The sequence below is a fragment of the Mus caroli genome, unplaced genomic scaffold (genome assembly GCF_978045245.1).
Source record: "Mus caroli unplaced genomic scaffold, Mus_caroli_1 scaffold_6, whole genome shotgun sequence".
Taxonomy (NCBI): domain Eukaryota; kingdom Metazoa; phylum Chordata; class Mammalia; order Rodentia; family Muridae; genus Mus; species Mus caroli.
The window spans coordinates 18799659-18870377 of NW_028227261.1; the positions used below are offsets into that span (position 1 = coordinate 18799659).

Sequence of the window (70719 nt, forward strand, 5' to 3'; positions counted from 1 at the left end):
TCCACAGTGCCCAGTCAAATGTTATTCACATTTCAAAACTTGCTTCAGATCAAATAAATGTCACACTATGTTTAGTCTCCCTCTTCCTCCTCCCGGGCCTGAGTGAGGAGGCCCATCTCATGGTTCCCCCAACATTCTTCACTTGGATGTTCTCATTCTCATGCCTTATGATAGCTTCTTTATCTTTCTGTCCTTTCTTTTTCTTTATTCTTCTCTTAGCAGTACACCCTGACTACAGCCTCCTCTCCCCCTTCTCTTCTAAGTCCCCCCTTTCCTTCCAGAGCCACCGCTCCTCTGGTTTCCTTCAGAAAAGAGCAGACCTCCCAGTGACGTCAACCCAACACAACATAACAAGATGCAGTAAGATTAGGCACAAGGCCTCTTATTATGGCTGAACAAGGCAACCCATTAGGAAGAAAAAAAGTCCCATGAGCAGGCAAAAGAGTTACAGACACCCCCACTCCCACTGTTAGGAGTCCAACAAAAACCCCTAGCTAAACAACTACAGCATGTGTGCAGAGCGCCTGGTGCAGATACATTCAGGCTCTGTGAGCCCCTATGAGCCCTGCTAGTCAGTTCTGTGGGCCCTGTTCTCCCAGTGTCCTTGACACTTCTGGCTCCTGAAATCCTTCCTCTGTCTCTTCTGTGGGCTTCTCTGAGCATCACCTAATGTTTAGTTGCCAATCTCTGCATCTGTTCCCATCAGCTGTAGGAGGAAGCCTCTCTGACTATTGAGCTAGGCACTGATCTATGAACACAGCAGAATATCATTAGGGTTCGTTTTATTGAGGTGTTTTTGTTTTTGGTTGTTTGGTTGTTTGATTGTTTTTTTGGTTTTTGTTTTTTGATCAGCTGTGTGTTTAGTTCCACCGTAGACCTCTGAGCCATCCAGCTTCCAGATCCCTACCATTCAGGCAGTGCCGCCTCTCATGGTTAGACCAGTCATTGGCTGGTCACTCCTTCACGCTCAGAGCTACCATTACCCCCGGCACACCTTACAGGAAGGACAGGCTGTGGGTTGTAGGTTTTGTGACTGGATTGGCGTCCCAGTCTCATCATTGGGAGCTCAGTCTGATTACAGAAGAAGGCAGTCAGGCTCCATAGCCTCTATTACTAGGAGATCTTGATAGGGTCACCCTCATAGGAAGTTTCCACTCCACTAGGGTTCTACATTGTGACTTAAACGCCCACCTACTCCAGCCTTTCCCACCCAATCCCTCCCGTTCCCATCCCCACCCAGCCCCAGTCCACACACAAAATCTATTTTTCTTTATCTTTCTTTTTCTCCACCAGAAGAGTTGCAGAAGGGAAACCCAGAAGAGGCTGAGAAAAGCTTGCTGAAGGATGAAGGCTACAGGTATTGCCGGAACATCACTTTTCTCATCCCAAATAGAGATGATCACTATCTCCTGTGCTCTCTGTAGTTACATGAGATACAATGTATGGATCGGATCATCTATCATATCACAGAGCCATGATGTACCACGGCACAGCCAGTCTTACTCTCCAGGGAGTGTGTCCCAAACTGTGAGTGCAGATGGTACCAGACGTGCACGTGTGCATGCATGTGTGTGTGATGTTTCCTATACTTACAATAAAGTTTAATGTATAAATTATTAAATACATTATATGATTATTATTAATCATAACAACTGAGAAATAGAACAGTGATAACATGTTATAATAAAAGCTATATGGATGTGCTCTCTGCCCCTCCTCCCCATATATCTCAGGGCGGGGGCTGGAGCAATGTCTCAGCAGTTAAACGACTACTTCCTGCTTTTTTTGAGACCAGTAGAATTCTGTTTCCTGCACCCATGTTCCAACACTGCTCAATACTGTCTGTAACTCCAGCCAATGACTGGGCAGCTATGAGGAGTCTTGGAATGAATGGGTTTGCTTGGAGATCCTCAGTGACGCATCTGCATGAATCAAAGTCGGGTGTGATGCACTAGCGGCTGAACAATAAGGGGCTTGACCTTCTCCCCAAAGGGTCTGAGCACTCTGGCACCAAGTGAAGCTTGGGAGAAGGCTGAGAGCGGAGGCCCAGGCGCTGCTCACCTGCTCCAGTGCAACCAGCTGACCAAGGGTGGGAAATCCAGGGGCTGCTCACCGGTCTCTGTCTGTCTCTGCCCTGTTCCTTTGCAAGGTTCTCCTCTTTCTCCTCTTCCTCCTCTTCCTTCTCCTCCTCCCCTTCCTCCCCATTCAACAACTTGCTGCACAGGGCATTCCATTTTAATCTAATCTAGCTGCTATCTTCAAGGAGACTGCCCACGGGAACCGCTATGGCTTGAATGGTTCCTCTTCAGCAGATAGAACACAGTTTATTTGAAAATTCCCCAATGGAAGACACTTGGCTTATTTTCAACCTTTCCCGTGATCCTCAGCACTCCAGTGATGGCTTTGGTTCCAGCTATTGAGTTGAATGGCATATAATGGCATATATAGGCACCTTTCAAGGACGATGTATTTTCCACAAGAAAAGTGGGCAACCCCAGCAGATCTGTCAAAAGGCTAATTTTATGAGTTTAATTAAATATATTCACTGGTTTTGTGATTTCCCTTTCTTCCTTCCTTCCTTCCTTCCTTCCTTCCTTCCTTCCTTCCTTTCTTTCTTTCTTTCTTTCTTTCTTTCTTTTGTTTTTTTTAAAGATTTATTTATTTATTTATTTATTGTATGTAAGTACACTGCTGCTGTTTTCAGACACACCAGAAGAGGGAGTCAGATCTCATTACAGATGGTTGTGAGCCACCATGTAGTTGCTGGAACTTGAACTCAGGACCTTCGGAAGAGCAGTCAGTTCTCTTACCTGCTGAGCCATCTCACCAGCCCCGGTTTTGTTTTTTGAGACAGGGTTTATCTGTGTGGCCTTGGCTGTCCTGGAACTCTCTCTCTAGACCAGGCTGGCCTCAAACTCATAGAGATCCACCTGCCTCTGCCTCATGAGTGCTGGAATTAGTGGAATTCACCACTGCCCTGTGAATTTGTGATTTTTAAAAATTATTTATTATTTTATGCACATGGTTATGTCATCTGTATGTATGTCAGTGCACACAGGTGTATGCCTGACTATAAGAGGGTGTCAGAACCCCTGGAACTAGAGTTATGGATGGCTGTGGGCCACTGTGTAGGTGCTGGGAATCAAACCCAGGTCCTCTGGAAGAACACTCAGTGCCCCCAACCACTGTGCTGTCTCTCCAGCCGGAGTTTATGATTTTTAAAAGAGTCCTTTTCTTATTTAACTTTGTAGGTGCAAATGTGTGCATGTGTGAGCACATGCATGTGTGTGCATGTGTCTGGGAGGCAGAAGAGGATGTTGGCTGCCCTGGAGCTGGAGTTACAGGTGAGTGTGAACTTCTCAATGTGGGTGCTGGGAACGGACCTCTGGTCCTCTGGGAGAGCAGCAAGGGTCCTATCTGCTCCAAAGGAATCACTTTGGGCATGATCATTTTCTTCTAAGCAAACTCCACAAATTTTATATATATACATAAACACACACACACACACATATACACAAACTGTGTGGCTTAGCTTCATCTTGGGTATCTATGTCTGTATGTAATCTATATCTACATAGTGAGGGGTTAGATAACTGTGTTACTAAGTGATAGAAATCTTAGGTTTCCCGTCCTTTGGAGATGCTTGTTTCAGAGTTTAGAGTTTTGTACCTGGGAACTTCAAAGAGAATGCCCACTTGCTTGAGCATAGTCCCAGACTGGAAACATTAAGGGAACATTTCCAGAAACGGACGATGTGTAAATTTCCGGCCCCGCACCTACCTGAGCAGGGTCATAAAAGCCGGTGCCATCCTGCTCCATCCCGCCTGCGCTTGAATCATGCCTCTGCCTGGCATGCCTGGGTTACACAACGGTCTCCACCCATCTGCCACTCAGCTGCCCTCGTGATTATCAGAGCAACTGTAAAGATACCTCAGGACTGCATTCAGCTAACCCTTAATTAATTAATGTAATAACGGTCCCAAGGGCAAGAATACGGAGGACATCAGGAAGATGTATCGTGGAGTGCTGTCTGCAGTCTCGGGCCTCCTCTGGAATCACGTGTCTCCTGTAGATGGGGCGACCACCGTGCTCACATTTAGGAATGGAAACTGGGTCTTCTGAAGGCTTCTTTCAGTGCTTCTCCTCCTCCTCCTGCATGGTCTGGACAGGGCACCTTAGAAGTGACATCAGCAGGAGCCTTTCCCCCTTGTGACAGTCAGGCTACTTACCTGGGCATCTAGAAAGTCAGGGCTTTTTTTGTTTCTTCTCCTTTTCCTTTTCCTCTTCCTCCTCCTCCTCTTCCTCCTTCTCCTCCTACCCCCTCCTCTCCTCTCCCCCTCCCCTCCCCTTTCCCCTCCCCTTTCCCCTTTCCCTTCCCCTCCTCCTCCTTCTCCTCCTCTTCTTTCTCCTCCTCCTCCTCTTCTTCTTCTGATACAAGGTCTCATGTAGCTCAGATTGGCTTTGAATCCACTATGAAACTGAGGCCAGCCTTGTCTTTCTGGTCCTCGCCCTTCCGCTGCCTCCCGACTGCTGGGATTGCAGGCATGCACCTGTGCACCTGTTGCAGTTTTTCTAACACACCAGATTTCAGCTTTTTCTTCCTCAGACTTGATCATTCTGCTCTAAACCTGCCTGTGGGGCCTCTTAGTGCTGGTGTAGCCACGGATATATAGTAAAACCCTGTTTTACATGGGGGATGAACACAAGTCACATGTGTTAACATGGATAAAAGAAGCTATCTGCACACTGTTTAGACAGCAGCAAAGGTCAGAGTAGATAATATCCAATTTGGTCTCCTATACTGTCTGGGGATACACACCCTGCCACAGTGAATGCTGGGTTTGTGTGAGGGCATTTCTGGCAATAAGAAGGACATAAAGGATTTCCTGACAGTCTCTTGGATGTCTCAAGTGTTTCTGCATGTATTCAAAACGTCAGGCTTTAATGACACAACATGCCCATGTAGAGAGAGTACTATCTTCATTTTGCATTTTCTTTTGTCTTTTGTTTAGTTTTTGTTTTGAGACAGGGTTTCTCTGTGTAGCCCTGGCTGTCCTGGAACTCACTCTGCAGACCAGGCTGGCCTCAAACTCAGAAATCCACCTGCCTCTGCTTCCCAAGTGCTGGGATTAAAGGCGTGTTTAATACTGCCCGGCTATTTTGTATTTTCAAGTGTTTGATGTTAAGCATGAAGAGAAGGTAGGCAGTTAAAGCACATAAACTATCATCTGGGTAAGGTACAGATGGGCATCAAGGTGGGTCACGTCCGTAATCACAGCACTCGGGAGGCTGAGGCAGGAGGATTGACCATGGATTAGAGATCATCCCAGGTTACATAGTGAGTTTCTGGTCAGCCTGAGCTACAAGGAAAAGCCCTGATAGAAGCGTGTGTGTGTGTGTGTGTGTGTGTGTGTGTGTGTGTGCGCGCGCGCACATGCGCGATCAACAATATCTAAGGGCTAAGTATAACACAGCAAACAGCAGCAATGATTGCCTCCGAGAGTGTGACTATAGGCCACTTTTTTGTCCCTTTTACTCCTTAATGTCATTTTGGACATTATGTATCATAATTTGAGGTTTGAAAACCTCAGCGGTCATGATTGCAGGCCCCAGGGACTACTCAGGTGAGGGAGATGGGAGGTCACTGGCTGCTTTCTGCGCTGCCGCTTTACCTCCAAAGTGGCTCACATGCCTAACTCAGAGCCCAGCTCTTCTGGTGGGAGAACCAGCAGCAGTGTGCTGCTTAGATTGTTAGATTAAGCTGGCTGAAATGCTTCAATCACAGCGCGTCTCTCTGCTGCTCCCGTGTGGGCTCTGCGGGACCGACAGGCATCGCTTTCTGCTTACCTGGCTGGCTCTGAACGTGCCAGGGTGGGTGTGGTCCTGGTGCTAGGCACAGGGGAGGATGAAGCAGTCACAAGTTTATGCAGCGTGAGGATTACAGCAAACTCCGTAGGCAATTAGATCCTGGCACAGGGATGGGATGCCAAACAAAGAAATTGCTGCGGAGTCGTAAAAGATAAGCCTGAGGCTCAGGGGCCATCAAGTTCTCGAAGAAGCAAGAGCAAGCCCCGCCCCCTCCGCCCCTTTCCCCATTCAGACCGGGAGGTGGTCTGATGAAATCAAGGGAGGGTCACCCACCAAGAGAAACTAACGTGTCTTAATTCCCCCTGGGAACAGTTTGCTGGAGAAAGTAATAATGGATATCAAATTCTTTGTTTGCATTTATAAATAATTTAGTATACGGGCTATCAGGTTTATAGGAAAGCGGAGAGGTAGTCTGTGGAGCTGTGAGAGAATGTGTAAGCTCTGCTGTGCTGAAAAATCCTGAGGGGCAGAAATGGGATGGGACCGGCCTCCATCCTTCCATTCCTCTGTATGTTAAGTGGGTGAGACAAGGGGTTGTAGGCATCCTGAAGATGAGGGCAAGGTCACAGAGGTCAAGTGGGACTGACAGGCTCAGAGGGAAGCCAGCACCACCACCTGCAGAGGAGAAAGAGGAGGGGCTCCATCGGTACAGGGGTATCAGTGGTGCGAGCATCTGGATGGAGTTCTAGCCTCAGCACCCATGTAAAGCTAAGTGTTGTTACTAAATGTGTAAGCCAAGCGTGGGGGAGGTAGGGACAGGGAGACGCAGCTTAGCTGAATCTGTGTGCTCCTGGTTCAGCAAGAGTCCCTGGTACTAATAGTAAGGTAGAGAGTGAGCAGCTGAGGAAGCCTCCTCATGCTGACTCCTGGCTTCTACATACAGGAGCAAGTGTGCACCCATACACATGCGGGTACAAAAGACAAAGACAGAAAGGGGAATTGAAAATTGCATGTTGTGTGGACATGTACAAGCCTGCAACCATCTCTACAAAATAGAAGCAGAAACACACATTTACACATGCGTGCGCGTACACACACACACACACACACACATGACATTGAGTGTCATGCTTCGCTGTGGCCCACTAGAAGATTGTCACCAATAATTGTCTGTTAAATATTTGCAGCTTCAGGTTCAAAATCCTGAAAGCAAAATCCCCACTGTAGTAGTACTCTGAACTCTACAGCCTGGGCAGCCTTTTTAGAGAGGCTGCCAGACAGAGTTCCGTCCTGTGCCAGGGTCACTGATGGAGCATGTCTGGGTGGTAGGCATGAGGGTGCCCCATGGCCCGGCTGATTAGTGATACATAATTTGTTCCCTGTGCCCACCAGATAGAGTGAGATGCCATTTACTTACGCTCTCCAGAGAGGCACAGCCTGTGGCAGTCGGACGTGGCTAAGTTGATGTTTAACTCTGCTTAGGGTGTCTGCCTTCATGACAAGAACAAACAGAGGAGACCATCAAGATTGATACAAGGGTGGTATGGAAAGAACACTGTGCCCAAACCCCTATGGTCTTGCCCGTTTCTAGAAAAAAGCGATAAACATACCATGAGTTCATGTCCGTTGATCACAGCGCACACATACATACACACACACACACACACACACACACACACAGAGCTCTGTAAGGCTTCAGTTTGAAAGGATATATTTTGATACTAGAAAAAAAGACAATAAATTATAATGACACACTCAACACTTGAACCCCCTGGATTCTTTTGTTTGAACCCCCTGGATTTGTTTGTTTGTTTGTTTGTTTGTTTGTTTGTTTGAGACAGGGTTTCTCTGTGTAGCCCTGGCTGTCCTGGAACTCACTCTGTAGTCCAGGCTGGCCTCGAACTCAGAAATCCTCTGCCTCCCGAGTGCTGAGATTAAAGGCGTGCACCACCACCACCCAGCTCCCACTGGATTCTTGTGGGGGAAAAAAAATTAAAAATAAAAGCAAGGCTTTTTTCATTCTAACCTCCCTTGCCAGTGTGATTTTTCCAAACCACGTCTCCCATCTTTCAGTCTGCAGGTGTGTGTGTTTGCATCTAAGTATGTAACATGCTTGAACATACCCCTATAGCCCACCTCCCCATCCCTTCCCAGCCCCCCCCACACCCCCGTTTCCTATCAGCCCCTTGTGAAGAGACAGCTCACAGAACTGCAGGGAATTTTGGTTAGCTGTATATCAGACAGATGATTAATACCTAAGACATACGAAGAATTAAAAAAAAAACAAACCTAAACACCCGGAAAAAAAATCAAATAGCACAGTCAATATGAATGGGCATGGAGATCTGCAATGATGAAGTATAAATGATGAATAAACACAAGAAAATGCTCAACATCTCTGGACATCTGGGCTATACAAAACAAACGAACAAACGAACGAACGAACGAACAAACGAACGAACAAAATGGAACAAAACAAGGGGCTGGAGAGATGGCTCAGGTTAAGGGCACTGACTGCTCTTCCAGAGGTCCTGAGTTCAAGTCCCAGCAACTACATGGTGGCTCACAACCATTACAGATAATGGAATCCGTCACCCTTTTCTGGTGTGTCTGAAGATAGCAACAGGGTACTCACATACCTAAAGTTAAAACCAAAACCAAAACCACACGTTGGTAACCCAGCTCACTCTAGTCAGAATGGCCTTCGTGGAGAGATCAAATGGCAATCAATTCTGCCTGGGATGTTGGACCAAGGGAGTCCCTTATGTTGGTGGCTGTGGTTTACATACAGACTGCATGGAATGGCTCCTTCTGCCGTATGCTGTGTGGAGGAGAGCTGCTCACGTGAGCTGATCTTTATTTCCCCCTGGCCTCCTCCTTTTAAATGTTGTACACTATTGGGTGACTGTTCTGAAGCAGGAGACGTGGAGATCCCGATGACGTGCACAGAGGTTGTTTCTAACTGTGCTTGCACATCCAGGATACATTCTTGGATACAGTCTTCAAATACAGGGCATGTTTTGCTTTAGGAGGGGTGATGAGCTGTTCAGGGTAGATGCTCCCTCATCCACAGAGTTAAGCTTTATTTCTGTTGCTGTGATAAAATACTCAGACAAAAAGCATTTGTACTGGCTAGTTTTGTGTCAACTTGACACAGGCTGGAGTTATCACAGAGAAAGGAGCTTCAGGTGAGGAAATGCCTCCATGAGATCCTGCTGTAAGGCATTTTCTCAATTAGTGATCAAGGTGGGAGGGCCCCTTGTGGGTGATACCATCTCTGGGCTGGTAGTTTTGGGTTCTATAAGAAAGCAAGCTGAGCAAGCCAATAAGAAACATCCCTCCAAGGCCTCTGCATCAGCTCCTGTTTCCTGACCTGCTTGAGTTCCAGTCCTGACTTCCTTTGGTGATGAACAGCAATGTGGAAAGTGTAAGCTGAATAAACCCTTTCTTCCCCAACTTGCTTCTTGGTCATGATGTTTGTGCAGGAATAGAAACCCTGACTAAGACAGCATTGTAAATGAATTTTAATAAACCCTATTAATTAATTATTAATTTGGCAGAGCCAGCCCCCCAATAACGGAGGCAAAGTCCTATAGATTATTTAATCAGCTCTTGTACAATTACTGGGGATAACCCCTAATCTATATTTCTATTGGCTAGACTGTTAATTCCCACCTGTGCTCCCCAAACACTTGCTGTTTGACTCTAGCCTGGGTTACTTCTTCTCCAGCAGTCTGTCCCGGGGGGGGGGGGGAATTTCACTCAGGCATGTGTCCCTTGTCTATCACGTCTAATGGAGACCTCTGCTCCCTCTGTCTACCTCCTCTTCGTGGTCCCTTACTGTGACCTTCAGCCCAGTAACTAAAACTCCGCCTCTTCTTGTCACCCCAAATTGGCTGTAGCCACTTAATTTTAACCGATAGCTTTACATTGGGGAGCAGGGTTTACATAGCATCACTAAGTGTATGTGAGGATCTGCTCATAGGGGCAACGGGATCTTGAGGGCCAGGTTTAGCATTTGAATACAGAGCAGCAGCAGACCAACCCTAACACCGCAACTTAAGGGAGGAATATGTTACAGTCCATCCCAGGTGACAGTCCATCACTTCAGGGGAGTCAAGGCAGGAGCTTGAAGCAACTGGTCACATCACAGCCATAGTCACAGAGAGAGGAGAACACATGCATGCATGCTCCGTGCACAACTAGCTCTCCCTAGTCTTACATAGTCCAGGGCCCCAGAACAGAGCGTGGTGCTGTCCACTTTCAGGCTGTGTCTTCCCACATCAATTAACACAATCACGAGGATTCCTACAGACATGGCTGTAGGCTAATCTGATGTAGACAACCCCCCATCGATACACTCCTCCCGGGATATTCTAGATGACATCAGGTTGACAGACTAATCATTACAATTCTATTCCTGGTCAACATGACACACAGGCACATCACTAAGCCACAGCCCTCTATCCGTTGTCCACAGGTCTCATGTTTATCTCACAGTGTAAAATATAGTCCAACCTTTAAAAGTCCTCAAGTCTTTAAAAAATGGGAACACTTTAAAAAGTCCTAAGTCTCTTAATTATGAGCAACTATAAAAAGAAAAAGAAGTTATGTACTTCCAAGATACACTGGCAAGGAACAGAAGAGACGGAAGAGTTGGAGGACCTCCCTTTGTAAGAACTCGTTCTGGAAAAATACAACATTCATCTTTTACCAGGGTAGAGCTTTCACGAACCCACCTCTTCGACAAGAGATTTAATTTTTATTTATTTATGTATGACCGTGTATGTGTATGTGTACATGTGTACATGAGTGCAGTACCTATGGAGGCCATAAGAGGGAGCCAGATCTTCTGGAGCGGGGATTACTGGTTAGGAGATGCCCGAGTGGGTGTTGGGAACTGAACTGTCTTCTGAAAGAGTAGCAAGTACTCCAGTCGGAGACCTTACTTCTTAAAGGTCTCGCTAATTCAGCACTGCCAAACTGGACACCAGACTTGGGATGCATGAACCTTTGGAGGCTGAATCACATCCAAACCACAGCATGTCCTTCCTTCCATCTCTCACCTCAAGGGTAAAGCCTCGCATTCCTTCAGTTCCTCAAAGTCCAGGTCTGGTGCTGGAGATTTCACTAGCATCTGCTCTTGGCCACTTCCACTCATCCTTGAAGTTCCAACTGAGAATTTTCTCGTATGAGAAGTCATTTTGTATCTTTGAACTTCTTCCTCACCCCCCATATCACACACACACATCTTCCTAGCAGCATTCATCCTGAAGCCTTGTCATCACTGAATCCTTGCTTATAATAAAACCTTTGGATTTGGGGCTTTCTGTAGTCAAGGACCACGTCTCTCTATTTCTGCAACTTACATGTGCTGTGTAGCAATCTCCTCTGGACTGAAACATTCTTTCCAAATGGAGCCTCAGGAGATTCAGGAAGTGAACAACTTAGGAGTCTCAGGAAGTTTCTGAAGCTGGCAAGACCAGTTTATGGCAGCAGGTGGAGGAGACTCTCTGACTTGGTGAGCTGCCTGTAAGCTATCCAGGGAGATCTGGGGATACAGATTTTCTGAGTTGGGGCATCCAGGCAGGGGCAGGCTTTTGGTGATGTAGCTGCCTTTGGGACATCCCTACTTCGGTAAGTAATTCCTCATTTGTACTTTTATAAATCAGCCCAATAAATGTTGGTTCTCCAACTTGACCTTCGGTGAAATCATTACTTATTATTGATTTTATGGCACAGGGTCTTACTCTAGCTTAGTCTAGCCCAGTAACTCTCTATAGCCCAGGTTGACCTCAACATCATGGCTCTCTCCTGCCTTAACCTCCTTCCTGTTGGGGTTCTAAGCATGAGTTCCCATGCTTGCCTAGTGTTCCCAGGTAAGGTAATAAAAGACCTCAGTCAGATAGAAGGTTCAAAAGGGAAGGCAGTGACATTATTGTGGAAAGAGGGTGCTTAATATAAAAGGAGCCAGGAGGAGAGAGACATTATCACTGGTGATGTTAACCCCAACAAGTGGGCATGGCTTGGGGTAAACAACTCTCCTGGTTTTCCCCAACACTATCAGTTTGAACCAGAAAGTTGTGTGCGTCCCAGAAATAGCTTTAGTCCAGGCAGACCTAGATTGGCCATCCCAGGATGAAATCCCAATTATTGGACTGAATCCCAATTACTGGGCTGCTTTCTTCTTTGGATTAAAGGGGAAGGACGGGATTAATGAATTATCTGGGCCCCAGAGTCAGACAGAGCTTTGCTTCTCAACTGCGTGGCCCTTTCAGCTGGTTAACTTTTGTGGTTGAATTTCCTGTATTTTGGAAAAAAAAAAAACCTAAGTCACATAGACTTGTCTCTCAATGAGTGCTCACCATGTCCATGTGTGCGTGCTCCTATGTATGCACGTAGATGGAGGACAGAGTCAGCCTGTCCTGCTCGCCACCTTAGTTTTTAAAAAGATTTAGACATTTTTATTTTATGTTTATGAGTGTTTTGTCTGCATGTGTGTTTTTTGTATGTATGTGTGTGCATGTATGTATGTGTGTATGTGTTGTATGTGTATATATGTGTGTATGTATGTGTGTATATGTGTATGTATGTGTGTATGTGTGTGTATGTATGTGTGTATGTGTGTATATGTGTGTGTGTATGTGTGTATGTGTGTATATGTGTATGTATGTGTGTATGTGTGTTTGTGTGTGTGTATGTGTGTTTGTGTGTGTGTATGTGTGTGTATATGTGTATGTATGTGTGTGTATATGTGTATGTATGTGTATGTATGTGTGTGTATATGTGTATTTATGTGTGTGTATATGTGTATGTGTGTATGTATGTATATGTGTATGTATGTGTGTTTATGTGTGCATATGTGTATGTATGTGTGTTTATGTGTGTATATGTGTGTGTATGTGTGTGTGTGTATATGTGTGTGTATGTGTGTGGGGTATACCATGTGTATGCAGAGCTTGTGGAGATCAGAAGAGAGGAGCAGCTCCCAGCTCCCCTGGAACTGGATTACAGATGGCCATGAAGCACCTTAGCTCCTGGGAACTGAATCCAGATCCTCTGTAAGAATCACAGGGCTCTTAGCCACTGAGCCACCTCTCCAGCCCCACACCTCCCCTTTGACAATTTCAACCATGTAAAAAAATGCATTTGATTTTATACACTCTCAACTACTCCGTCCCTCGCTCACAGGCATCTCCATCACCATCTTGACTTGATATTTTGTGTGGGTAACCATAGGCACAATGAGTTCACGGTCTATCTCATTTCTTGTCACAGGACGTCTTAGTTAGGGTTTTATTGGACCGAAAAGGAAGTTGGGGAGGAAATGGCCTATTTGGCTTCCTCAGTTGAGGAAGTGCCACCATGAGATCTGGCTGTAGAGCTTTTCTTAATTAGTGATCAATGGGGGAGGGCCCAGCCCATTATGGGTAGTGCCATCCCTAAGCATGTAGTCCTGGGCTCTATAAGAAAGCAGGTTGCATGTTGTCAATTCCTTTAGGCTCCGCCCAACAGTTACCTAGCAACAGCTTGCGTTTCTCCCTGCCAGGTTCGAAGACCACTGTTAACCATAATCTATCTCTCTCATATCCCTGGCTGGACCCTACGTCTGTTCCTCTCTCTCTCTTCTCTTTCTGTCCTTCTCTGTCCCCCTTCTTTCTCCGCCTCTACCCCTTTTCCAGGTTCCCTTCCCTTCCCTTCCCTTCCCTCGATAAACTTCCTTTTGTTCTAGGCCTGTCGCATGGTGGTGAGTCCTCAGAGGAATGGGCCCACTGAGGTTCTCCCGCCGCCACAATATACTGCCGTTTTATAAAACAAAACACTGAGCAAGTCAGGGGAAGCAAGCCAGTAAGCAGCGCTCTCCATGGCCTCTGTATCAGCTCCTGCCTCCGGGTTTCAGCCCTGCTTGAGTTCCTGTCCTGATGGCCTCCAAGGATGGATGCTGATCTGGAAGTGTAAGCCAACTTGTAGCTCACTGATTGGCTAAACTTCCTGGCAGTGAGTGCAGTGGGCTGTCTCCTCTTCCTCAGGGATGGGATCACAGGGGCTCTCTGACATGCCTACCCTACTTAAAGTGAGTGATGGAGATCCGAACTCAGGTCGAACCTGGCATATGGAGCAAGCACTTATATGGCACTTATATGGACTGAGCTATTTCCCTAGCTACTGTAGGCTGAGTTTTTAAAGGGTCTGTGCACGCACTCAGGCGTTTGTAATCGATTTCGGATTAGCGCATTCTAGACAAGCATATTCCCTCATCACCCCTTCCTTGTCCTGGAACTCACTCTGTAGACCAGGCTGGCCTCGAACTCAGAAATTCGCCTGCCTCTGCCTCCCAAGTGCTGGGATTAAAGGCGTGCGCCACCACGCCCGGCCACCCTTTCCTTCTTTTTCCGCATTTTTTTGCTCTTGCCTCTCTTCTGACATCCTCAGCCATCCTTGATCTGTCTGGTCCCACTGCGCCTCACTGAGCACTACCCACCACGAGGGGGCAGAAAAGAACCAAGAAGACAGGTGCTTCTCTAGTCTTCCCATCTTTCTCTATGGCGCCTGCTGGCCCCGCCCCAGGGGCGGAGTTACCGCACGTGACCTGGCTGCCAGGCGACCACGCCGGCGCAGTGGCCACGCCGCTGTCGCCAGGCGTCGTCCCCCTGCGCCGCTCCGCCCGGTGGCCGGCTGAGGCTGCGGCCCCGGGCTCTGCGGCTCCGGCTCCGGCTCCTTCCGCGGCGAAGCCGTGTACCGCCGCAGCCATGTCCCGAAAGCAAGCGGCGAAGAGCCGGCCGGGCAGCGGCGGTCGCAGAGCCGAGGCAGAGCGCAAGCGGGATGAGCGGGCGGCGCGCCGGGCGCTGGCCAAGGAGCGGCGGAACCGGCCCGAGCCTGGCGGCAGCGGCTGCGAGGAAGAGTTTGTGAGCTTCGCCAACCAACTGCAGGCCCTAGGGCTGAAGCTGCGGGAGGTGCCGGGGGACGGGTGAGGCGGGCCGGGAGTGCGGGAAGCGGCGCTGGGGATGCGCAGGGCTGGTCGCAGAGGGGGAAGCAAGGGCCAGGCTTGGTGGGACGCTGCGGCAGGGTCCCCCGTGGGTCCGAGCGGGTCTGAGAGGTGACCTCGAGGTGCAGCTGTCATGAAGCCGAATGGGAAAGGACCTAGGTCCCGCTCGGTGTCATGCTGGCCCTCCTGGGTGTCCTCGCCCACTTCTGCACTGGGGTATCGAGGGCGGAGAGCTGAAGGTAGTTTCCCCAGTGCTTGCTTCCCACGTTTTGGGTTCCCTAAGTAAAAGGCATGAGAGTCCCGGGCCAGCTGCTTCTGGGAGTCGGATACAAGAGTAGCAGCTGGAAACAGAACGGAGGAAGGCGAGGGGAAGCAACTTAATGGAACGGGGACGTGGGTCCAGGAACGTGGGGAGAGAGAAGGAAAAGAATAAAGAGACGGGGAGAGGAACGGGTTAGCAGGTCCGAGGGAGCCTGCCTGCTAGGTGTGCTGTTGCAAGAGGCACTGTTAGTGTGTTCTTCTCTAGGAATGGTCAGGTTGAGCCATGGAAGAGTGGAATAACAGCTAAGGAGTCTACAAAGGCACTGAAGCTGGGGGATTTGCCTGGGCTATAGGGTGACAGGGTTTCAAAAAACAAAACCCAACAAAACCAAACCAATTTTTCCCCCTTGAGAAAGTCTCGCTATGTAGTCTTAGGGCTGGCCTGGAATCCCCTGTGTAGACCAGGTTGCCCTTAAACTCATAGCCATCTGCTGGGATTAAAGATGTGTGCCTCTGTCCCCCTACATAAAGTATTTTCTTCATTTGATACACTACGCTGAATTTTATTGATCAAGACTCAATAAACTAACCCCATTTGTATCTCCTGCATTCAGAGCTTCAGGCAAATTGGATAGGTATTTTGCTTAAGTTGCAATTAGAGTTAATTGCATTCAGCTACCACTTCGAACAATTCCTGGGTCATAGGAGGCATTCAGCACTTTGTTTTTCAGGGATTAAAAACTGTTAAGGGTGGTTAATTGCATTCAGCTACCGCTTCGAACAATTCCTGGGTCATAGGAGGCATTCAGCACTTTGTTTTTCAGGGATTAAAAACTGTTAAGGGAGGCCACCTAGCTCCAGTAGAAGTACAAACTGCGGTAGACATCAAACCATCAAGTGAAGCTGGGCGAGGTGGTGTGGGTCTTTAATCCCAGCACTGGGAGGCAGAGGCAGCAGATCTCTGAGTTTGAGACCAGCCAGGCTTACCAATGGAGCCAGGGTTGTGACACACAGAAACCTGGTCTTGAAAAACAAAAAGCATCAAAGTTGAATGCTGTGGCCCAAGGTGTGGGCATTCTGCAAATGGCTAGATTGTATCTGTCATACTGAGCAGGGTTTCTCTGTGTCAAAGAAATAGGCTGGGGAAATGCAAACTATGGAAAGATACAGTAGTTTCCCAGGAGGGAGGCATGTGGCAGTAGGTCACTTATAGCTTGGTTTGGGGGCCCTTTTGTATTCTGAAAAATGCTGTGGAATAAGCACACATATGCACTGTATGAGCCACAGCTCAATATTTACCATATTCATAATTTAAAGACAGGAACCCATTAGCCATCCTGCATTGAGATAGTAGCGATACACACACACACACACACACACACACACACACACACACACATATACAGGCAGGAGATCTTTATGTAGCTCTGGCTTTCCTGGAACTCACTACTATGTAGACCAGTTCAAACTTAGAGATCAACTTGCCTCTGTGCTGGGATCAAGAGCACTGCGCCATCATGCACAGTAAGATGTCAGGCTCTTGAGAACTACGGATGAGAGAGTGAGGGTGAAGAAGATAGAGGCCTTTGTTCTGAGCTTACGGATACCCTAAAGGGGTCTCCAGGCTTTAATACCTCTGGGCTGTACTTGGGGAGCAGATCGGGGGGGAAGCAGGTTGGTATGATCTTCATAAGGGACCACGGTGGCGCTATTTTGAGGAAGTGGCTGACATGCCTTGAAGTGCCAAGGAAGACCTTGCCTTCCTCAGCCAGCAGGGCCAGCGACTTCCATGTGCAAGGTGCCTCTCACAAGAAGCCATGCTGGAGCAGTTCACAAAGGAACAAGAGGAGTTTGCCTCTGTGGGATGAGTGCGGGGCGGGAGGCCAGAGCATGCGTGTCTAATAGCTCCGAGTGCTGCAGTTTAATGGGAGCACAGTATAATCAGGGTAGGAGCACTGGGAAGTGAGGGGCAGAGGCTAGCTACTTCCCAGTCTGTTGTTTGTCAGTGTTTGATGGCTCCATGCCAGCCTCCTGATGTGTACAAACCTTGGCTGGGGTGACATCTCCTGGGCTGGCTTTGCTGGTCTAATGTGGCACTGTCATATTTCCGTCTGTCATTGCAGGTTTGGAAGGGTCACAGATCTTTCTTTTCTTTGAGACAGGGTTTCTCTGTGTAGCCCTGGCTGTCCTGGAACGCACTCTGTAGAGCAGGCTGGCCTCGAACTCAGATCGCCTGTCACTGCCTCCTGAGTGTTGGGATTAAAGGCGTGAGCCAGCACTGCCCGACTAACGGATTATTTTATGTGTTAAAATTTGTTGAGTAATATCCGGTTAAGATATAGTGATGTTGCTAATATAAAAAATAGTTACTAGTTTCTACTGTTTGTGTTTTGGCCTAGTTACAGCTTGGATGGCCTAAGATGGGGACTTGCTGTAGTAGGTGGCTCCTTGAAGTAGTAGGTGACTCCTTGAAGCGTTCTGTACTTGCTTGTTTTTCTGAACTCTAATGCAGGACCTTACAGCTGTGTATCCCTAAAGTGCAGTGGTTCTCAAGCAGGGATGGTTTTGCCTCCTGGGGGACTATTGGACTGCCTGGAGACGTTGTTGGTTGTCACAGCTGGTGAGGAGGGAGGTGGTCCTGCTATCTGGTGCCCATAGGACGAGGATGTTCCCAAGGATTGACAGTGAGCAGGACATTGCTCCCGACACAGACACAGACAGACCCAGGTGTCCGTAGTGTGGCCGCTGAGCAGCCCCGCTGCCCTGCGGTGGGGAGATCATGACGCGGGAACAGCCGGATCTCTGGGAGGCCCCGAGGGCCATGAGATGCTAGCTTGGTGCCATCTGCAGTGTGTGTTCAGGGCTTCCTAAGGGAACCCAGGGCACTGTAGTGCTTGTTATGTTTCCTCTGTCGCTGCCTTATAATTCCATCAGAAAAACACGTTATTTTATTGCAGGGTTTTTTTTTGACTTTGGTGGCTTCGAGTAAAGGCTGGCAGATGACAAGTGTTACTTGCACACAGGGTAAGTCTAGCTAGTAATTACCTTTAATGGAACATTGCCTTAATGTTTGGGAGAGCCATGGCTAGAGCCAGCTTGCCCAGGTTTGCATCATGGACAGTGGCGTTGTTGTTCTCTGGTGACAAGGTGAGTGAGCTTGGGGCTGTGTCGTTTCCCGGCATGTTCAGGTATTTCTTCCTCCCCTCTCATTAGAGCTCGGGCAGGTGCAGACTTCTGCTGGTTCTTGTCGCTTAAGTACTCAATGGGTGATGTCCTACGTCCTAGCTGGGTAGATTTAGTGAGGTTCAGAAAGGTATCGGTAGGTGTGACATCATTTTGGGAGTTTAAGGCCTTGGGCCTGAAGTGGTTTTTGAAGGCTGTGCTCTGAGCTGAGGCGCTGGTTATCAACTCCACCACTGAACCAGCGGAGGCCCTGAGAAACGGAATACCTATTGATTTGACCTGATAAACAGGGACGAGAGACCTTACTTGCTGCCTCTCAGGTGGGTTAGGTAAGGTTGAGGTCTGCCCTAGAGTGCTCCCCTCAGCATCTGCACTGAAGAGCCAAGGTGGCTGCTCCCCTGGGCACAAGCACAGCCAGGCGTGTTAGACGAACTCGGTCCGTTTCTGAAAGATCTTATCCAGCATCTTTGTTTTGACAGCAATTGCCTGTTCAGGGCTCTGGGCGACCAGTTGGAGGGCCACTCTCGGAACCATCTCAAACACCGCCAGGAGACCGTGGACTACATGATAAGGCAGCGGGAGGACTTTGAGCCCTTCGTGGAAGACGACGTTCCCTTTGAGAAGCACGGTAGGTTCCCCATGGGACCCTGGGACCCTCGGGAGTCAGGCTGGGTAATTCGCCCACCAGCACCAGGTGAGGGTAATCCACCCTCACCCACGGCCAGGGTTTGCTTATGTAAATTATGCCATTCTTTTACCCAACACTCTCCTTGCATATTCTGTGATAAGCCCAAGTTGTATAGCTGGGAATCCATAGATTTAGATGTACGTCTCCTCCAATCAAGAGATGGTTAGGGGTGTGGCCCAGCCAGAGACTGCTTGATCCTCACACAGCACCACCACCTCCCAGACAGAAGAGAAAGGAGGTGATGATAGCAGACCAGACTTTCCACCTCTTGCCAGTGGGGTGGGCGGTAAGCTGTGCATACACAGAGGCTACTCTTTAGGCAGGCCACGCGGGGAGGGGGAGGGGGAGGTGTGCAGAGATGCTAGCAGTTTATGGAGTTTTTCTTGATTTTTAAAATTTTATAAAAAGGAGATAATAAAACACCTGAAAGGATTTTTTTTTTGTAAAGATTAAATTAGGTAACAAAATTAAATACTTAATAAGTTAGCTGTCCGAGGATGATGGGACTATAGATACGTTTAATTGTTTTCGATAGTTTTTTAAAAATAATCATGTATTTATACCTAGAAAAAAAGAAATCAGCGAGCCCACGTTAACATTAACATCCCAAAAACCTAAACACAACCCTTCCCCCGCCCCTTTTTGAAGCAAGTCATTGGTTTTCATTTTAATGATTCTAATTAGTTGCAACTTAATTAGGCAAAAATCTATCAAATATATATCTATATGAACTTCAAATGTTAGTTTTGAGCAATAATTACTAAGGCTCTATTACCCCAGGTACTGACAAGGTTAGGTTATAGCTACCATTTATCTTTTGGTTTGGGTGTTTGTAGCCTGACCTTTTGACCTTCCCAGATGTTACCCATGCCACTGCACCCAGTTTATGGGGTGCCTGGGATGGGACTCACACCCTCTTGCATGCTGAGCAAGCGTTCTCCCAACTGAGTTGCATCCCCAACCCACCACCACATCTCCACCACTCGGTTTACAACTGTGTCTTACCAGGGCCAGGCAGTGTAGTCTCTGTCCTGATGACAGTGTAGGGCCACATGGAGAATGGAAGGGGGCTAGTCTCGGAGGAGAGGCAGGTGAGGAGGGGAGGCTGGTGAGGAGGGGAGGCAGGTGAGGAGGGGAGGCAGGTAAGGAGGCTCTCCAAATTGGCAGTTCCAACAGTGATGTGGTCAGTTTATTTTACTCAGGCAAGAAAACCAGGGAATTTAGCTCTATGCATGGAGGACAGAGGGAGGTGTATGTCTGGGGACACTGTGGACACAGTTAGTGACCCAGTGCCCTTCCTGGTCCTCACTGGGAACGGGCACATGGACCTCTGGGTGGGTTGAGTGCACCTGCCCCTGAGCTCTGGTGGCCCTCTTCCTGGGATTGCTGTTCAAGCAGGCAGTTTCAGAGCTAGCATTTTACAGGTGTGGGGGGGGGGGGTGGGGTGGGGGAAGAGATTGATTGATTGATTGATTAATTGATTTTGGAGCTTTGTGCTGTTTAAAATGAATCATGTTACTGTGTGTGCAAGTGCACACTTGTCCTAGCACTCAGGAGGCTGAAGCCGGTCTGGCTGGAAAAAATAAATAAAAAATTTTTTAAAAAGAGAGCTGACAGTATTACTTCGTATGAAACTTGATCTGAATTCCACTTGGACATTCTTAGGGCAGGCCTTCTGGGGTGGGGGTGTATCCGTGCCTCAGAACAGGGAGCTCAAGGCTTCAGCTGCAGTGTGATGTCGTCACTCTAGCTGTGCAGGGGAAAGGTATTTTCTTGTGATGTCACTGCATGGCTGAACACTGGTTCATAAAAGCGTGAGCATCAAACAGGTGACAAACGGCTTAGGAGCAGAAATGAAGAGTGTTGAATGCCAGGCCCACTGCCTTTCTCTCCCTACACAGGGCCAGCTTTTCTGTCTGTCTGCCATGCTGTACTCAGTTTCTCAGGGACAACTGTAGCGCCTTTGTTCCGATGCAGCCGTACCTGGCATTTGGAGGCATCCCTGTAGCATTTGCTGGACCAGTAAGCAGGTGTCTCAGTTAACTGGTGAGGACCTGGTGACCTGTGCACTTGGCTCTATGTACTGTGGCTCTGTAGAGTCGGCAGCATCTCTCCCCATCTGTACGGATACCCAGATCAGAACTCTAGGCGTCCTTAACACCTTGTCTCCCATCTCCTCCCACCTGCGCGGTCTGTGGGTCTTGGCCATTTTCCTCAGCAGGTTCCTCCACTTACCAGCTGGGCTCAGTAGTTTTTATTGTTACTTGACGTAACATAGGGTCACCTGGGAATGGAGGCTCCTTCTTACCTCAGTTGAGGATTTGCCTAGATCAAATTGGCCTGTGGACATGTCTGTTGGGGATTGTCTTGATTGCTAATTGGTGTAGGAGGGCCCAGCCCACTGTGGGTAGCACCATCCCTAGGCTGGTGGTCCTGAGCTGCTGAAGAGAGCTGGCTAAGCATAGGCTTACAATGAGCGAGCAATCATCTTTCCTGACCCTGCTTCCGGGGTCCTTCAGTAATCAGGTTGATGTAGAGGTATAACAATGCAGTAAGCTCCTTCCTCCTCCAGGCTGTTCCGGGCACCGTGTTTGCCGTAGCATACAGCTACCAGGTTCCCTCAGTGCAGTGGGCCTGGCCTGTGGCCCTGTGATCAGTCAGAGTCGTGATGTAAGTTTGTTTTCTTCCAAAATCTGTGTGGCTCCTAGTGATCTGAGGGCTGAACCTGTGCTCCAGCCCTTCCTGACCTGTGATCTCTAATCCTTCTCCTCTCTTATTCTCACCATTGCTTTTCTCCCGTACCTCTGCAGCCCAGGTTCCTGCCTGACAGCGCAGGTCACAGTAGCTCTGGTTCTGTTTGGAATGTCATCCACTGCTCCTTTTAACTCCTACTTGGCCTTAGAGCATCCTGGCTGTTCATCTGTCACATGTCATCTTCCTCCCCCTGCGCGCGCGCACACACACACACACACACACACACATGACGCATGTGCATGTGTGTGTTTCTGACATGGATCGAGGATATGAGCATAGCACAGCTCTGCAAATTCTGACACCACCTGCAGGTTTCAAATTGCCCCACACTGACAGGAGCTTTCCTAACAGAGCGAAGTTAACTAAGGGGAAGGCTCAGGCCAGCCTCAGAAGGCTCCAGGCACAGCGCTGCTTTGTCCTTGGGAAGTTTTTGCTCTTGGCATTTCTGTGTTACTGCATAGGGCAGTGTTGTCAGCTGGAAGTTGCTTATTGCAACTTGAGCGTCCAGACTTGGTTGGTTGGTTGGTTGTAGCACATGGCTGCCATGTAGTCTCTTAGCAACTGTAGCCGAGGGCCTGTCTGTGCAAAAGTGACTCACTCATCTTTCTTCTTTAGAAATTCCAAAGGATTGGAGGTTACTTTGTGGGAGCCTGGGGTAAAGTCCAGACCAGCCCTTTCCTGAAGCACGCATTTATCAGGATTGTCCATGGTATTCTGATTGTGATCTGGGCAGAGTGACAGAGTAGCCACTCTCCAGAGCTCACTCATCAAGTCAGGCTCTGTGGCCTTGGGCTAGTTTTAGCTGCCCTCACCTCAGCTTGCTCCTCTTTCTCAGGGCCAGTCTGATAATCTTTCCAGAGCCTTGCCGCAAAGGTTAAAAGTGATGATTTCTGAGAAATCTAAAACACTGCTTGACCCGCGCATGCAGCATCCACTACTGCTGTTCCTGTCTGTTGTTTGCGCCATGTCTTTTGTACAGCTGGGCAGAGGGGAGGCACGCAGCACTCACCGAAGGGGTTAATCAGCAGACCCAGCACTGATGACAAAGCACCCCTGCGTGTCCGTCACCTCCAAGTGCCTAGACTGACCTTGGCAGTGGCCTTGGCAGATGTGTGTTCTTGCTTCTCACTGCTTGCAGCTGCGTACATACCCACCATGTTTGTGTTTGCTCTTTCCATCATAAAGACTTCATTTTTCTTTCCTGTTTCCATGCAGTGGCCAGTTTGGCAAAGCCTGGTACTTTTGCTGGCAATGATGCAATTGTAGCCTTTGCAAGAAACCATCAATTGAATGTGGTGATCCATCAGCTTAATGCCCCTTTGTGGCAGGTAGGTCACCTGTTTAGGAATGTTCCCGTACGCTAGCCCTGGGGATGTCCTTTAGATGACGGGCTTCACCTGTGAGCCTGACCTCCAGAAAATAGCTTGGACCGGGAGCCTGAAGATGGGATCTCCAGGGACTTAGAGCTACCCCTGTGCTGGGTGCACGTGGAGTCTGGAGTGTGAGTGGGAAGTAGTTTACGACGTTAGAGACATTCATTACTCAACAGTCAGCTACGTGGGTAATTTGGGGACAAACCTAATGTAGAAATACCTCAGATAATTCTATTGAACTATCTTAGTATATGAATACACACTGTAGCTTTGATGTATGTCCGTTCCCCTGTGGTTTGATGTGTGTGCGTTTTAGGAGTAGAGAGGCGCCATAAAATCCTTGATAATAATGACTACACTCGCAGTAATGACTGAGAAGTGTTCTCTGACCAGCAGAATGCTGCTTTTTATTCTTTGTTCGCTTTTTTCTACAATAAATACTTTAGAGCAAGTGTTTGCTCCAGGATGAGACAGCTAAGCCACACACCCCTCCATTGTGGAGTATGTGTCCATTCACCTCCCTCTCCTCCTCTGTGCATAACCTCGCCTGTCAGTCATGAAGCCAGACGTTCCAGATCATGGACAATCAAAGGTCCCCACCGGTGGCGCACCCCACTCCCTGATTCATTCTCCCAGAATTCAGAGGTTCCTGTCACTTTGTGGCTTAGCTCCTGGACACTTTCACTGTCCAGCCACTCTGTGTCACAATTTTGAACTTTGTCTTATTTAGAAAGTTAAAATGTTTTAAGTGAAGAAAAACTGGGAAATTCAGAAAAACCCTGCAGGTGAGTAAGGTCACCAGGGTCACACTGACTGGGAACATTTTTAGTGAGGATCTGCCTGCCTCCCCCTTCCCCCCACCCAAACTTGGACATATGACTGGAAAGTGCATATCACAGTGTTTTTACAGTGCATTTTAAACACATGTCCACAGATTCCCTCACCACACCCACCCACCCACACCCCTGCATGCATTACTATATTAAAGGTGTGCTGCCTACATGCACTGCTTACAGATTCCCTTAGTCGTGGCCTGTCCCCTTTTCTGTTAGAAATATCAGTTACACATACCAGAAATCACCCTTTTCCAGTTTCTACTTGTATGTTCCGACGTTCAGTTCAGTAATGCCACCGTCAGCGTATGGACTAGCCCCACTCTGCCCTGTGGGATCACCACCCTCCCATGTCTTCCAACCTCTGGGAGCCTCTGTTTGATTTCCTTCCATATAGGTGTGCGTTTGTGTCACATAAATGGAAGTCGTCAGCCTTTTGTATCTGGCACAATGTCCTTTTAACAGCCTTACAAAGGACAGAGTGAAGTGGATGCTGGTGAGAACATCTACTTCAGGGATGCATCGAGCAAGCGAGCGGGAGGGAAACAGGACCTGAGCCTTGGCCAGAGTTGCCAGGTGTCAAGTGGGAGAGAGGACGATTTTCAGTGGGTGCTCTTAAGAGTGACCTACTGGCCCAGAACACACACGGCTGCTCCTGCAGTTTCTGTTTGTTAATAGTTTACGCTGTTAGCAGGGTTGTCAGGGCACCAGAGTGTATAGTGTGAGGAGCCTGCTAAGAGAAGCCATGCACCTACTAGGGCAGCCATCTTCTGCTTTCCCTAAAGATAACCCTTACTTTTTTTTTTCCGAAACCGATTTATTTTATCTATCTGAGTACACTGTCGCTGTCTACCAGAAGAGGGCATTGGATCCCATTACAAATGGTTGTGAGCCACCATGTGGTTGCTGGGAATTGAACTCAGGACCTCTGGAAGAGCAGTCAGTGCTCTTAACCTCTGAGCCATCTCTCCACCCTCCCCCATCCCCACCCCCCATTACATTTCTTTATTGCCCTAATCCTTACTTTTTTCCAAATCTTTCTGTAGTGTTCTGGTTTATGACTTGGAAAACAATGAAACGATACAGTTAAAACATTTGTTTCCATTGGGTCGCGCCCTGCTTGGTGATGCGGTCACAGCTCTTGCATTAATGATGGCTTGGCTCCGACTTGGCATGGATACAGAGACCTCCATTGTCTATCGGCCTGCCCTCTTGTGCGCAGTGTCCATGTGTAGTGTAGCAAGTAGCAGACCTGTTAGGAACAGCTGGTGAATGAGGCTCCTAGCAATCTTGCTGACTATTCTAGTTGGTTTGTATTTATAATATACGGATGTTGTTAGCACAGGTAGTAACGTTTAGGAACCGTGTTCTATGAAGACAGAGTAGAACATTTCCCCAGTGTTCCTTTTGTGGGGCAGCAGCGCTGCCACTGTGTGGAATGTCCATCCAGACCACTGTCTATCAGACCTAGACGCTCTACAGACGCTTTCTCGGGTCTGTGTGGGGTTTGGGTGGTCCCGTGGACTTGTCACCTGGGACTTGCAGTGAAAACAAGAAGAGCGCATGTGTTGGAGTTTTAATAGCACAGTTACTGGAAGGCAGTCGGAATTATTTTCATTTCTGTGACATGGGCGTTTTGGGGGGATTTACCCCGACCAGCACCTAGTTTTGTATGTTTGTGCATGATTTTAAGGAGTCCCAGGATGTGGTTGGGATGTGACACTTGGTGGCCAGTGTGCAGGTCTATGTGGTGTACTAGTATGGTTTTACTCTGTAGAATTTTGTCTGGGAACTGGTGTGAGTGGCAGATTTTAAGATTGTTGCTGCTTGTAAGTCTCATTGTGACTGACAGAAAAGGAAGAGGAGTTTGTTTATAGCTAAGGAGCCCCGTCAGGCCCATTTGCATGGTTCCATTTGAAGGTCTTCAAGAGGGTCTATAAACTTTATACTTGACATTTTGCTCCTTTTTTTCAAGGATAATCTCAAACTGTTTGAGCTTTAGGCTCAGCAAATCTGGGTCTGTTTCTGGGTCTTCCCATTGGAAGGAGCCTGTGCACTCCAGAGGGAGGCACTTAATTTTAGGACTTAACTGCAGGCCTGTCTCTGGCATTTGATTCACTTCCAAATGGATTCATTTGCATATTGGCAAATGTTACCTAGGCTCCTGTAAGCCTACAAGCCTGGGAGGACGAGAGCTCAGAGACTGGCGGGTCCTAGCCAGGGTTGTGTCTGTCTGTGTAGGCCCTGCAGGTCCCAGACTCCCCACAGGCCCACCTTGCACAGGCCCACCTTGTAGCTCTTCTCTGTGTCGCAGATTCGAGGCACGGACAAAGGCAGCGCGAGGGAGCTCCACATCGCCTACCGCTACGGTGAACACTATGACAGCGTCCGGAGGATCAATGACAACTCGGAAGCGCCGGCTCATCTCCTAACTGACGTGAGTGAAGCCCAGCTCCTCCTGCTTTCAGGCCTGCAGGAGACAGGGGCAGAGCTGTGTCCTCAGCTAAGTCCCAGTAGCCCGCTGTTGTCGCTGCCTCTCAGGGAGCTGGCGATCCGATCGATCGATTGCTAAAGCAGTGCAGGTACCATACATATGGATGACTCAGGTATCACACGTATGCATGCCCTAGAGTTCAGACGAGGAGGTTGCTGTGAGCTGCTGTGCGGGCGCTGGGAAACAAGATCTGGTCTTGTGCAAGAGCAGCCCATGCGCACTCGGCTGCTGGGCCAGCTCTCCAGCCCCTCTCTATGTGGGTTTTGCGAGCATTTTGTCATTGCTCAGTCTGCACCTTCTAAGACCTACTGCATCCTTCCTTTTCTTGTGAGCTGTATCTCTTCTTTTTCTGTTCATTTTTGTCTTTTTGCCTAATGCTTTTAGGAACTTTGTACATTAGGGAAATATGCTTCTGTGAGAATTACAGGTAGTTCCTAGTCTGTTATGTTTGTGTTTCTAGGGCTTGGGGTCATAGCTAGAATGGCCTTTCCCGCTCTGAGGTTAGAGAGCGAGCCCACAGTTGGTTTAATACTTTTATAATTACATTTTTGTTTTCTCTGCTTAGCCCTGGCTTTTCTGGAGCTTACAGCGTAGCTCTGGCTGGCCTCCAGTTCAGAGATCTGCTCGCCTCGGCCTCCCGAGTGCTGGACTAAAGGCATGCACCAGGCCTGATCCAATAGCTATGTTTTTATTTTTATTTTTCCTTAGTTTTAACTTTTAGTTTTCTGAGGCAAGGTCTCCCTGGATAGCCCTACGCTGACTTGGAGTTTGCTGAGATCCTCCTGCCCCCTGTTTTGGATGTGCGAAGTGGAGATATTACAGATGTGGATCCTTACACCAGACCCGTTTATTTATGGGATGTGAGCAGATGTGAGGTGCTGGTGTCAGCTTTCAGCCCTCTGCTTGCCTCGCCGCCGTGTGGCTAGACTGTCTCTGCCCTGTGCGCTTCCTTCCTGGGTTCTGACCCGTGCTGGCTGCACGCACTCTGTCCCATATGTGTTTGTGTCTCCTTTTAGCTGCGTGGTTCTGCTCCTCTGGCCTCTGTGTGTTGACTGTTTTAATTAATGGAAGTCTGTTGTAAAATATAGTACAATTTTTCACTTACTAATTTTTTTTATGATTTCCTGTTTTGCTTTTTAAAAATGGCTTGCTTTTTTAAAAAAAAAATTGGAATCTTTTCCTTTAAAGATGTATTTTTGTCTTCAGTTATGTGTACATGTGGATCTGTCTGAGGGCATGTGTGTGAGAATGAAGGCACCCGAGGCGTCGGGGTGTCAGACCTGCTGGAGCTGGAGCTGACAGGTGGTTGTGAGCACCCGGGGTGCATGCTGGGACCTGCTCAGCCGCCTCTCCAGCTCCTCACCGCATCCTTTGTGTTGGTTTTCAATCTGTGGAAGTGGGTGTTGTGCCTAAGTATACGTCTGCACCAGGTACCTGTCTGGTTCTCTCGGAAGCCAAAGACGGCATTGGATTCCCTGGAACATGAGTTACATATGGTTGTGGGTGCTGAGACCTGAGCCTAGGTCTTCTGCAAGAACAGTCAGTGCGCCTCACGTTCGGCCTCCTGCCTTTTGTTTTTGCTTTTGAGGCAGTTTCATGTATGACATAGCCCAAGGTAACCTTGAATTGTGTATGTAGCTGAGGATAGGAGCTTCCGAGCCTCCTGCTTCTGCCTCTCCTGTGCCTTTTCCTGTTCGTGTTTCCCAGCTGGCCGTTGTTCAGTTGACACCTTTTGACTCAGCCAGAGGTTCTATAGAATTCTCTCTCAAGCATTGACATAAAATCCACCTACCATGGATTGAATCCCTTCATACACAGCATCCGCTGCAGTTGGACACCCTAAGGTCCTTGACTGTGTCTTCTCGTGGTTCCAAACCCTCACCATCCTCAGAGGAAGCCTCACAGCACCGAAGCGGTCTTTTTTTACCCATGAATGGGATTGTGGAGTTGACCTTTGCACTCTGGCCTTTTTCACTTAGCATGGTGTTTTTGAGATTCAGCCGTGCTGTAGCACGTAACAGTTCTTCTAATGGTATTCTGCTGTGTGGGTCTGTCACACTTCCCTACTTACGTTTCTGTTGCTGTGATAGAACACCACGACCAAGGCGCTTAAGGCTTTTGAGGGCCAGAGTCCCTGATGGCCGAGCAAAGGCTTGGCAGCAGGAACAGCTGGGAGCTCTCATCTGATTGGCTATTTATAGGAGGGATTCACGGGTTTCTTTGTCATTTTTAAAAAAAGAAGTTGGGCTGTCATTTTGTTGTTAGCTTTAAACACCCTTTATAGATTCTGGCTACTAGCTTCTTACCAAACACGCAGCGCGTCTGCAGTTTTTGTACTTGTGCTGCAGTTGCTTTGGTCTTTCATGGTGGCTTGTGGTTGTTTTGGAGAGCACAGAATTATCTTGTCTAAGTAGTGGTTTCTTTTCCCCTATTTATCCCAAAACTTCTTTTTTGTTTTTGTTTTGTTTTTTCGAGACAGGGTTTCTCTGTGTAGCCCTGGCTGTCCTAGAACTCACATTGTAGACCAGGCTGGCCTCGAACTCAGAAATCCACCTGCCTCTGCCTCCCGATATTCCAAAACTTCTGTTGTTTTGTGTGCATCAGTTGATAAGATTGAATGTCCATCGCTTGGTGCTGATGGCAGTAAACCCTCACTGTGCTGTGCTTGCCTCTAACTGCAGTGGAGGCGGCATCCCGAGGGCGGCAGTGGTTGATCACTGCTCTGTGGCTGGGAGACCCTTAGCTTTTCTCTAGTGGGACGCCACTGAAGATAACTTTTCTACTGGTCTGTATCTCACATGTGGCTAACTTCCTGGGCCGTGAGGATGGATGCTCAGAGTGTAGGCTGCTGTGTGTCGAGACTGTCGGGGATATATTTCCCACAGCTAGGCTCCACTTAGACTTTTAGTGCAAAGTACAGCAATGTCTGTGCCCATTTATTGATGGGCGGCAAAAGGAGATGGTGACTGTGTAGTCAAAGGGTAGGGAGGGGTGGTTTTAGAGTTCTGACTTGGGTTCTGTCATAGAGGCCTTTGTGCCTTGAGTGAACTGCACTGTAGTACGTAAGCCTTTGGATGGGTGAGTGTGGCGTGCCTCACAGGTGCCTCAAGTTAGCAATGCCCTGTGCCCAGAGCGTGCTGATCATCAGAGAACATGGCAGCCGGATGAGAGCTGGGTCCATGTGTTCTCAAGGCGAGCATTATAAGTTGAGAAGCTCAACAGGTGTGAAATAGGGAACTATCCTTTGTACATAGCAAACAGAAACATATGTGTGCTGCCAGACTTGCTGTCTGCTCTAGCACTGCAGCCCAGCGAGCTCAGGTGCCTTGCTGCTGCTGTGGCTGAGTGGCTTCTCCCAGCTTCTGTCCTCAGGGCTGTGCTGGACTCTCAGGGTGTGGGTGAATCTTGCCCCTGGGCTCTCTCCGACCTGCAGTCTTCCTCCTGTATTTGGATGGTTCGGGAGTCGGAGTCTTCCTGGGTTGGAGAGTTGAGTGGGATTTGCTGGAGCAATGGTTCCTATGTTGTTTCTTTCATTTAGTTCCAGATGCTTCATCAAGACGGAGCAAATAAAAAAGAGAAGATGAAGACAAAAGGGGTGGACGTTAAAGACGGCTTGAGAGATAACGTGGAAGATGCTGTCCACAAAGTTGGCAGTGCAACTGGATGCACGGTTAGTACCCATGCTCAGATACTGCCATGCAGAGCCAGCCTGCCAGAGCCCGAGAGACCGGAGCGCTGTTAGCTCATTCCCTTGTTTGCTGCATGTCAGCCATTAATGTTCAAGGTCCTGAGGGGTGGGCTTTGTCTTTTCTGAGAGGGACTTGCCCTAGTACAGGTCTAGTTTTATAAAGACGGTTTATTTATTAATGCACTGTCGTGGCTGCTGCCTTGTTTGAACTTGATGTTCTTGGTGGATGAGGGCTTGGAACCGCTTCTCTGTGTTCACGTGTGTCGGCTGATGGGGCAGAGCGCCGGAGTACCACACCAGCCATAGTCTTAAGTGTTTCTCTGTTTCTTTGATAGGATTTTAATTTAATAGTCCAGAACCTGGAAGCTGAAAATTACAACATTAAGTCTGCAATAACTGCCCTGCTTCAGGTGAACCAGGGGACAGGAAACGGTAAGGCTGTGACTGAGACCTGTGAATGAGCTGCAAGGTTTACCCTGCTGCTCCCTCAAGATGCTGTTCACAATTCTCCTGCTCGCTGTAGTGTCCACTCTGTCCATCCGCCCCCTTCAAGGCTGTGAGCACCACCTACCAGTCAGCACAACAAGCAGCACTGCCCAGTGTCTATGCATCTACATCTTAGCAGCAACCGTAGGGGACAGTGTAGGGGGAGGTCATATTCACTGCCCAGTGTCTGCATTTACATCTTAGCAGCCACTGGAGGGGACAGTGTAGGGGGAGGTCATATTTTGTTTCTAGATTTGGGATACAAATGGATACTTTACCCCTAAAAATTATCTGTAAAAAGTTTATCTAAGGAAACAAACCCTGCATGTAGAAAGTTGGCTGTGAGCCTTGCAGCCAGCCAGGGCTTTCCGTGCAACCTTCCTGACCATTGATGTAACAGTCAAATTCCCTCTCAAGGAACCTGGCTTTGAAAATGACAGGGATCTGGGGACCTGATAACCTTGGAGTCATTTAATTGCAGTTTTGCTTTATGTAAGTAACTGTTGGGTTCTTGGTTTTAACGGAATGCCTTTCTTTGGAAGATGCGGAGGAGAACCGTGAGCCTGGTGACAGAGTGAAGCAGCGGGGCCCTTCACGTGAGGAGGCAGGCAGCGGCTGTAGACTCTCTGGAAATCAGGGCAGAAATGAAGGCAGGATGGAGACCAGTGAGGCTCGGGCCAGCCCTGCTGAAGAGAGCAAAGCACACAAGAGCCAGCTCCCAAAGGTGCGGCAGGGAGGGGTGGGGAGGGGCAGGGCGGGGAGGCAGGGCACGCAGGGAGTCTGTGCTGGGGTGGGAAGTTTTTTAAATGTATGGAGGTAGTTCTTGCAGAGCATCTGGGGACAGGCCCTGAGACGCAGAAAGAAGACCTTGCTTGTCCCTCAGTCGCAGTAGGAGGATGTATCTATCCCTCTCTGTACGGACGCACGGCTGCCTCTTCCGTCTGGTGTTAATGTCGAGAGGCACAGGGTCTTTGGATTGTCTGTAGTAAATGGCTTCTGTGTGTAAAGTCTTTGTGCTTTGCAGTATTTTCTAGCATGAAGCCCCAGGTGAAATGTGTGAAATGCAGGGTATGTCTCTCTAGTGAGTGAGGCTCTTGGTAACCTGCATCCCTGCCCCAGCTCCAGCAAGGGCCCACTAAGCCAGTAGTCTCCTGGTTAAAACTCACCTTAAAGGCAGATGTTCTGAGCTAGACTGCCACCTATGGTTCCATGTGCAGAAAACAATGATGCTTTCTGCGATCTTACTGCAGTTATCTGGAGTCTTAAATGATGGAGAATGTCTCCAGGCCCCTGCAAAGTCCGCCAGCTGCTGGACTAGGGACACTGAATTTGTGGGTCAGGGTTAGATTGGTTTATAAAGAGGATTTGTATTTGATGCTTCAGGAAGGGGACATAAATTTCCAAGTGTATTTGAACAGGAACAGAAGAAATTCTGGTCTCTTGGGCTCGAGTCCTGCAGCAGCAGAGACCCATGCGGCTCCTGTCTGTTCTAGGTCACGAACAAGCAGCGGCGGGAACAACAGCGGCTGGAGAAGAAGAAACGTCAGGAGGAGAGGCACCGCCTCAAAGCCCTGGAGAACAGAAACGGCAGCAGGGACACGGGCAGAAGCGAGGCAGACGTGAACACGCAGGTCACCTTGGTGAAGACCTTCGCTGCTCTGAACATCTGACTCTCGGGCCCGAGAGGTGAAGGATGTACCTACACTGCAGACAAGGCTTCCCAGCCACACCTCCTCCGAGGATGAGACAACTGTCAGCGCCCACACAGGAGCCCACAGGAGCCAGTGTCCTTCAAGCTGTTTTGTTGTGTGACGGTGTGGTGACACCATTCACCTCCTAGAACTCAAACAAAACACTGAGCCATAGGCTGGTCACAGAGCGGGGCCATAGGCCGGTCACAGGGCGGGGGCTTTGTGTGCCCTGCGGGTCAGAGTGTGGTGGGTCTAGGCTCTTCCTGGATGCATGGGGTGGGTTCCTTGTACCGATTCTTGAAGTCGCTCAGCACAATCATTAGAGACCTTCAGTGACAATGCCCTCTGTTTCTCTCTCATTTCCAAGCAGGATGAGCGTCTTGGTTTCTCAGCTCAGGAGTGTGTTGGGGTTTGATTGCTTCTGATACGGGGTCACTCGGACACTGCAGTGGTAGGACAGGACCAGTAGCTCCTAGCAGCCAGGGAGGCCAAGGCCATCTCCTTCCTCCTGTCTCTGGTTCCTTTCAGAGAGTGTGGATGCCCCTCCCTGGGTTTGCCGGGAGCTGCACAGTGCAGGGGACTTTGGGACAGTGAGGAGAAGGGGTGGCATTGCTATGGCTCATCTCTGAGCTCAGAAATACAGGCTGGGTCTATAGCTGTGCAGGGGGAGCTGGGGCTCTTGGGTTTTCCTTGGAACAATCTAAAGACAGCAGTCTACAGGAGTAAGGGTTCTATGCTTGAATTTTAAGTAACTGTATTTTTCTTTTTGCTATGCTAGACTCAGGCGCCTACAGAGAAATGACTGGTTGTTTGATCTTACAGGTTGTAAACTTTCTTAACATGAAAACGGAATGAAGTCCCATAACATAGCTTGACATGCTGGCTATAAGCCAAGCCTGTAACCCCAGCACTGACGCAGAGGCAGGATTGTTGCAAGTTTGAGGCCAGCCTGGGCCATGTACTGAGTTCCAGGCTAGCTAGGATTAAGGTGAAAGGTCCTGTTTCACTCCCCACATATGAGGTGGGGGGAATCTTATAAACAGGTTTGTTTTAAGTTAAACCTTATTTGGAATTTCAGTACTGGGGAAAGTATAGCAGTGGCTGATGAGGCTGCCTGTGGCTAAGCTAGATGGCAGGGTTGAGGGCCTGAGAGGACCTGCCCCGCCGGAGGTGCCATTCCACAGACTAGGTTATGTGGACATTAAACTGTCATGTGTCGTGTGAACAACCACGACTAAGTCAGTGCCCTCCGGGAATCTAGTATTTGGACTAGTCCTGTATACTGGGTCAAAAGATAAAATGATTTCTTCTCACTAAAGGCAAAACAGAAATTACAAAAGCATCCGGATGCAGACACCGCTGTCTGGGCAGGTCTCGGGGAGGCCCGTCGACTGATCAGCAGGCTGTTAGCTTCTTCAGGGTAAGGATGGCCTCTGATTGTCGTTTGTTCAGCTTTGGAACTCTGTGTTTGGAACATCCAAAGTCTCCTGGACTCCCCCAGGACACTGCGTTGTTCCTGCTTACAGTACAGGACATTGCAATGCTGTGCAGATTTGTAGATGGCATGGTCAGTCCCAACAAGTAAGGGAGGGTGGTGGCCACTGTGCTCTGAGGGATGGGAGCCAGTGATCCCTGGGGTCACCCGGGCAGGGTCTGAATGAAAGCTCTCTGCTCCCAGTTTTGCACTGCCTGACGGCAGAACGCCAGGTCCTCGCTGAAAGGTCAGGGTTGTTTACCAAAACCTCAGGATTGGAAGTCCGCAGTGGCAGGCCTGGGGTAGCGCTTGCTGGTGGAGTGCTTGTCTAGAGTGTGGGAAGCCTGGGTTCCGTCCCCAGCACTTTAAAATCCAAGCTGTGGGCAGCTCTCAGCAGCCCGAGTGGTGCCTTCTCCGAGCTGCTGTGCTGTGTGCCTGGCAGAGGAAGCTGCCTTGGGTCTCCTGGGTATCAGAGTCATCAAAGAGCGCCTCTCTTTACAAATTTGCATTTAGTTCTGGGTTACTGGCAGTAGCCTCTGCTCTCTGGAACACAGTAGCACTTTCTTCAAAACAAGTTTGTCTTGTCACCGTCCAGCTTTCCAGTTTCAGTTGGTTGATTTAGTGTGCTGATTATTGGAAATGGGGTCCCTGCCCCCAGCTCAGGCTCAGAATGTGGGTTCCACTACCTCAGTCTCTCAGAGGGAAAGGTAGAGGGTGGTCTGTTACATCACCACATTAGTGGGTACCTGACAGTTACCTCATTGGCAGCCAAGGTGAGGCCCAGTGCGTTGAGCTTTGGGACAATGATGGTTGGCACTGTTCCTCCAGTCTCAGAGAAGCTGTCCTGGGAAGGGAACCTGTCAGCCTCCTGGCTGTGTCCCGGCTGCTACCCGAGAATGTCATGGTAGCTCACAAGGTGACCACAAAGAAAAGCCATGGTGCTTCGTGGCAGCTCACAGGCCTTAATACTGTGTAGGGAGGTTTGCTAGGTTTTAAGAATAATTTAAGGTTAAAGTTAAAAAATTGATGGCAGCACGTTTGTATTGTAGGGAGATGAGTTAGCACAGGCTAGACTTGTAGATAGCCCAGCCCACCAGGAGGTAGCGCCGGGGATACAGAGCTTCCTTCAGTTTGCAACAAGAACATCTACCTTGGAGTGAAGTGTGGCCAGGGACTGTGGTAGCAAGAAGCAGCTTTGGGGTGTATCAGCTTGCATGTGGTTTCTTCCATAAGCTCTGAGAACACCTCGGACCATATCGTGACTGTGAAAGTGAAGAGGGCTGACCTGGCAGGGCACCTGGGGTGGGGATCAGTGGGGAACCTTCCTGTAGCTCTGGCACAGTGCCCACTTCCCTGGGGAACAGAGCAATATGTCCTTCGGTGGCAGGGCTGGAGGCAGTGGCTCAGGTTACCAGGTGGTGTCAGGTGGACTTGGGCTGTGCACTGCGGCCCAGAGTGAGCCCCCTCCCCCTCAGTCTCTCACGTTCCGAGGAATTACTGTCTGCCTGGGTTTTACCAGGATAACATAGAGTGCCCTTATTTTACCTCTGAAACGATCAGCTCGGGCATCCAGCTGGGTAGAGGAAACCCGAATCCCCAGGCAGAGGGTGTGAGCAAAGCCAGGAGGCACCTCCCAGAGCCATGGCCTTCGTGGCCCTCCTGGACCCGTCTCCAGCCCCAGCATCAGCTTCTTACCTCTAGGCCCAGGTCAGGGGCAGGGCTTCAGTTGTCTCTCTCAGGTTGGGGAGTGCTCACACAGTGCTGTCCTGTCCCGAGCAGACCCAGAGGCACCGTTGTTGTTGTTGTTTCCCGGGACGGGTTTCTCTGTGTAGCTCTGTCTGTCCTGGAACTAGCTCTATAGACCAGGCTATCCTTAAACTCAAGAGATCCACCTGCCTCTACCTCTTGTGAGCGCTGGGATCAGAGTTGTGCATGGGCTACCACGCCTGGCCCCAAGAGGCACTTTGACAGGAACGTTCCCCACGTCCTTACACGTCCGTCCGCTGTTCCACCACCATCCTTGTGTGTGCTGAGGTTCTAACAGTTGACTGCTGGGCCCAGTTGGTGGTTTCTTCTGAGGGGAGGGAGGGAGGGAGGGAGGGAGAGAGGCAGCCAGTGTCCCTTTGTTGTAAGTGGGAGCGCAATGTGCATGTGACTCCCTGCACTTTGAGGCTGGGCTCAGAGAGCTCTGTCCCAGGTCAAGTTCTGACAGTTCATTCAGTCTGTTCTCTCTAGAGTCTCAGTTCAGTAAGTCAGTTGAAATGGTGACTCTCCTCACGGTTACTGGAGAAGGCTGGTAGCCTTGCGGAGGATGCTGTCCCTGCATACAGTTGCACACTTGCACAGTGAGTTTACGGTAAGCGGGGCATACCTGCGGGCCAGGGCTCCTTTTGCTGCGTCCTGAGCATAGGAGGAACCTTTGGGTCTGGCTCTGAGCTGCACATGAGCATCCTGCAGGCCCCTGTTTCAGCACCAGGGCAGTCACTGAAGTTCTTCAGCTCTCTGACAGAGCTCTCTGTTGAAACCTGAGCCCCGCTGAGGTGGGGCTCCTCTTGTCTTCCTGTTCTTGGGGGCTCGTTTTTTTCCATGGCGGGCCTCCCTCCCAGCATCCCTTACTAGCACTAAGCTCAGGGAAGGGAGACGAGCCTGGAGTCAGGCTCAGCACCCAGCACTCAGCACCCAGCACTCAGCACCCCGCTCCTTTCCTGGTCATAGGGATGGATGGATGGATGGATGGAGTGTGTGCCCGTCCCCCCAGGAAGAGGGCCAGTGTGTCTGCCTTCTCCCTTTTCCTAATTGCACTATGCTTGTTCTGGCTTCAGTCTAGAGGTGTCTGAGGTCTCCATGGGATCATGACCCTTAGACTCAGCAAGTCTGCCTTAGCTCTAGAGCGTAGTGGTGAGGAATCACCATTTCCTGGTGTCTCGAGCCCATTTCCCTCAGGCCGTCTCTCTCCACAGCGTGCGTTCATCTGAATCATTTACTCTTTATTTTCTGAAGTACTGTACTTGGCTATCTGCACTGTTTTAAGAACCAAATGTTTTTGTGTTTTTAATCCTCAACACTTGGTGCAATAGAAGCCGCAAAGACGTGCCACTTTATCTCTGGAACTGATTTTGTATACCAATAAATTCTAGTTTAAAAGCAAAGCTCAGGTCAGCTTGTTGACTGCTTTCTTCGCTTGGGTGAGAGGGGCTAAGAAAGCATGCTGGGAAATGCCCTTTCCCCGACTGGGCAGCCACTTAGGATCTGGCAGAGGTAGGATGGATACAGGGGAGTATGGCCATCTCAAGGCCGGGCAGATCGTTGTCAAGACCTACCCAGCACCTCATTACGTGTCTGACGATCTATATGTCAGCTGCCACCCTGAGAATTACCCTCTTCAGGACACCACCAGTGCGGCTTCCTCTCGCAATGCCCCTTGGCCTTGAGCAGCAGACTTCATAGATTTCCCTGCTCTGACCCAGGTTTGCTTGGGCTGCTTGGAAAACGGATGCTCTTCGACTGCAGTGATGCACTCTGACTACACTGATGTGCTCCAAGGACCTGTGTGTGGTTGCAGAGGATGGAAACTGGTCCAGCCGCTTCAGAGAGTCTGGCTTTGCACCTTGTCTGAAACTGGCCAGACTCTGTGGCAGAGGGATCTGGGTTCACTCACCCAAACGTCTGTTAACTACCGACTTTTGGGTCTCTGGAAACAGCTGGGACCCGGTTTGCTAAAGGCGTCCAGTGTAGGGGTAAAAGCAGACTCATAGCAATGACCCCAGAGGACTCGTGGAGAGGCAGTACTGTGGGCTGTGCGATTGCCTTGCACCCACCCACGAGTCTCTTAAGTTCCATCCCTAGTACCATATAAATGTCACGGAGGTGCACGCATAGCAAGCCCAGGAAAGTCAGAAGTTCAAGGTCATTCTTGGCTATATTGCAAATTTGAGGTCTGCCTGGGCTACGGTGAGACCCTGTCTCAAAAACAGAACAACAAAGGAGCCCAAACACAAATAGACCTAAAGAAAGGCGGAGCCGATGGCTCAGGAATTCAGAGAAACCAAGCGAAGCTTAGTGGTCTGTGCATGAGAGGGGAAGTAGGCATGGAGCTAGGGAAGGACCAGTGTGAGCAAAGTCCCTCGGAGGAAAGCCTTGGGTTTAGGGTGGGGTATGCCTAGAATACTCAAGTTGGGAGGGAGGCTAGAAACACTTCATCAAAGCTCCCCAGAGTAGCAATGCTGTGCTTTCCCCCAGTGAGGTCTAGTCTTAAGGCACACTTAGTCCAGCTGGGCTGGGTGTTGGGTGTGTGGACTTGGCTCTACTGCGTTGTGTTCTAAGGACATGGCAGCTAGCAGCCCTCCAGAAGAACTTGCGCTGCATCTCTGCTGACAGCTTCACTAGTTTACCTCTGGGGACAAGACTAATGACTCAGATGGGCGACTCTCAGATGGGCGTCCACTTAAGCTCTTGCTCCCATGGTGGGAAGCCAAGGGGGCTGGTCGAACGAACCAGTGTACTGTTCACCAAATGTGTATGGCACCCTTTCCACAGATAGTTCCACGGAAGCAGGCATTTGGAAACTGCCTTTGCTAAGAGGCGCTGACTCCGAACGTGAGCTCACAGGCAGCAGAAAAGCTGGCGTCCTTGCCTTCATTTGTTGTCCATCTCCTTTCTGCTGGCTCAGACTCTGACTGCCCTGGCCACTCAGGTTCTAAGGCGCGTTAGTCTAAACCCTTCAAGACCGAAAACACAAAAAGCCATTGTCTTAAACCTGCAGTCAGTCAGTCACCTTGGAATTCCAGGAAGAGAAATCCTGCGGGATGAACAGCCCATGGGTGTGTGTGTGTGTGTGTGTGTGTGTGTGTCTGTAGAGGCTGCAGCCTGGGGCTGATCATCCTGTAAAAACTAGATTGGACCCTTGGCGAGGGCTGGAATGAACAGATCTAACAATTCAGGGCCAGACCCGAGGCAGTGATGGGCAGGAGCAATTCATTAACCAGGATTACCTACACATGCCTCTTGCCCTCGTTTTCCTACTGTCTAAAGCTCTTATCCGTACCCCCAGGATCAACTTGGGATCATTAGACCGCCACTTCGTTTCTCCTCCCTGCCTTGTTGTCTGAACCTCTTTTTGCTTTTTAAGACAGGTTCTCTTGTAACTCAGACTGGCCTCCAGCTCACTGTGTAGCCGAGGATGACCTTGAACTCTTGGCCCTCCTGCCTCCATCTTCTGAGCTTCAGAAATACAGTCCTGTTGTACCATATCCAATTTATGCAATGCAGGGATCGAACCCAGGACTTCCTGTATGCTAGGCAAGCACTCTACCAACAGAGCTTCATTGCTTTCAGAATTCGCTGTCTCTTTATTCATTATTTTTTAAAGATTTATTCATTATTTTATGTATGTGAGTACACCATTGCTCTCTTCAGACACGCCAGAAGGGGGCATCGGATCCCATTACAGATGGTTGTGAGCCACCATGTGGTTGCTGGGAATTGAACTCAGGACCTCTGGAAGAGCAGTTAATGCTCTTAACCACTGAGCCAGCCCTCTCTGTCTCTTTAATTAGGATGCTGGGCTGAGTGGCCGAGCCTAGCCTGGGGAGCTGCTGTAGCCGGAGCTTTTGCCCCAAATTCCAGGTACATCACACACCCCCGGAATCAACTGGACAGATACTGTAGCCTCATTGGCATGATGAACAGAGCAGATAAATCAGATAGATATACAAGAAGTAATTGAGTGTGGATGGAGTGTCCATAATGCCCCAGGCCCTTATTTAAAACTTAACCCTGCTGGGGAGGCTGATGGGTCTGCCCATTATCATCAGGCCCTTCAGTTAATTCGGACATCTACTCATTTATTAAGCAATCTGCATAATGGGGCACTCTGCCTATCACTTTCGACAGCACAGAACACGGAACATGGCAGCAGGGGCAGGATGCAAAGCCATGAACAGACGCACATAGCTGGGGAAGGCAGCACTAGGAGAGACCCAGACAGAGCTCTGCAGTTTGACCGAGGCTGACACCCACTGGGGTTTGGAAAGGTGGAACTTGGGATGTCTTTGGAATACAAGGGCTATTAGGATGAGGAGCTGTGGCTGAGGAGAGACTACAGGCCAGCAGTGGGGACATTCTGGGGACAGAGAAGGTGACTGTGAGAGGAAGCAGAGCCACCACTGCTTGGCAGGGGTGAGCTTTGTTAGGACAAAAAGGCCTAAGGACCATGGCTGGGCCTTGAGCGGGAGAGCATGAAAGAGGAACAATAGATGAAAATCAGCTTAGCACATAGGCCTTAAAGGAGTGGGGTGCTTTCCTTTCAAACTCAGAGAGGAGTCTCCTCAAAAGCTTAGAATAAGGGAAGGGAGAGAGCAGCCATGGACAGGATCAGGTTGGGCACGGGACTGGGGTCAGAGAAATCCCAGGAACAAATGAGCTATGTGAATTTTATAAGTTTTCAGGGATTGGCAGGAGGTTTGACATGGCACGAGTTAGTCTGGGATAGCCTGTATGTTTTACAGGGAGAGCCTACATGACTGGAGTATGGAGGAGCTAGGTTCGGGAAGGACCATAAACTAGGGGCTGTCGCAGCCATCACACAGACCAGCTTCTTAACTCTTGCCCTAGGAAGAGGGCTGCAGTGGGGTTTGTCCTCTTAGAGTGACTGCTGTCTTAAAATGACAAGCCTGTGATCTAACAGTACCGTCTTGAATGCCAAGGGTCAGTGAACAATAGTGGACAACGGATGATTTGTGGAGAACCTAGGAGTGACACAGTAGAAGTCAAGGAGTGTAGGTGCAGATGAAGACAGTGTGGAGAATGGGGTTGTCTGCTGCCAGCTGACCACAGCTTGCTTCTCTCTCTCTCTCTCTCTCTCTCTCTCTCTCTCTCTCTCTCTCTCTCTCTCTCTCTCTCTCTCTCTCTCTCTCCAGCATCATGGGAAGGAAGAATAAACATTAATGGAAGTATTGAGCCTTCTAGTCATGACCGCCAGGAACCCCAAAGGAGCAGGTGAACGTCTATGACATCACAACTAGGCTTTTCCATTAACTCAGGAATTCCACTGTGATTTGTAATCACTTATTCAGCGACTTATTTAATAATAATAATAATTTGTGTGTGGTGTCTGTGATGGGCATAATAGGAACAGAAGCAAAATCAATCCTGATCAATCAGTGTCCCCTCCCCAGCCTCCGTGAGCCCCTTGCTTCCTCTGCTCGCTTAGCCATCCATTCCTTCATCTATCCATTAATCTATCATCAGTGGTAAAGACATCCATCCATCCATCCATCCATCCATCCATGCACCCCCACCCTCCACCCAAGAGACAGGGCATGGAGGTGTCTTCAGGAAAGCAGCTTTTAATTATGTTGGTGGTCTCAGTCGAAAACAAAAACATGAGGGAGGGGCCAATAACAGTCAAACAGGACCTGACCTTAAGCTGAGACTCGAAAGATGGCCCAGATGTGGAGGAAGGAAAGCTGACTGAGGATGGGGACTGAACAAGCTCTCCCGTAAGCATTTGGCAGAGACTAAACCACGTGGCACTGTCTCTGTCCTTCCTTCAAGGTCTCTGGGAAGGCTTCGTAAGCAAGGAGGGGGTGCGGGAGGAATGTCACGTTTATGTCTACTCAAGGACATTTTCCGTTTCCCTTTTCCCTGCCTCTCAGAGACCCCACTTCATCCACACACATGGATCTGCCATCCCCCATGCATCCATCTATTGACCCACCACCCACTCATCACGCATACGTCTGTATGTCCATCTGTCCATGTGTCTATTAACTCATCTCCTTGCCATCCACATATACATACATCTTCCATGAACCCACCCATTCACCTCCCCACATGCACACACCTACCCATCCATCCACCTGCTCACCCATGCAGTCCACTCATCATACATACATCTATCCTCCCGTACCCTCACCCACACAGGCACATATGCATATGTCTATCCATCCATCCACTCGTTCACCTACCCATCCATCCATGTATCCATCCACCCTCCACCCCCACATCACCCACCCATGCCTCCCTCCCTCCAACGGGTTCACATAAAGCACTCAGGGTCCAGATTCTGTAAACACCTAGCATTTAATGTTATGTTGCTACTCTGACAGCCATCAATTCTTAGGGCACAAATGCCTGTTCCTGCAGTAGGCATCGAAATGCACTTTAAATATATTTAACTAAACTAGAGCACAGATTTGTGTGGAAGCTGTCTCTGTCCCATCTTCTTTGTGCGGACACTTGTGACAATCGGCAACTCTCCTAGATTTCCTACACACCTGGGGGGGGGGGGGGAAGGCCTGTTTTTGGACTGATTCTGTGTTATGGTTTGTATATGCTCAGCCCAGAGAGTGGCACTATTAGAAGGTATGGCCCTGTTGGAGTAGGTGTGTCACTATGAATGTGGGCTTAAGACCCTCATCCTAGCTGTTTGGAAGTCAGTCCTCTGCTAGCAGCCCTCAGATGAAGATGTAGAGCTCTCAGCTCCTCCTGCACCACGCCTGCCTGGATGCTGCCAAGATTCCTGTTTTAATGATACTGGACTGAACCTCTGAACCTGTAAGCCAGCCCCAATTAAATGTTGCCTTAGAAGAGTTGCCTTGGTCACGGTGTCTGTTCACAGCAGTCAAACCCTAACTAAGATGTTCTGCCACAGCCAGCCTGGCATAGCTCTGAGGTTTCTAATAACATGGCTGCCATGGTTACTGCTGCAGCTGTTGCTCTCTGCCCATCAGTCTCCTGGGAAGCAAGAGCCTAGCCTAGAGCAGTGGTTCTCAACCTCCCTAATGCAGAGAGACCCTTTAATACAGTTCCTCAGGTTGTGGCGCCCCCCCCAACCATAAATTTATTTTTGTTGCTACTCCTCAAGTGTAATTTGGCTACTGTTATGAACCATAATGTAAGTATCCATGTTTTCTGATGGTTTTGGGTGACCCCTGTGAAAAGGTTGCTCAATCCCAAGGGGGCCGTGACCCACGGGTTGAGAACCACTTCCGTAGACAGCCTGCTGCTATGAATCAGAAGGACACAGGTCTGTACCTGACTTCAAGTTCAGGGTTCTCCTTGCTTTGTCAGCCATTTCCACCAATCTTGAGCCAGTGTCTGGGATTGTACCTGGGACAGACTCGTGCAAATGGGATCTAGACGGACTCTGGATTCATTCGCTGAATAGTTATTGAGTCCTGGGAAAACTGAAGACTCTGTGGTCCACGGGCTTACAGCCTGGTCTGAGGTCTAAGCTGGGTCACTGCGGGCTTCTCAGGAGTCTTGTTTCAAAGTATTTCAGTTATTGGATAGTTATACAATTATTAGTCCATCAAGAATGACCTGCAGTCAGCCGGGCGTGGTGGTGCATGCCTTTGATCCCAGCACTCGAGAGGCAGAGGCAGGCGGATTTCTGAGTTGTAGGCCAACCTGGTCTACAAAGTGAGTTCCAGGACAGCCAGGACTGCACAGAGACACCCTATCTCGAAAATCCAAAATAACGCCCCCCCCCCAAAAAAAAAACCAAACCAAACAAACAAACAAAAAGAATGACCTACAGTCAACCATATCCAGAAACAACCTCTGGTCTCCCAACACATTGCAGGACCCTTTTCTAGACTTTCCCCTGTCTTCATGTCCATTGTCATCCCATTGATGGTGGTGAGGCACCTGTCACTAGCCCAGGGTGCACTTCTGTCAGGAAACCCAGTATAAGCCAGAGCCTATATCTTTCCTAACAGTCTGAAAGATGGCCACTAGAGGGCGCCCCAGGACCACACTTCCTGTCAAATGAGGGTCAGGCTTGTGTCCCTCCCAAGTTTTTTGCTTTATAGCCTTGTTTGAGTCAGTCACAACAGACACAACCTGCCGCCCACTTCTTCTTTTTCCAAGCGATGAGAGGCTTCCCCTTTCAAAGTTCCCCATGACACATCCCTTTGATTTCATGCTCGCAGAGATCTTGTTATACCATGAAGAAGATGAAGGGAGTGGATGTTTATCAGGTGTCCTCTGTGAAACTCACCCTGTGCGATAGTTATGCTGCTTTGAGCTATGGACCCGGCTCCTCTTGCTCAGGCTGCTGCCCAGTTATTACAGATGGCCGAGGTATTGCCGCTGTAGTTAGGAGTAAAATCTGTCGCAGGTCTCTCCTGCTGGGAACCCTTTAATGATCCTAACATGCTGAAGTCTTCTTTTCTGACTCTGTGTTTGGAGCTCGAGTCAGCTGTGTAGGCGAACAGCTGACCTGCACGGACACCTGGATGGGCACCTGCACAGACACCTGTATGGACACCTGGATGGGCACCTGCACAGACACCTGCATGGACACCTGGATGGGCACCTGCACAGACACCTGCATGGACACCTGGATGGGCACATGCACAGATACCTGCATGGACACCTGGATGAGCACCTGCATAGACACCTGCATGGACACCTGGATGAGCACCTGCACAGACACCTGCACAGACATCTGGATGGACACCTGGATGGACACCTGGATGGGCACCTGCACAGACACCTGGACCTTCCATCTGTTAGGTCCACTTAATGCAGCCATACCTGAATGTCATGATGACACAGCTGGTGCCCACTTCTTCAAGCAGTGAAGGGCCTGGAGTGAGTTCACCTTCTGGGCAGAGTATGGCCCTTCTGGCCCTCAGATTCCCATCTATCCAAAAAGGAGATTGGACTAGAGGCAGACCTCAGTTGATACAGCATTTGCCTAGCACACAGGAAGCCTGGGGGTTTCTTCCCAGTATTGTGTAAAACCAGTTGTTAAAGCGCAGAATCCTAGCACTCAGGAGGTGGAGGCAGGAAGGTCAGAAGTTCATGGTTATCTTTGGCTACCTAGCAAGTTCAAGGCCAGCCTGGGTTACATAAGACCTCACCTCAAAAAAAAAAAAAAGTGTTTTTGTTTTTTTTAAAGGTGGAAAAGATGGGTTTGCTTTCCCATCTAAATTAGTCCTTGCCAGGGGGGCGTTTTGAGGTCTGATGACAAAAGGAACATATATTTAGGTTTGCATTTTTTTGTTGTTGTTTCTCATAGTAAGCCATCTGGCCAGAAATGTTCCTTCCAGAGAGAACCATGACAGTCTTGGATAAGACTGGAGAGAGAGAGAGAGAGAGAGAGAGAGAGAGAGAGAGAGAGAGAGAGAGAGAGAGAGAGAGAGAGAGAGAAGTGTGTGGCCTGGGCATGGTGACACACACCTTCACCTCAGCCCTCAGGAGGCAGAGGCAGGTGGGTGGGTCTCTGTGGGAGCTCGGGTCAGGCTGTTTCAAAGCCTGAGTTTCAGGGCATGGAAACGTGGGAATTCACTGCTATAGAAAACAAAGGACTTATGGCTGGTCCTACAAACAAGAGCCGCCATGTCACCTCTCTCCCTACTGTATGACAGTGCTTAGCATTGTGCTGGCCCAGGATAGGTACTCAAAATAGGACTGGATGGATGAGGGAACACAGGTAAACAACTGTGTAAAGCCTGAAGAAACAATGGAAGACTGTTACAGGAAAATAAACTTCTCTTATTCAGAAGAGGGTATTGATATGCCAGAGGGGACTTAGTGGATCTTGTGAGCGCTGACTAGTCCCGTGGCTTCTTCAGCTGATCCGGTGGATCAGGTGTGGTCCTGGAGGCCAGAGACCAGGGCTCATGATCTCTGAGGGGGCAGGATGAGTTTGCTGGGTGAGGAATCTGGGTTCTGAGCTTCTCAGGGCCTGAGACTGCAGCAGCCTGGGGTTGTTATGGAGCCGAGCAGAGCCTCAGCAGGGTGGGGTGGGCCCAGTACACAGCTTGTTGGGGTAGTGGGCATACTTGCGGTTATAAGTGTTCAGGTTGTGGCGAAAGCAGAGAGCGGCTCTCTTGTCACACTCGCAGGTATGCCGCTGGCAAGCCGTTCTACCAGCTAGAGGGGGATGGAAACAAGCCAGGGACTCAGGTGGCAGCTGGGCGCTGGGCACTGTGTGCTGTGGTGGTGGGCGGGGTGTGTGTGTGTGGTGGGCGGGGTGTGAATGGTGGGCGGGGCAATACCGGCTCCCTGCTGCTCTGTGGTCCAGCTTCCCAGCCCCATCTTTAGCCCCTTTCTTACTTCCTTGGAAGCCCACGCTCAAGGGGATGCTCCGTACTTTTGCCTGTCAAGGATTGCGTTGGGGCTGGCTTGCTAGCTCCAGGACACAAATAAAGCCAAAAGTTTGCCCAGGGTGTCTCCTTCCTCTCCAACCTCATGCAAAAGGTCTTAGCCCTCTCCTGCCAGAGGCTTTGTAACCTCTCACCTTCCTCCTGTGAGGGCTGTAACAAGGCTTCACAACCTCTCACCTTCCTCCTGACAGGGCTGTAACAACCCTCCCGTATTAGAGATGCCCAGGGTCCGGGATAGAGGCTAATGCTGGGGCTCCTGGGGACTTCAGCCTGTCTTAATCAGAGTAGACAGAGCCTGCACCCAGCCCAGGTATCAGATTGGTCCACTCTGCCTTCCTGAGAGCCAGCTGGCATCCTCATGGCAGGCGCCAGGTGCCTGGAAGACTTCTGTCTACGTGGTTGTCTGTTTCTGCCCGGGGTCGCTCTGGCTATTTTTTTTGTCCCCAGGAATACACCTCCGTGTCTAGAAGGGTCTGATGTCTCATTTCCTCTTCAAAGTGAGCATCTCCCTTCAGGAGTCTGCCCACACCTGCTATGTCAGCAGGACTGGAGGTCCTAACAGTAGGCAGCTGGAATGGGTGGGGCTATCTCAGTTTAACAGGCAAAGAATCACGCAGGTTTTCCACAAACCATTCCTTTGCTCAAAGTAGCAGGGAGTGGGGGCACAAGGCAAAGAGCCTGCATCCCTTCAGCCTGATTCCTCCCTGAACACCCTCTCAGTGCCATCCCAACTGGGGACCACCCGACCCTTGCCTGAGCCCTCAGTGATGAGGACCTGATACGGCTGCCTGGTTGAGCAATCTCTTAGCTCACACTTTGGCACAGACCTGAGTTCTGTGTTGAGCCCAATCCTCAGGCTGCTGGGTTCTTCCCTGGGCACTACACCCACCAGGGCCTCCTCTCCTCTGGGATAACTAGACCTGGCTTTTACATTGTGACGAAAACTTTAAGTGCCGTTGGGTATTCTTGGTTAAGGCTATTTCCCTAGATAAGGCTTGGAGGAAACCTAATAGGACCCAATGGGCAATGAACTGGGCAAAGTGAGGGAGGTGGGGCCAGCCTAGCAGTCCCAGTGGGTGCAAACAGCTTGTGAGAATAGGGGCTGCTGTTCACAGTCATATCCCCTCCTGCCTCCTCCTAGGGGAGGATTTTTGGACTCTAGTTCTGGGGGTGGCTCAGCTCTGTCCCTTCTGGTGACTCCTCAGAGGCTGAGCCTGGGCAAGGGCTCTATGGGCGGGGTCACAAGGCTGTACAGCCCAGATGCCCTGTAAGAATCAGAAACGGTGGAAGGGTGTTCCCACTCTTATGTGATGATAGGACGCTTAAAGGGTCTGGCCCTGTGACAAGGAACAAGCTCACTATCTGGAGGGACTCCTGCCTACCCGGTGTCTGGCTCACTCCAGGGTTGGTCACCTACCACAGAAGATGTTGTCTCGAGTGATAGAGAAGAGGTACTTTTCCAGCTTGGGGTCACAGCCCAGCTTCTCCAGGCGGCCATAGCAGCAGTCATGGGCATGACAACACCTATGGGGGCAGAGTTAACCCAGAGGGGCTGTTAGTCAGGCTGGGCTGGGCTGGAGCAGCTCCTGGGACCCCAGAACCCAGGAGGGAAGTAGAGTACGAGTCCCTGCTGTCTAGGTGCCCCCAGCTTCTCCTTCCTCCCAGACTGCTCCCCCAGGTCCTCCAGGCAGTCCTCCTGCTCACCAATCCGTCTCGTCCACTGGCCAGTGGGAGCCACCGACACCGCAATAGCAGCCATAGTCATTGTACTGCAGGGCAGGCTTTCCCGTCATTCTCTCAATCATCACTCCAAACTGAACCAGGTTCCCGCCAACCAGGGGCACTACAGAAATGGTGGCAGAGGCCACAAGGTTCCGCAGGGCCGGTGAGCATTGCATCCAGGGCCCCATCCTGAAGTCCCCTTAAGATCTGACTCCAGACATTTCCCAAAGGATTCAGTAATCCTCCCCACTCCAAAGCACCCAGCTATCAATAGCAAGGAAACTAAGTATGCTTTGTGCTTTGATCGCCTAGATAGCCACCCCCACCTGTGTGCTGTGTGTGTGTGTGTGTGTGTCTGTGTCACGAATATGTGCATATCCATGGAAGCCACAGTTGGTACCAGTTTTCTTTACCTTCCACCTCACTGTTGAGACAGAATCTCTCAGTGAACCTTGTCTATTTGGCTAGACTGGCTAGTCAGCGAGCTGCCAAGATTCACTCCTCCACGGCCCCGGGGTTACAGATGTGTGTCTCAATGCCTATCTTTTACATAGGTCTTGGGGATTCAAACTCAGTCTCCTACCCATCCCACGTTCCCCACGCCTGCTTCACTTCCTCATGCTATACTGGACCCCTACACTGACTCTTTACATCTCTCTCAGGAAAATCTGAATCTCCTCAGCCCTCAGCCCCTTTCTCCCCAGCAGCTCCCAGAACCTTCTGATTCCGTGGTGGGGAGGCACACATCCCCACAGGCTGGGGATCACAGGGCTCTCAAACCCTTTCCCACTGCATTCTTCTCAGCCCTTTCCCCTGCTCTCCCTCTCTTCCAGTCAGTGCTGCCTCAGGAGCCTTAGGATGGCCAGGTGGGTGGTGGTGGGAAGGCAGGCAGCCTCTAGCACTTAGTACCCTGATGCTCTGTGCAGAGCCCTGCTCAGGTATCCAGAGTATGGGGTGGGGGAGGAGAGGAAGAGAGAGGTCATGAAAGTCACTTACCCAGGAGGCAAAGGCAAGCCAGGGCAATGGGAGGTTTCATCCTGGGGGAGGTAGGCAGGGGGCATGGGAGCCTGCTGCAATGGGAGGAAGTGATCTGGGGCCTCTGATCTCCAGACACCTCCCAATTAGTTAAATACACAGGGCCTGTCCACCCCTGTCATTAACCCTGGAGTGCCCAGTGATGCAATAATTCCCACACTTTGACTAAGTTCCCAGGGGAGGGGCCAGCCAGTTCCCTGGGGGCCTGGGGTGCTCTTTTCCCGAGGGTGTGTGAAAACAGGGATGGGACAGTCTTGTGGCCATCTTTCCTTCTGTTCCACCTTCTCTGGGCCCCCCACACTCCTAAATTGCTAACTTTGCTCCTGGGGTCTGTGCCCCATTTTTCCCCCTATGCTTCCTGCTTTCTATTGTGTTCATTTCCTTGTAACCAACCCATCCGATGAGGCCCAGTGCTGTGGAGAGACTGAAGCTCTCCTGGAGCCAAGTTCCGAGTGTGTCCTGTTTCCAATGCAGAAGTGTCCCTCCCCAGCCATCCCTCTTCATGACTGGTGACTGAGATAACTTGGCCATCTGCTTCTGTCAACACCCAGGGCTTTCTGAATCCTGTTTCCACCATGTTTCACGAGGCCCTGGGCAGGCCCTTTCCCTTGCTTGGGACCTCAGTGTTGCTGTCTGTGTTACAGAGACAGAGGCATCCTGCCTCACCTCCTTCATGAGAACTGGCTCCCACTGAGCATGTGCAGGGCCACAGGTGCATACACAGGGCCAAAGACCCTCCATTGCCCCATGACAGGGGGTGGGGTGGGGACTGACACAGACAGACAGACACCTCAGTAAATAAGGAGCTGGAATGTGGACCCAGGCAGCTCTAAAGGGCTCACCAAGGGCCAACTTAGCCCCTTTGGGCTGAGGGTGGGGGTGGGTAGGTGGGCGCTGTGCTACTCAGACCACGATTTGTTTTTTGTTTTTTAAGTAAAATCAGAGGAATGATGTTAATACAGCCTGGACTATGTCTGACTTTATAATAACACAATTATAAAGCCTAATTCTCTCTTCTCTATTTTTCTTCCAGACTCGGGAAAGACTCTCATGGGAGGAGGCACCTGGGGCATGTGACTAATGACCCCTTCTCTAGCTTCAAGCCTGTTCTGAGTGCCTGGGGTCTGTCTGCATTCTGTGGCCTTGGCTGGGCCTCAAGAGAAGGAATCTAGACACCTTGGCCAAAGTGCCCTGTCCCTGGGAAGTTTCTCTGAAGAGTCAGGAGGAGAGCTCTGAGTGGCCTGACTCCCTGGGTCATGTGCCTGGGGAAGAAAGGTTCTGAACACAGGAGGGGAGCTGTAAACAAGGCTATACACAGGGCCTCAGCCCCACATTCAACCCTGCCCATCCACTTCCTGAAACCACACCCCTACCTCTGCCACCTCCCGGGGGCATCTGGGTACTGCAAGCTCTGTCCCTGTTGCAGAGGTGATGGGGACCGAGTCCACCTGCCTGCCACACCCTGCAGCTCTGAGTCACCATCTATTGAGAGAGGTCCCTTTTCTTGCCATTTCCTTTTGATTTTTAATGAGAGTTCTTCTGGCAGTTCCTAGCTTCTGGCCTGGGTCACGAGGCCTCAAACCATGAGTCATAGGAACAGCTGACTCCCAACAGCATGGCATCGAGGTTTAGTCCCTGGGAGTAGTGAGCGCAAGAGGAGCCTGGATTCTGAGACAGTTTGCTTTTGAATCCTGACCTGGGCAGGATGGGACCCTGAATGTTCCCATAGGGCTGTATCCATTTTGGAGAAATCTGGGCTAGCTTCCTGGAGGAGGCTACCCCGTTGAAGTGCAATGCTAGTGGAGGCTAGACTTAGAAAGGTTCAGATATCCGAGAAAGGATGTTGGTGTTAGGGCCTTCACACCTCTTGTGCAACGTGGCAGAAATTATAGCAAAGCCAGGACCTGAATGCTCGAACCTTCACTTAGGGGCCTCTCGGAGCCTACTTCATCATCTATAAAAATGGAAATAATTAGACTGACTTTTTAGGGCTGTAAGCCAGACAAAGGAGACAAGAGATGGCAAGGCCTTTTGTGGGCAGCCTTGTCCTCAGGGGGAACCAATCAATATTGGGGGTGGGGGGGCGGGGAAGCGTGCAGGGAGCCTGTGCTTCCAGCATGCTCATGGGAAGTCTCTACTGTCTCTACTTGATAGTCAGAAGGAAGGGTGAGGTTCCAGGGTGGCGGCTGAAGTGGTTGGCGTGGAGGTCAGGATGGATGTGTGTGAGGCACTGAGGAGCTTAGACTGCAGTGCCATTTCTTTCTCTTGTTATTTATTTGTATCTTTGGGGGGGGGGTGGAGAGACAGCCTAGTTGGTGCAGGGCTTGCTTGGCATATCAGATGCCCTAGATCTGATACCCTGCTCTGTGTGACCTGGGTATGTGGGTGTACATCTGGAACCTTAGCGCTCAGCACGCAGAGGCGAGAGCATCAGAAACTAAAGGTCATCTTTGTGTGTGTAGGAGTTTAAGGCCAGCTTGGGCTACAGGTCTAAAATAATAAAAAGGAGTAAGGGGTTTCAAGGGGGCTGAGACAGTTGGTGAGACAGTTTGCTGCATAAGTGTGAGGGCCTGGGTTCAAATCCCCGACACCCACATAAATAGTCACGTGTGGCTCTACATGTCTGGAACCTCAGTGCTTTAGGGAGTGGAGACAGGAGGATGGCTGGGGCTTGCTGGCTGCTGGCTGTTTCTGTGTTCATTGAGAGAGACTGTTTCAAGGGAATAAGAGAATGAGAGAGCAGGATACCTGATGTCTTCCTCTGGCCTCTTCATGCACATTCATGGGTGTATATATCTGTGAGTACAGGTATGCAACATATGTACACACAGCACACACAGCCACATACACATACATGTGTACACACATGCACACACATACACACATGTGCACCTACATGTATCCACATATATACATACACACTCATACAACACACACATGGATACACACATGTGCACACACATGTACACACTTATACAACACACATATACACACATGCACATACATTTGTACAATACACATATACATGCATACACATGCACACACATGTACACACATACACATACTTATATACGCATACACATGCATACAGACATACTCAGGCACACACATAGGCATACTCGTACAACACATACATGCATACGCACATACACAGCACACACATGAACACACACACCCCTCTTTTAGTTTAGAAGTCAATACAACCATCACCATCAAATCAAAGGCTATGATTTACTAATTCCCTAGAGAGCTGTGAGCACTGCTGCCAGCCAGCTGTCCTCCTTCACTTCCTGTCACAGGCTTCCTATGCTTCCTAGAGCCTTAAGGACCCTCTGGAGCTCTCTGAACAAAGCAGCTGTGTTTGTCACTTTTCCAGTTGCTGTGACAAAATACCAGACAAAAGTAACGGGTGGTGGTGGTGGTGGCACATATTCTGTCTCACAGTTCAAGGGTGTACAGTCCACTGTGACTGGAAGTCATGGGGTAGGAGCATGGAGCAGCTGCTCACATGACTTCTGCAGTCAGGAAGCAGAGAGATAGAGACAGAGACAGAGAGAGACACATAGAGAGACAGGGAGACACAGAGAGAGACAGAGAGACACACACACATACACACAGAGACAGAGAGACAGACAGAGAGACAGACAAACACACACACAGGGAGAAAGAGAGAGAGGGGGCGGGCTGGTGCTCAGTTTGCTTTTCTCTTCATTCATCCCAGCCCTTAGGATGATGCTGGCCACATTCCCTCCTTGGTTAAAACTTTCCAAAAGTTTCTTCAGAGACATACCCAGGAGTGTGTTTCCATGGTGACGTAAATTCTGCCAGGGTGATGATAATGATGAACCATCACATGCGGTGACCTTATTAATGCTTCCTCAGTCAATAAACTAAACTGAGAACCTATTTGGCGCTGGGGACCTACTCTGTGCTGGGGATCTACTCTGTGCTAGGGACCTACTCTGTGCTGGAGACCTCTACACTGGGGATACTCTGGAGAGCAAACGCAGGTGAGTTGCCTACTAGTTACAGCCAGTAAAGAATCTGAAAGTACAGGAGGAGCCTTCGGGCCTGGGTGGATGATGGAACATGTTCCGTATGCCTTTCGGTCCTTTTCTTCCCTGTTCCTTCTCAGTATCATTTTTGTCCTTAAGCTGACTTCCATGGTTGGAAGATGGTCACATGTGTCAAAGGACCTCCTGCTTCCTCCTCTCCTTTGGGGAAAGCAGAGAAAGCTGACTCTCTTCAGACTTCAGAAGACTAGCTTTGTTCAGTCTGACCCCATCCTTGTTGCATGTGGAAGCTGGATGACTCCTCCTTCAGGGCCACATGGAGTTATATGTGGTCGAGAGCTCTCCAATGTGAGTCTTGGGAACCAACCACTTGACCACTATGCCAGCTCTCCCAGGAGATTACCCAGGAGATGTTGTAAGCACCAGGTTTCAATCCATGTATCACTCTTACAACATGCCCATGATGGCCCAGGTAGCACCATGCCAAGCAAACCTCCCAAAACTCTGAATTTGTTTATTCCAAGAGAAATGGCAAGCCTGGGAAGAAATGCCAGCAAGAGAAGATGTGAACGGTGGGCTGGTGAGGCAACTCAGTGGTAAAGCAAATAAACAGCCCTGGGCTTTGTTGTCCCTGCTACCACAAACAAAAACTGTGTGAGCAGGGGCCGAGATGGCTCAGCAGTTAAGAGTTTGCTGCTCTTGTAGAGAACCCAAATTTGATTACCAGCACCCGTGTTGGTTGGATGGCTCACAGCAACGTGTAACTCCAGCTCAGGGGGATATCATGCCCCCTTCTGGCCTCTGTATGAACTTACATGCACACACGTACACACATATACACACACACACGACACACACATACACAGAGATACATACACATCCATATAAATTAAAATACCTTCTTTAAAAGTATGAGGAAGCTGGCAATACAAAACGCACATCTCAAAGTAAAAGCTAACCGACCCAGGAAAGCTTTCAACAGAAACAGAGAAGCTTCCAGAGCAGTAGGAACCACCTTTGTTCTCCACCCTGGAGAAGTTCAGAACAGGGTCAAATTCCTGACTACCAGCCCCTTATTCATGAAGAGAGAATAATTCGCTGCATCCACATCAGCAAACATTTATGCTTCCAACACTGCTGGTTGAGAGCATGAAAGAATTCCTGGTGATCTGGGGGACACAGGCAGGGAAATGTGTGTGTATCCTTGACAGAGGTGTGGGGCATATCACTTTGATAGTCACAGAGAAGGGGACGATTAATTATCTTTGGATGCTGTATTTATTAATTTTTCTCACCGTGTGACCACATGCCTGATATGAAGCAACCTAAAGGAGAAAGGATTTATTTTGGTTTCAGATGCTGGAATCCATCGTGGCAGAGAAGCGTGGTGGGCGGCTCCATTCAGATGCTGGGTGTTTGCCACAGAGTTTGTTGCATCTCAGATGATGGGAGAAGCAGAGAGCAATGGGGCTGGAAGCAGGGCTGGGCTATAACCCACAAGCCCATCCTTCCATGTTTCCCACTCCTTCCAGGTAGGTTCCATCTTCTACAAGCCATAAAACCTCCTGAAAAGCAAATGGAGCAGAAAACCTCTGCCCTTGGTTCCATAATGAAGCTGTCCCAACGTCACGCAACAGAGACTACCTGGGTCTTTCCTTCACAAGGCCTAAGGGCTTATCTCCTCCATCCAGCCTGCTTTCACCATTTCAGAAAAGAAGAAAAACCAGACTGAAGGCCTGCCAACATGTGAGAATCAGGCCATGGGCCACTTCCCTGATTGGTCCTGGGTAGCAGAGATGAAATCTAGATTTTGGAAGATGTTAACTCAGGAGGACTGGAGGAGAGTGTTTACTAGCAGGGGAAAGTTCAAGAGTGCCTGGCCATTAAGCTAGTCATCGTATATCAAAATTAACTAGTGTGTGTGTGCGCGTGCATGCGTGTGTGTGTATGTGTGTGTGTGTGTGCGTGCGTGTGTGTGTCTGTGTGTGTGTGTATTTCATTTGCAAATCCAGAGGTCTCTGGCTGGTGGCTGGGAGTGTGACCTGCTGGAAGCACAAAGTGGTAAGCTAAACTCATTGCAACAGATGGCCCCAATGTGGTAGGTAAGAACTCACTATTTAACAATTAATTAGAGATTCCCAAATGGAATACACACCCATCATGAGTTTAGAGGTGAGAACTGGTTTCTTAGTGAGCTGAGGTGAGTCACATGGTTACAAAACTTGGATAAAGGAACATACCCACCTGCAGGGATTTACCCCAAGGCCCTTTTAAAAGATTCTAGCTGCCTCAGAGAATCTTAGCTGAGATGCTCAGAGCCCCTGCTGTGCAAAGAGTCAGGATGGCTGCTCCAAGGCAGAGTCAGATGGTAAAGGCAGCCTGCTTCCTACAAGCAAATAGTCAAAGGGTAGGTATAAATAAAATGTGATGATTTAATTGCTTTAAAGGATAGACGGGAGTATAATGATAATTGTTTAAATGTTTTTAAGTATACATAGGGTTTTTTTTGTTGTTTTTTTGTTTGTTTGTTTGTTTGTTTGTTTTCCGAGACAGGGTTTCTCTGTGTAGCCCTGGCTGTCCTGGAACTCACTTTGTATACCAGGCTGGCCTCAAACTCAGAAATCCACCCGCCTCTGCCTCCCGCGTGCTGGGATTAAAGGCATGCGCCACCAGGCCTAGCTGTATACATAGATATTAAGTTCCACAGAAGGGAGAAGTCAGGGAAATTGAATGAAGAAATGCTTTAGAGAAAATTTGAAAGGTCTTGCCAGGGCAAATACTTAGAATCTTTGAACATGGTCTACACGGGATTTCTGGGATTTTTCTGCCTGGTTTGCATAGAGCCTGGAAATAGGCTTACACAGTAAGATCACATCGATAATAAATAATTGAGGCTTTCGATCTTTAAAATTTAGGTCTGAAAGCAGGGGATAGGGAACCTAACCTATCTCAGACAGTAGACTTAGGCCTTGGTAATTATATGAAGAGAAAAGGGCATACTACCATATGTACCCACAGAGATATTAGTCTCCACAGAAGGGACGGTTTAAGTTTATATAGATGTATAAATAATTGAGGCTTTTGATCTTAAATTGTAGGTCATAATCAGGGGATAATGAAGAAGCACTGTCTCGACAGATAATACTTGTTTAGATTATTTTAAGTTCTTTGAATTGTTTTAATTATCAAGATGTGAGTGGTTATGAGTTTGATGGCCATATTAAAATTCCTCTCAGAGAGAGGTCATGCTATAACTTGAATGGTTTCCGGTTACTGGACCAAGGACATGGAATTTTGGGAGGGAGGCTCTGTATTTGTGTTGACAGGGAAAAGAAAAGGCTTTGGACCCCTTCCAGAGTGATATGGATCAGATATGACAGGGCTAGACACCGCACCCCCCCTCCCCCCGAAGATCTTGCCAATAGAAAAGAAAAATTTAAGAAAAATCAAACAGGACAGGTAATTTGATTTACTGATTCCTCGACATGGGAACAGCCCAGTAATTGGCTTAGACATAAAAAATGTCTTTAGTCAAAACTTCAACTAAAATGAGACAATAAATCTTGTTGGTTATGGGATCCTTAAGGTTCATTGTGCCATCCTTCACATGGCATGCATGAAGATTTATTACAATTGGTTATTGATCAAGTTAACTCATAATAGGATAGTTGTCTTTTACCTACTCAAAGAAGGAACAAAATTTCATCCTTAACTGATCTGTGCACCTTGCACAATCCATACAAATATCTTAATGGTATAAAATTTTGGTTATGAGATTCATATATGGCAGGATATATGGCTTTGACAAGATTCATCCTCGGAGCTGCTGAACTGTCCTGCTGGTCCAGCCCTGCCTCCTGATGCTGTCCAGAGACTTGGGTCCAGAACAGCTTCAGTAGCTGCAGCTGATTCCAGATGACATCACCTCATCCAGCCTCTCATATGGATCCAGTCAGAACCTCAGTCAAGCTCTGAACTTTCCAAAACATGTAGATACTGGATAACAGATGCTAACACTAGCTGTCTTAAGTCTAGCCAAGTTTTCTAAGTTTCCTAGCCCTCCCCACCCTTTAAAGAATCTCATTGACCCTACTCAGCAGGAAGAAGCCGTGGAGAGTCATCGTTCAGACCCCTTGGGTTTGGGCGTCTGTTTATGGTGATTTTACAAATTATGGATAGGTTGTCATTTTAAGAGATCATTTGGAAATGGTCATAATTGTGAACAGGGAGAAAGTAGATGGGATGGATTACTAATTTTATTCTTTAAGGAAACATTGTGTAGCCATAATCTTACATTGATAGAAATCTTTGTAATTGTTGCAAAGTTGAAGTTAAAATTTCTTACGTTGGTACAGAATTCATACATTGATATAGAGTTATGGTTTTCATTGGTATAAGTCTGTATATTGATGCAAAATTTAAAATTAATTTTGTTAGTCTTCGATAGATATTGTGCCTATACAATAAGAATTTAACATTTAAGAATACAAGGCTTAGATCCAGTCCTTCTAAAAGCTGCCATTGCAAACTGTTTAGGATAATTAAGTAACACAAGTTAAGGGTCAGATAGTAAACTCATGTTATGAGTTTCATAACATATGAGTTATGTTGGATTCTGATTTAATTATAATAAAGTGTTTTCAATTTACTCAAATAGAAAAGGCTAAGAATAGTTAAAGTTTAACAGTTCAGATATATGTTACATAGATCGACTTAAAAAAAATCAGAAATCCACAGAATGTGATATTTAATCTTATTACATCATTAAGGATTACTTGACAAGACTTGTCATCCTAACAGCTTCCCCATTCTCTTCCAAAGAAGAAATTGAGCATCAAAATCTCCATAAAGTAATGGCAAGGCAGATAAAATATTGTCCAAAGAAGACAAACAGATGTGGGACAGTTGACTGCTAAGCTCTGCCAAGACAGGGTAAGCTAGTCCTTCATATTCCTGCTTCATTTCAAGTTCTGCCAGATGGCTCTGGGCCAGAAAACTGAAGACTGATGTGCAGGCATTTTGAGAAATAGGGGACTGTCCTGGCAGTCAGCTGTCCTACAATTTGTTTAAGTTTTGGAAACTCTGTTTTGTGCTTCCTAAATATTCAGGTAATATTTAATTTGTGCTCATATTTCTGATGGGGTTGACGGCTAGTTATAGTCTCATGATCAAACTCAAGTTGTTTAGTGTTGAGAGAAATGATATAGAGTTAAAAGGATGGTTTTCCAGATGGCGATACAGACGAAAACCAGGACATAAGCAGGTATAGAATTATCAGCTCGTTAGTTAGGATAGGTGGTAGAATACTTTACCTAATTGGTAAATATGATGGACTGGATGTTCATTGTATAGCATATGTTGTAATTTACACAATTGTTATGGTTATGTTCAATTTATGTTTGAGAGAAGAGCCTCCTCGTTTTGATTTGGACAGAATAGGTGAAATGTTGGGGGTTGGTTCTAATGCCTTGAATTCATCTGGCTCCCCATGTCAGGAATCTGTGTGTCCAAATGCCGAAGGTCCCTGTCCCCAGTTGGTTTTTGATTGATCAATAAAGAGCCAATGGCCATTGGTTGGGCAGGTAGACTGAGGCAGGACTTGGAGATTTGTGTGGGTTAGGAACTAGGAGAGAGGATGGGACAGAGATCACCATGACAGGGAAGAAGAAAGAACAGACCCAAAGGCCTGCCAACATGTGAGAATCAGGCCATGGGCCACTTCCTGGATTGGGTCTGGGTAGCAGAGATGAAATCTGGATTTTGAAAGATGTTAACTCAAGAGTACCAGATGGGAGTGTTTGCCAGCAGGGGAAGATTTAAGATGCCCAGCCATTAAGCTAGTCATGGCATATCCAAATTAACTGGTGTGTGTGTGTGTGTGTGTGTGTGTGTGTGTGTGTGTGTGTGTGTGTGATTTGTGAATCCAGAGGGCTTTGGCAGGTGGCTGGGAGCGCTACCTGTTTCGAGCACAGATTGATTAGCTAAATCACTGCCTCAAGAGACCACCATCCTGACTTAGATGATTACAGAGATCATCATTTTTATTCTATCTTATTTTTCTTAGGGAGTTTATTTTTAATTATATGCATACGTATGTTTATGTGTGTTTGTGTGTGTGTATAGGATTTATATACATGGATGCAGTGCCCGTGGAAGCCAGAAAATGGCATCAGAGCCCCTGGAGCTAGGATTATGGCGGTTGTGAGCTGCTTGATTCGGGTGGGAACCCAACTCAGGGACTCTGCAAGAACTGCAAACTCGAGTAACCTCTGACCCGCAGTCACCAGCACAGGCTTGCCTGCTTCCCGAGCAGCATTTTCTCTCTTGGTGAGTGACAGGCCTTGGGTTAGTGTTCAAGGGAGGGGATAATAACCCGCCCTTGTTCCTAACCTAAAAACTTCCTGCCAGATGGCAATCTTATGATCTTCCTGACAGTTCAGAAAGTCAAGTCTCCACCCAGGCCAGAGATGCAGACAGCTCAGATCCCATTCTTCTGATTTAAAATAATAATTTAAAAAAACCCTAAAAAACACAAAAAAACCCCAATCATGTCACAGAACAGATTTAAATGAATTAAAGAAACACAAAAATTTAAGAAGCACATAAAAAAAAATAGCCATGCGTGGAGCTGGGCGATGGCTGAGCCTGACCGCTGAACCAGCGAGAGGAGCAGAGTTCGCAGCCTTCTCCTCTAAGCAGGTGTGGAGGCATGTGTCTGTAACCCCAGCACCAGGTGTGGGGGAGGGGACACGGGTGGCCTCCAGGGCTGGCTGTGTACCCAGTCCAGCTGAACCAGTGAGCTCCAGGTTCAGTGAGGAGCCCTGTCTCTGAAATGCAGCTGGAAGAGCTTTTGAAGAAAACATCTTGACATCAACTCTGGCCTCTACGTGTGCTGGCACAGGTATGTGTGTGCATGCATGTGTGTGTATGTGTGTGTGTACATGTGCATGTGTGCATGCATGAGTGTGTGCTTGTTGTGTGTGCATCTGTGCATGTGTACATGCATGTGTGTGTATGTACACATGTGTGCACATGTGTGCATGTGTGTCTGTGTATGTGCACATGTGTGCATGTATGTGTATGTGCACATGTGTGCATGTGTGTGCATGCACACAGAGTTAGTCTTTAATAGAATGGTATGTTCTTCCTTTAATGGGTCTCAGCAAAGCCCGACTGCCTCCGTTTTCCTCCCTCGTGTCCAGTCTGTAATCGGGAGCTGCCCTTTCACATAAAATTTTCAATTTAAATTTCAGAGTCGCTGTCATGAGCGTGGTCTACCAGAAACGTAGGTGGACAGACCTGTGTCTTCCATAATGCCTGAGTTTATTGAATGGCTACAGATCCACAGGTCCTGTCTGTTTCACTGACTGCAGTTGACTGAGTTGTCCTGATTGCCCTAGAAAGCACGGCTGTTGGTAACCACAGCTTCTTTCATTACCATCCTAGTTGTTAGTCCTAACTCAGAACTCACAGTACATGCTACACAGGTGAATATGTGTATGCATTAATAGATACATTGCATGTGCACTCTTTATACACAATACATGCTACATGTACATATATGTTACAGAATGGCTATGAACAGGGCTAAAGAGGCACCAGCAGACAGAGTGTAAAGAGGCCTTACTGGAGGCAGAGGAGGACAGCTGACAGAGGTGCCATGCCGCTGCAGGTGGATAACAGGCATGCAACAGTTCCCAAAGAACTGTTGGGAGAGAGGCAGAGATGACCTGGCAGTCCCAAGTTGCTGGGTCTGACACACCCACAGGGTGGTGTTCATGCTAACTGCAGAGGCATGGAAGTGAGGTGCAGACTTTGGTGGCTAAAGGGATAGATGGATGGGTGTACAGATGGTTGTCGGATTGGGCCTTATCAGACATCGGGGAGCCACTCCTCGTGCTGAGCCAAAGCCCCTGAGACAGTTGGACACTCCCTGTCTATTGGTCCTTTGACACGCACACGCTAGGTAGCTGGAGAACAGGTTTGCAGGACCATTGATATTTCAGTATTAGGTGTTCTTCTTATGGAGCCCAGAAGAAAATGCCATGGCCTCTGTTATTTTGGTGTGTTTGGTCAGTTTCTCATTTGGGTTTAAACATTCACACACCGACCTGTAAGTATGTTTTTAATTTTTGGGAACAAGTTATTATCTGTCCGTGTCTCCTGGCTGGTGCTGGACAGGGTGGTGTCTGCATGCACATTGATACAGTCTCCTGTCTCTGTATTCTTGATCAAAATGGAACTAAATGATGCTTGTTGTGTAAATGGAGTCACCCAGGGCAAAATACTCCCCCAAATAGCTGCTGTTTCACCCCACATGGAGGAACTTAGAACAGGAGCCTGCTGTGTCTCGGCAGAGGGCAACAGCAATGTGTCCTCCCTCCTTTGACATGGCCAGGCCATCTAAGGAGAAGCAATTACAACATTTCCCCTTAAGCAACAGTTGGAGTCTGAGGCTATGAGGGAGGGACCTTCAACCCTGCTCCATTTCAATGACTGACTTCAGTTCTCTGGTGATCCGATGCCCTCTTCTGGTTGCTTCCGGTACTGCATGTAAGTAGAGCGCTGGTTAACAGAAGATTGGCTGTGATCTTCACTACTACAGAAGTTTCCTAAGTGGAAAGCAAAATAAAACAGGCAAAGAAAACTCCAGAGTGGCCACAACATAGGAAACACAGAATAAGCTTCCATAGCAAAGCTGCACAACTTAACTTCATATGTTACAACTTTGAAAATAAACCAAATTCACTTAAATGAAGGGGCATTGGACTACTGAACTAAAAGCAAAATCTAAGAGAGCCCTGCCAACAGGGAGTGAAGCCTTCGCAAACCAAGATGGGGGGATGGGTCCCGTTGGCTATATCTCCGTAGGAACAAAACTGCAGCCACTCCACAATGGTGAAAAGCACACAGTAGGCCCACAGAGCACCCCAAGGCCAGGAACTCACTGTGCTCTCATGACTGGCAGCCAGGGAGAAAGGACACTTCACAAAGGATACAGAAGTGGGATCCCAAATGCGTTAGCAGAGGGAGATAAGAAGAAAACAGAAAATTGGCAAGTGCTTTTATTTTTAAAAGGCACATGGCCCTGTGACTTCCCTGGAGACTTTTTCAAACATTGGCAAGAGAGAGGAACTCAAAGTGAACTTTTACATTGTAGCAAGGGATGGGTTGTTGTTTTCGCTTTTTAAATTTTGTTTGTGTTGCTTTGAGTCAGTGTCTCAGGTGTCCCAGACTGTCCTAGAACTCACTATGTCAACAAGGATGACTTTGAACTTCTGACCGTCCTGCCTCTACCTCCTGAGTCCTGGGATCACAGCTGAGTGCTGCTATGTCCATTTGTATAGGGAACTGGGAATTGAACCCAGGACTTTGCGCATGCTAGGCACATCCCCAGCCTGAGAAGACAGGTGTTCTTATGTGGGAACACTTATGCCTTGTTGGTGATGTTTCCTTCGGATGTGTAGAACATCCATTGATGTAACACTCCCGGGTTCCCACTACCCATTCCCTTATTCCTTCCTGAGTCCATGATGGACAAATTAGGCAGAGAACTCTGGGTATGACAAACTCACTCCCTCTGCCCCCCCCCCCCCTTGATGGTACAACACTGCCTACCTGCAGTGCGCACGCCCTGACTCTCTTCAGGCTGCATGGGCAGCCTTGCTGGAGAAGGCTCTCACAATCTGGTTGCTCAGCAGACCTGACGGCCTCCCTCGCTGGTTAGTCATCTAATTCTAAGGAAGTGGGATTAGGACGTTTTACTGCTTTTACAGTCAGCAGCTACCTCCTCCAATTTAGCTTTAGTCAATACTTTTTGAAGTCAGGAGTAATTTGATCTCTGCTGCCTGACTCACTTGTGTCTCTTAATTGGTCCCAATCTAGATGCGGAAGCAGGGCGTTGTTTTTTTTTTTTTTTTTTTTTTTTAACTGACCTTGTCTCCAAGCCTCTGAGCTGATGACTGAGCTAGGAGCTTAGTAAACAAGGGGACAGACAGGGGAGCCAAGTGCAAGTGGCTTGGTAAGCTTCCATGACATGCTCAGGAGACACAGCAGGGTCACAGGGAGGGGCATAGCACAGAGGCAGGGCTAGACCCCTGGCACGTCGTGGACTCCGAAGGCTTTAGTATTCAGGCTACTATGACTTGACTTGGAACTCCACAGAGCTGGCCTGAGCTCAAGGGAGAACTGGTGTTGAAGAAGGCAGATGAAGGAGTGAGGGACCCTTGTAGGGGAAAGCAAGCCTTCAGTCTGCAAACACTGCAGGCACAGCTGCGGGCAGAGCAATGACTTCAGCCCTAGCCTTTAAAGTCAACTAAGTTCTTGTGTGTTGTATAGAGGACAGCACTGCCCAAAGAGCAGGGGGAATTTCGTTAAGGATGCCCCTTCTGGTCCATTTGGCCTGAATTGAAGACTAAGATGTAGGTCATACTATGGGTGCCAAGATAGCCCCCCACCCCAACCATCAAAAAAAGGTCTGATCCCTCTGAAGGGAGTTTTCATCCTCATTCCCAAGTGACCTTTTCAATGCCTGACTCATCTTTGTGGTAGGGGCTCCTGAACTTCATGCGATGCTTAGCAATATTCACGGCCCTCACCCAGCCATATCAGGAGTATCCTCTTAGTCACCATATACATGCTCTTCAGATAAGTGTCCCAGGGCAGTTAGTCACTCCTGGTTGAGAGCAATGCTCTAGAGTTTCCTTATCTTGGAGGATGCTCAACACAGTGGGAATGAACCAGCATCCAGGAAGTCATTTAAGCCTGTGATCAATTCTACTAGAAATCAGGGGCTTAACCCTGGGGCTTGAGGGATGGCTCACATGGACACAGGCTGGTGCCTCACAAAGAGCTGTAAGTCTAGTTCCAAGGGACCCACCCAACAACTTCCTATGGCCCTCTTAGGTACCTACATTCACAGTTCACCTATAACTACACCCATCCATACATACACATACATAATTTTTAAACAGGCTAGTTCTAGATAGCTTGATTAGAGGAGGTAGGTCACAACTAATCACCAGATTCCACCACGGAAGGTTAAAAACAAATTATGGATGCTCTTTGTATAAATACAATGTGTCATCTTACATATATTGAGGCATGGACATTAATGTGATTAAGTAAGGTTCCTGTTGACTTGAGGGTCAGGAAGTGAAAGCAACCAGTGTTGTACATAATATTCTGTCTCTAGGATCCAGATTGCATGGGGAGTTTAAAAAGAGATCAGAGGCCGGGCGTGGTGGCACACGCCTTTAATCCCAGCACTCGGGAGGCAGAGGCAGGCGGATTTCTGAGTTCGAGGCCAGCCTGGTCTACAAAGTGAGTTCCAGGACAGCCAGGGCTACACAGGGAAACCCTGTCTCGAAAACAGCAGATGCTGGCGGGGATGTGGAGAAAGAGGAACACTCCTCCATTGTTGGTGGGATTGCAAGCTTGTACAACCACTCTGGAAATCAGTCTGGCGGTTCCTCAGAAAATTGGACGTAGTACTACCGGAGGATCCAGCAATACCTCTTCTGGGCATATATCCAGAAGATGTCCCAACCGGTAAGAAGGACACATGCTCTACTATGTTCATAGCAGCCCTATTTATAATAGCCAGAAGCTGGAAAGAACCCAGATGTCCCTCAACAGAGGAATGGATACAGAAATTATGGTACATTTACACAATGGAGTACTACTCAGCTATTAAAAAGAATGAATTTATGAAATTCCTAGCCAAATGGATGGACCTGGAGGGCATCATCTTGAGTGAGGTAACACAATCACAAAGGAACTCACACAATATGTATTCACTGATAAGTGGAATTAGCCCAAAACTTAGGATACCCAAGATATAAGATACAATTTGCTAAACGCATGAAACTCAAGAAGAATGAAGACCAAAATGTGGACACTGTGCCCCTTCTTAGAATTGGGAACAAAACACCCAGGGAAGGAGTTACAGAGACAAAGTTCGGAGCTGTGATGAAAGGATGGACCATCTAGAGACTGCCGTATCCAGGGATCCATCCCATAATCAGCTTCTAAACGCTGACACCATTGCATACACTAGCAAGATTTTGCTGAAAGGACCCAAAGATAGCTGTCTCTTGTGAGACTATGCAGGGGCCTAGCAAACACAGGAGTGGATGCTCACAGTCAGCTATTGGATGGATCACAGGGCTCCCAATGGAGAAGCTAGAGAAAGTACCCAAGGAGCTAAAGGGATCTGCAACCCTATAGTTGGAACAACATGATGAACTAACCAGTACCCCGGAGCTCTTGTCTCTAGCTGCATATGTATTGAAAGATGGCCTAGTCGGCCATCACTGGAAAGAGAGGCCCATTGGACTTGCAAACTTTATATGCCCCAATATAGGGGAATGCCAGGGCCAAAAGAATGGGAATGGGAGGGTAGGGAAGTGGGGGGCGGTATGGGGGACTTTTGGGATAGCATTGGAAATGTAATTGAGGAAAATATGTAATAAAAAAAAAACAGTGAAAAAAAAAAAACAAAACAAAACAAAACAAAAAACAAAAAACAAAAAAAAAAAAAAAGAGATCAGAGTTACTTGAGAAGTATGACTCAGTATACTTAATTTTTTTTTTCCTTCTAAAAAAGAATCCTGAGCAGGAAGAGTGAATGAGGGAAAATGAAATAAACACAGGAAGACAGGAAAAGAGACCACGTGGTCCCTACCAGGGCAATCAACGTCAGCTGCTGTGATGGTTCATCCTGTCAACTTGATCACCATGGGGACGAATCTTTGGGAAGGTTGTGAGAAATTATGTAGACTGATTGAGGTGGGAAGACCCACCCTCCATGTGGGTGGCACCATTCCCTAGGCTGGGGTGCCAATTGAATACAAAGGAGGAAGCCAGTGGAGCACCCAGGTTCATCTCTCAGCCTCCTGACTTTGGATCGGATGTGCCTGGCTGACTGTGGACCGGATGTGCCTGGCTGACTGTGGAGCGGATGTGACTGGATGACTGTGGACTGGATGTGCCTGGCTGACTGTGGACCGGATGTGACTGGCTGACTGTGGACCGGATGTGCCTGGCTGACTGTGGACCGGATGTGCCTGGCTGACTGTGGAGCGGATGTGACTGGATGACTGTGGACCGGATGTGACTGGATGACTACAGACCAGGTGTGACTAGCCAGCGGCCATGCTTCCCCACCGTGATGAACTACAGGGAGTCAGAGTAACTCCTTCTTTAACCTGCTTTTGTCAGGTGTTTTGTCAGCCCAGGGACCTATAGAAATGCAGATTCTTAAGCCCCACCCAGACCTGCTGGATCAGAAACTCTGTGGATTGGGTCCTGGAAGTAAACCTTACTGGCTCTTTTTTGGTAGTTCTGATGCTCCCTCAAGTGTCAAGACCACTGCCTTAAAGAGAAAGATTGATGTACTAGGGGTGTCAAGAAAGAAGAGGAAATGAGGTGGTGAGTATGGGCCAGTCGTAAGGGTGGGCTTGATAACAAACTACCTCCCTCAATTGCTTCCACATCTTATCCTTTCTTGAGGGTAGGGGTTGTTTTTTTCAAGATAGGATTTCTGTCTGTGGTCCTGGCTGTCCTGGAACTTGATCTATAGACCAGGCTGGCCTCAAACTCACAGAGATCCACCCGTGCCTGCCTCCCAAATGCTGGGATTAAAGGTGTGGACCACCACTGCCCAGCAGCTACTGGGTCTCTGTATATAGTTTGAAAGTTTCACACAGCCTGGTCATGAGTGACTGTCAGACATCATAGGACACTGTTTTAAGACATCCAGTTTGTAGAGATGTTAAAACCAGGGGGGAGATGTTCATTGCATAATATGTGAATTGGGCAAATTTTTAGACTTCACTTTCTTCTTGAGATGTGGGCCTGTATTTTACTAGGGTCACTCTGTTGGTGCGGTTTGCCCTTGGAGAATCTGTCATGTTATTTGAAGTGACTGCAGACTGTGATTCACCTGTGCTGGGCAATGCAGGGGGAAACGATTGGAAACTAGAAATAAACTATGGATTGCATCTTCCATCCGGTCCGATCATACTCAAGCTATATGAATCATAGGAATCCCAGATAATGCTGACTTAAACAATATATAAGTATAGGTTTCCCTCTGGACCGGGCCCAGTGGACAAGCATACTGGCTGCTAAGCCTGATGACCTGGGTTTGATTCCTGGAACCTGCGTGGTGAAAGGAGAGACCCAGCTCCCATACATTATTCTCTGCCTTCACACATGTGCTGTGCCATGCATCTGCCCGTTGCACACATATACACGTAAAAATAAATAGAACATAATTTAAGAAAAAGGAAACGTTCAGGAAGAGAACTAGGCTTCCCTACGCTCACCCCTGTCCTTACCCGATACCTTTATTGAATTTCTTTGAACTGCCTAATTTGAAGGGACACCTGTTTTTCCTTTCCTCCTGTCTAGTAAGCATCTCACTTAATACGATTAAGCCGCACTCCAGCCCCGCCCTGCTGGTAGCAGCACATACTCCCAGTTGCTTGGGCTGAAAACCTTGCAGCCATCCTGAACCCCCGTCTAACGCTCACACCCCATGGCCAACCTGTCAGCAGGTCCTCCTGGTGTGGTCAAAAGTCAAAAGGACAGCAATCTAGATCAGAGCTCTTAATTGGCCTTATTAGGGTTTCTAGAACCAGGTACCAGATTGTTCTAGAAAACAGAATGAGGATCCTACAGGCTGAGCTGAGGAGGCTGGGTCTGTAGATAGAGGATGGTTTGGGGCAGCAGACAGGGGACAGGGTGACGTCGACATCAGGTGATGTTATTGGTGAGGGTTTGCAGCTGCCACCTTGTTGGAACTGTATTGCAATCCCTTGTGTTAATGTGACAATTATGTCATACTGTCTTGGCTTGCTCAAGGGGTGTGTTACTGTGATATCACAGTCCATGGACACTGGCTGGGATTTGAAGTTTTTGGATTTCAGAATAAGAACAATCAGGGCAGGTAGGTCACAGTAAAAATGGAGGGTGGTTTATTAAAAACTAGTAGGGCTTGGGAGAGAACTCTGTACTCTAAAATGCCTGCTGTATAAGCACAAGCTGAGTGTGGTGACACATTTATAATCCTGGGATTGAGGGCTGAGGTCAAGAGAACCCCCAGGGCCTGCTAGTCAGCCAGCCTAATCAGGAGTCCCAGGCGAGGTGAAAGACTGTCTCAAAAGATGAGGTGGATGGTGCTGGCCAGGGTCATGCTGTTTCTTTCTGAGTTGCCTTTTTAAAAAGGTTACATTTATTTATTCTGGGAGTTCCAGGCCAGCCTGGTCTACCTAGTGAGTTCCAGGCCAGCCTGGTCTACCTAGTGAGTTCTAGGCTAGCCAGAGTTACATAGTGAGACCTTGCCTCAAAACAAAACAGACAAGAAGATTACATTAATTTATCTGTGTGTTTTTTGTGCACGCACACACATGGGCACGGCACACAGGCATATGAAAGTTAGAGGACACGCGCAGGAGTCATTTCTCTCCTCACACCATCTGCGTGCTGGGGAAATGGACTAAGGTTATCAGGCTCCGTAGCAAGTACTCTTTTTTTTTTTTTTTTTTTTTATATTTTTATTACATATTTTCCTCAATTACATTTCCAATACTATCCCAAAAGTCCCCCATAGCGCCCCCCACTTCCCTACCCACCCATTCCCATTCTTTTGGCCCTGGCATTCCCCTATATTGGGGCATATAAAGTTTGCAAGTCCAATGGGCCTCTCTTTCCATTGATGGCCGACTAGGCCATCTTTCGATACATATGCAGCTAGAGACAAGAGCTCCAGGGTTCTGGTTAGTACATCATGTTGTTCCAACAATAGGGTTGCAGATCCCTTTAGCTCCTTGGGTACTTTCTCTAGCTTCTCCATTGGGAGCCCTGTGATACATCCAATAGCTGACTGTGAGCATCCACTCCTGTGTTTGCTAGGCCCCGGCATAGTCTCACAAGAGACAGCTATATTTGGGTCCTTTCAGCAAAATCTTGCTAGTGTATACAATGGTGTCAGCGTTTAGAAGCTGATTATGGGATGGATCCCTGGATACGGCAGTCTCTAAATGGTCCATCCTTTCATCCCAGCTACGAACTTTGTCTCTGTAACTCCTTCCCTGGGTGTTTTGTTCCCAATTCTAAGAAGGTGCACAGTGTCCACACTTTGGTCTTCATTCTTCTTGAGTTTCATGCGTTTATCAAATTGTATCTTATATCTTGGGTATCCTAAGTTTTGGGCTAATATCCACTTATCAATGAATACATATTGTGTGAGTTCTTTTGTGATTGTGTTACTTCACTCAAGATGATGCCCTCCAGGTCCATCCATTTGGCTAGGAATTTCATAAATTCATTCTTTTTAATAGCTGAGTAGTACTCCATTGTGTAAATGTACCATAATTTCTGTATCCATTCCTCTGTTGAGGGACATCTGGGTTCTTTCCAGCTTCTGGCTATTATAAATAGGGCTGCTATGAACATAGTGGAGCATGTGTCCTTTTTACCGGTTGGGACATCTTCTGGATATACCGTAGCAAGTACTCTTAACCGATGAGGCATCTTACCTGCCTCCTCCTTCCTCTTCTTCCTCTTCTTCCTCTTCCTCTTCCTCTTCTTCCTCTTCTTCCTCTTCTTCCTCTTCTTCCTCTTCTTCCTCTTCCTCCTCTTCTTCCTCCTCTTCCTCTTCCTCTTCCTCTTCCTCTTCCTCTTCCTCTTCCTCTTCCTCTTCCTCTTCTTCTTCTTCTTCTTCTTCTTCTTCTTCTTCTTCTTCTTCTTCTTCTTCTTCTTCTCTTCTTCTTCCTCCTGCTCCTCCTCCTCCTTCCTCTTCCTCTTTCTCCTTCCCTCCTCTTCCTCTCCTTCTTCCTCCTCCTCCTTCCTCTTCCTCTTTCTCCTTCCCTCCTCTTCCTCTCCTTCTTCCTCCTCCTGCTTCTCCTCATTTTCTCCACTCAAATTGACTAACAGATATTTAGATTGCCAGGCACTGTGGGTCCCCTGGGCTCTTCCAAGTAGATCAAGGACACTCCTAGTCCTGGGGGATCTCAGTTTGCCTCCCTGGCCCTTGCCCATCTGCTCCCCCACCCCCACCCCCTGAGCTCCATCACTGGGAGGCCAGAACCCTGGCTCCCTCTCCCTTGGCAGCTTTTCTACCCAGGACCTGCTCCAGCATCAATCAGCTGTCAATCAAGTACAGGCACACCCTTGACTTCCTGGTCTTTCAGGCCTCCCCAACCACCACTGTGTCTGTCTGTCTTCATTTTCTGTGACGCGCTAATAGATTATTACAAACTCGATGGTTTAAAAATAGCACCCGCTGTTTCTCTCACAGTAGTGAGGAGCAGAATCCAAGATCCGTTTTGCCCTGTACACACCAAGGTGTAGGCAGAGGGCCCCATCTCCTCAGGAGGTTCTGGGGGCAGAATCTGTGTCCTTACCTCTCTGCCGTCCTCCACATGCAGAGCCAGACCTGTGGTGTCTTGCTTCAGTGGCAATGTTACTTTCTTCCTTTGCCTTCATCCTATAATAATAGACACTTTATGGTTCCATTTAGGACCCACCTTGCTTATCCCAGATAATCTCTTCATTGTGTCTTCCTTAATTTCCTCACTCCATTACTACTTCACTGTGAGGCCATTTACAGATTTCAGGGATTAGGTCCTGGACATCCTGGGTACCACTTGGACATCTTCAGAGTACTATGGCCTCCACCTTTGTAGCCCCTCCCCCAAGGCATTTGACATCGAAGAAAGCTGGTTTCTCTACAGCTTTGCCCCTTCCACACATCTCTCGTGATCTTAGGGGTGCCTGGGAGGTTGTATTTGCTGAGTTGAGTTGAGTTTCCCTATGGAGGAGCTGAGAGCTCCGGGGCACCTGGGAGAGGGGACCTCATTTCCAATTGTGGTCCCCGCACCAGCTCTGCCATACCCTGTTCCTCCCACCAGCTTTGCCGCATCCCGTTTAATAAGCCTTCCTTCTGGAAGCCTTTGTCTTCATCAGTTCAGCCATAAGACAGAGACTGCTTCTGCTGCTCACGGCATCTGTCTTGGAGTCTTCCAAGTAGCCCTAAAGCCCCCCTGTTTCTTTCCCCACAGAAAAGGCATCCCGGAACTTGGCCTTCTGCTGACAGCTTGGCCA

The 70719-nt window shown here is 48.6% G+C and overlaps 2 protein-coding genes across 5 annotated transcripts; one reads left to right on the forward strand and one right to left on the reverse strand.

Annotated features, from left to right (window-relative positions):
- The first annotated feature begins 14433 nt into the window (after window positions 1-14433).
- Window positions 14434-36868, forward strand: Otud3 (OTU deubiquitinase 3). 4 transcript variants are annotated; one of them, XM_021160811.3, is made up of 8 exons: window positions 14434-14776; window positions 18718-18866; window positions 22896-23008; window positions 26201-26323; window positions 29919-30050; window positions 30404-30500; window positions 31097-31278; window positions 32048-36868. In XM_021160811.3, exons 1-8 carry the CDS (start codon window positions 14559-14561, stop codon window positions 32222-32224), a joined length of 1191 nt encoding a protein of 396 aa, XP_021016470.1. In that variant the 5' UTR covers window positions 14434-14558; the 3' UTR covers window positions 32225-36868. The 4 variants fall into 4 exon arrangements, with proteins under 4 accessions (XP_021016470.1, XP_085694893.1, XP_085694894.1 ...); XM_085838767.1 differs by having other exon boundaries at window positions 14647-14762; XM_085838768.1 differs by lacking the exon at window positions 14434-14776 and adding an exon at window positions 17820-18079.
- Window positions 36869-45462: 8594 nt separating this feature from the next.
- Window positions 45463-48596, reverse strand: Pla2g2e (phospholipase A2 group IIE). The gene is made up of 4 exons (XM_021161562.2): window positions 48557-48596; window positions 47543-47681; window positions 47256-47362; window positions 45463-45605 (listed from the first exon to the last, which is right to left on the reverse strand). The coding sequence occupies exons 1-4, from the start codon at window positions 48594-48596 to the stop codon at window positions 45463-45465; spliced, it is 429 nt and encodes a 142-aa protein (XP_021017221.1).
- Window positions 48597-70719: the final 22123 nt, after the last annotated feature.

Bases quoted from the DNA above. Each gene is read 5' to 3' on its own strand.
- Otud3 (XM_021160811.3), top strand. From the start codon at position 14,559: ATGTCCCGAAAGCAAGCGGCGAAGAGCCGGCCGGGCAGCGGCGGTCGC. The intron at 14,777-18,717 runs GTGAGGCGGGCC...TTGTTTTGACAG, and splicing joins CGGGAGGTGCCGGGGGACGG to CAATTGCCTGTTCAGGGCTC. The intron at 26,324-29,918 runs GTGAGTGAAGCC...TCTTTCATTTAG, and splicing joins CGGCTCATCTCCTAACTGAC to TTCCAGATGCTTCATCAAGA.
- Pla2g2e (XM_021161562.2), bottom strand. From the start codon at position 48,596: ATGAAACCTCCCATTGCCCTGGCTTGCCTTTGCCTCCTGG. The intron at 47,682-48,556 runs GTAAGTGACTTT...CCATTTCTGTAG, and splicing joins GGCTTGCCTTTGCCTCCTGG to TGCCCCTGGTTGGCGGGAAC. The intron at 45,606-47,255 runs GTAGGTGACCAA...ATCCCCCTCTAG, and splicing joins TCGAGACAACATCTTCTGTG to CTGGTAGAACGGCTTGCCAG.